This window comes from Solanum dulcamara, chromosome 7, assembly GCF_947179165.1.
Source record: "Solanum dulcamara chromosome 7, daSolDulc1.2, whole genome shotgun sequence".
Lineage (NCBI taxonomy): Eukaryota > Viridiplantae > Streptophyta > Magnoliopsida > Solanales > Solanaceae > Solanum > Solanum dulcamara.
Genome location: NC_077243.1, coordinates 53841136 through 53913224, shown reverse-complemented (window position 1 = coordinate 53913224; position 72089 = coordinate 53841136).

The window sequence follows — 72089 nt, the reverse complement described above, 5'->3', positions numbered from 1 at the left end:
CATCTGGGCAAAACTGATCCTACGACTCCTTTCTTCTTATCGTAGAAGGGTCAATGAGTCGTAGGAATGACTCGTCTTGTAGGGTATGAGAAGACCCTGAGGATTGACCCTTAGGAACTCCCCTACGAATCATCTCTATGAGTCGTAGACTCTTCTACGAGTCTTCAAAGGGACTCGTCCTGTAGGGTTGGAGGGACCCTGAAGACCATATCTCTAAACTTCCTCTACGACTCATAGGGAATGATTCGTAGACTTGACGATGAGTCATAGACTCAAGTGCTCCTGCAGGGTTTGGAAAACCTGCAAGTCCAAGTCTCTAAAGTTTCTTGATGAGTCATTTCTATGACTCATCTAGACTTGAGACGTAATATGGACTCGTAAACTCCCTTTTTCATTATTCAAATTTCCAACCACCTTATCATACTTGCAAGCCAATCCTACAACTCTTAGGAACTCCTATGACCTGTAGGTGGAGTCATAGACATTGATTTTAAGTCCATTTAACAAAATTTTCATTTTTTCGACGTTTTGACTTATGGGGCCTTACATGTATTTACTCAATTAACTCATTTAATATCATTGGAATTTACTCTAAAACTCAACTCTTCTCAAAACATCTCTTTTATTTAAAATAATTATACTTTCTCAAATCAAAGAATGCATTAAGAACTTAGCTCAATTTCTCAACTTAAGCTCAATTTCTCAACTTAAATCTCAAAATAGATGTTTGAATACATAATTTTCAAACTCAATTAGACTCAATAATGCCCGTTCTCAAATTAGTAATTAAGAGACTACTGAAAACGTAACTCATGCTCAACTCTTTCTCAATTAAAAGCTGATATATATCATTCTTTAAGCTCAAAACAATGCATAAAAATAATTAATGCAAAAGCTTAATTAGGGATCATGTGAATGCAAACATGAATAGTAATATCTATAACTCGAACTCATATGAATGACTACAATATCAAATAATATATATAGAACTCAACGAAATATTCATAATCAACTCAAATCTCAAAATATAGGCTTGAAACACAAACTCAAAACTCAACTTGACTGAATGAAGATTTAGGGCATGACGATAAACTTACTCAAACATTACCAGTATCCTTACATACTGGGAAGATCAATAATCTAGATGAAACTCGAAGAAATTGGTTGAAATGCTAGAACCCTAGGTTCTCCTCTTCTTTGCAATCCTTGCTCATAAAATATTCTAAGTATTAATCATAGAAAAGCCATGTTGGGTATTGTTAAGGGACTTATTTTAGTCCTAAAACATCTTGGTTTTAGTTTGAGAAATGTTGGAAAAGTAAAAAATACCCCTACGGACTGTAGAGTCTTCAACGCACCATAGAAGATTGGGACCAAATATAGAACTTTCTGGAATTTTTCTCAATGGGTCTACGACCACCTTGTATGGGTCTTAACCCTAAGATTTGTCATAAAGGACCATTCATTGAACTCAAATAGGGTTTGGGATTGGGGTCTACTTATCCATCTCTACGATCATAGAACCCTAGATGGGTCATAGGCTTGGGTTGTAAAACGCAAGTGCACATTCCAGTAGCTACTAGAATGTGTGACTCATTGCTATAATTGACACTATGGATCATAAAATGACTTATGGATTATAAGGAGGTTTCATAGAAAACGTCCTCAATTACTTAAAATTAGATAAGTAAGGGAGGGGTCTATGAGCCACACCTATTACTTGAAGACCTTTATGTGGATCGTAGGTGCCCTCGTGGACAATCTAGATAGTATACTTCTCAAATTTTCTCTTGACTTTTTGGGATAGTTCTAAGTTGAAAAGATACGGGGTATTACATTAAGGAACGTTAATTTTTTGCTAAGTTTAGCAAGTCTGACTTTTGGTTGATGTCAATTGCTTTTCTTGGACATATTATTTTTTGTGAAGGTATCATAATTGATCCTAAGAAGACCGAGGTAGTTAATAATTGACCTAGATCTTTTCTCCTTTCGATATTTGAAGTGTCTTTAGCTTAGCCGATTATTACAAATTATTTGTGAAAAGATTTTATTCCATTGTATCACCCTTGACTACTTTGAATCTAAAGAAGGTGAAGTTCCAATGGTCTACGGCATGTGAGAAAAGCTTTCAAGAGTTGAAAGATCGCCTTACTTATGCTTCAATATTGACTTACCGAAAGTGTTTGATGGATTGGTGGTATATTTGATGCTTCAAGAGTTGGTCTTTTTTGTGTATTAATGTAAAATGGTAAAGTGATATCCTATGCTTCTATGCAACTTAAGGTGCATAAAAATAACTATCTGACTCATGATTTGGAATTAGCAGCGGTAGTGTTTGCATTGAAGAATTGGAGATACTATATCTATGGTGTCCATTTTGATGAATTCACAATGTATTCACCAACCATAAGAGGTTTCAATATGTATTCAACCAAAAGAACCTTTGATAAAGAAGATTACTTGAGTTGTTGAAGGATTATTATATATGTTTGTTGTACCATCCAAGAAAAGCAAATGTGGTTGTCAATGCTCTTAGTAGGCTTTCCAAGAATAGTGCTATCCATATTGAGGATTAAAAGGAGTTAGTTTGTGATATACATTAACTATCTAGTTTGGGTATTCTATTGGTTGATTCAGAGGATGGTTGTATTGTTGTGAAAAACCGTTCTGAATCATCTCTTGTGTCAGATTTGAAGATAAAATAAGATAACGATCCGACTTTGGTTGAGTTGAAGAAAGTGATTGTAGAAAAACCATTGAGGCTTTGTCCAAAGGGGGAGATGGTATGCTTAGATATCAAGGCTAACTCTGCTTTCCAAATATTGATAGCTTGAGGGAAATGATATTGTTCAAAGCTCATAGTTCACGATATTCTATTCATCTGAGATCTACAAAGCTGTATCGAGATTTGAGGGAAGTATATTGGTGGAATGGCATGAGAAAGGATATTGCATAATTTGTGGCTAAGTTTCCTAATTGTTAACAAGTTAAGATTGAGCATTAAAAATAGGGAGGTCTAGCTCAATACATTGAGATTCCTACTTGGAAGTGGGAAGAATTTAATATGGACTTCATTACAGGCTTTCCATGTACTCATAGTCAACATGATTCAATTTGGGTTTCTATTGACCAAATGACTAAGTCGATGCATTTTCTTCTCATTAAGAGTTCTTATTCAACTGGGATTATGGTAAACTTTATAGTTGAGAGTTGGTAAAGCCTCATGGGTTTCCATTGTCTATCATTTCAAATTGAGGTACTCAGTTTACATCTCAGGTTTGGAAGTCATTAGAAAAGGGTTTTGGTACTCAAGTAAAGCTTAGTACAACTTTTATCCCATTGAACGATGGTCAAGCCGAGCGTACTATTCAGACTTTAGGGGATATATTAAGGGCTTGTGTAATTGACTTCAAAGGGAATTAGGATGACCACTTGCCACTGATAGAGTTTGTTTATAACAACATTTATCATTAGAGTATCCAAATGGCTCTATTTAAGTCCTTGTATGGTAGAAGGTGTAGATGTCCTATTTAATGGTTTGAGGTTTGTGCGGTTGCCTTATGTCACAACCCGAGGCTAGGGTCTAGATATGACACGACGATCAAAAACCTGAAGGATTCCAACAAAGCCATGTTAGCATACATAGCATACATAAGGTAATTAAACATAATAAAATACATGGAAGAACACAACTTAACATAAATGTCAACGAGAAAGTAAGTTCAACTCAATTTAAAAAATGGACTACACCCTTTTAATCGTCTAAACATGCCTATAAATCTATACTTGAGGGGGCTTAGGACAAGCTCCTATCTCACCGAACCATAGAACAAAGTCAAAGAAATCGACATAAAAGAACGTCTCATCCACCATAAATGAGGACTCACCAATGACAACTTGAGACTGCTAAGTCAACACTAGCCATGATTAGGATGTACGTGGTCGTCGGTCCCTATATTATGAAACAATGTAGGTAAAATATGAGTTACTATATGAAGGTACTAAGTATCTGAGATATGCAAGAACAATAAACATAGGGCATAATCAATATGAATAATTGGATGCAAGACCAATAAACATAGGGCGTAATCAATATGAATAATTGGATGCAAGACCAATATCTTTTAAAACATGTATAAAATTATGAAAATATTAAAAATATTTATCTCATTGGACAATGCGTCAAAACAACCGCATATTCATCATTAGAACTGACAACTCAACTGAAATTGTGTAGGATAATATCTTTCACCGACATCGTAAGACCATGCGAGCTATAATATTAAATCTAGTACAACTCTCACATCGAGAGGAAAGAGGTTACTTTCCAAGGTAGATTTCGTGAGAAAAACTTCAAATTTGTGAGCTATATTTTCATCCAATAGCTAATCCATGAAGGTAGCCTACGGCGGCAAAGTAGTTTTGGATTTTAGGTTTCTACTAGGATTTTTTTGGGTAGATAAATATGTTATCGGATCGAACCCCACCTAGATGTCCTCTTATTGCTTAGTTAATATACCAAAGTAATTCATTATAAACATAGAAGTGTCATCATTAACTTCATCATAAAAGTAATTAGACTAGCTCATTAACTTTAGTAATTCATGAGAATCCATAAATTTTGGTGAGAATTGTCCTTATCACCATCTAAATATGATTGTGTGAGAATTGTACTTATCAAACCATAATAACTTTATTGTATCATCATTGATAATCGTTATAACTTTCATCATTAAATCATAAATATTCACTTCATTCATAAAATCTTTTCTTTAAAAAATCATAGAACTTAATAATCACTACTCATGTAAATCATCATTGAAAGTAGCTTCATGCATGAGCATTTGTAATTCGACTTGAAATAATGCAATTAATTTAGAATTATGCTTGTAATGATCATTGATAACAATTTAAAACAAAATTGAAACAGCCCAACACAATTCATCAAAACTAGGGTCAGAAATTAATTGGAATTCAAGACATCTTTTGAGGAAACATTGGGACTCCATGGGTAAAAGGAACCCATGGATAAATCCTCATATACAATGACCTTGATGAGCCCTAAATTTTAGACATAGAAAACTTGACCTTGAAGAGCCCTTTCGAATTGCTTGAGGGAGAAGAAGACCTTGAGAGAAATTTAGGAGAGAGGGTTTTATGATTTTTGGAATTATGGATAGAATACGATAGTTAGAAGACTTTAGGTTAGTTAATAGATAGGAATTTAGTCCCTAAAACCTTCCACATTCATTAATGAGGTATAGGGAAAAAACTAAAATGAATGGAAGAGAAAAGGAACATAATAGTCTAACATGAATGCAAAGCATCTTGAAAATGCATGAAACATGGAATCTTTAATCTCGAGCTAAAAGATGACTTTAAAACTCATTCAATTTCCCTTCTCCTCACATCCGAATAGGACTTTTGTCGGATTTGGTTCATTATCAATCTTTCTCTAATGAGTCTATCTTTCTCTCGATAGATTTATAGACCAACTCGGGTCCTATCAAAACAACTTTACCTACCTCGAACCAACCAATAGGGGATCTACACTGCCTACCATACAAGGCCTCAAATAGAGTCAACTCAATGCTAGAATGATAACTATTATTATAAGAAAACTCCATCAATGGCAAATGATTATCCCAATTTCCTTTAAAATAAACAACATATGCTCTCAATATATCCTCTAATGTCTAAAGCACTCGTCTTGATCATTTGTTTGTGGTTGAAAAGTTTTACAAAGCTTCACTTGGGTGCCAAGTCCCTTTTAGAAAATCTCCAAAACTGAGTACCTTGATCCTAAATGATTGACAATGGAATACCATGAAGCTTAAATAATTTCAGATATATAATCTATCATAGTCCTTGATTGAATATGAAGTTTTAACAGGAAGAAAATGCACTGACTTAGTCATTCAGTCAACAATGACCCAAATAGAGTCATGTTGCCTACGAGTACGAGGCAAACCAATAACAAAGTCCATATTTAAGGCTTTTCAGTTCCAAGTAGGAATCTCAATGTCTTAAGCCAAACCTCTTGGTTTTTGATGTTTAACTTTCAGTTGTTGATAATTGGGACACTTAGCCAAAAATTCCGCAATATCCCTTTTTATGCCATTCCACCAATACACTTCCCTCAAATCTCGATACATCTTTGTGGAACCAAGATGAATAAAATACCATGAACTATGATCTTCGAACAATATTATATATTTCAAGCCATCTACATTCGGAACATACAATAGGCCTTGATATCTTAAAACACTATCTCCCCTTGGGAGAAAGCCTTAATGGATTTTTCGGCAAAAGCTTTCTTCAATTCCACCAAAGAAGGATCACTATATTTCTTTGCCTTTACATCCATCACAAGAGTTGATTCGAAACCATCTTGCACAATATCACCCCCATCCTCGTAATCAACCAATTGGACAACCAAATGGGCTAATCTATGCATATCCCAATCTAACTCTTTCTGTTCATCCTCAATATGAACAACACTATCCATGGACAATCTATTAAGAGCATCGACAACAACATTTACATTTCCCAAATAATATAGCATATGTCATAATTCTTCAACAACTCAAGCCATCTCATGTGTCAAAGGTTCAAGTGCTTTTGAGTGAATACATATTGTAAACTCTTTTAATCGGTGAAAACATCCACATGGACACCATACCAGTAGTGTCTCTTAAATTTCAAAGCAAATACCACTTTTTCCAATTCCATGTAATGAGTCATGTAATTCTTTGCATGTGCCTTGAGTTTCCTTGAACCATAGACTATCACTTTACTATTTTGCATTAGCATATAACCAAGATCAATGCGTGAAGTATCATAATACACAATAAAACCATTGAGACCTTCCGAGAAAGTTATCACACCCCCGGAGGATACCCTAGATGTGTCCGACACTCGAACACCATTACTAGTCCCCAAACGAACCACTTGGTCCAATCACACATCCAAAATCTCATTAGAATGTTTAATATAACTCAAAAGATAGATAACTCTAGTGGGAACTCAGATTATCATGAATAATGTAATAATATGCTGAAAAATGCTCATGCATGAAGGGAATCAATGTCATGTACTCAATAATAAAATTTAGTTTTTTAAAAAAGCTCTGGAATAAATCCCTCAAACTCAACTTTGACTCTGCCTATGAAGCCTCTAAGTCAATACTATAGAGGTGCCAAGAAAAGTCCAAGGCAACCGCAACTAACAATCAAAAGAAAGTGAATGGAAGAAATATAAAGAAAGTCCTCCGAATTCAAGGAGGCCTCACTAAAAGCTTGATGGAGTTTAGTCTTCAACAATGTGTCTATTGAGGACCTCTACCACCTGTATCTGCATCATAAAATAATGCAGGCTAAATGGAACCAGTACATAGAATGTACGAGTATTTAAAATTGTTGAAGGGAAACTTACTCATGATACTCAACAAAACTCAACTGAATAAAACATGAAGTGGAATAATATAAAGCTTTAAATGAAAGACAATTAGACATATAACTTAATATATGAAAGTATGATAATTTACTCTTTGGGAGGTTATCTAACTGATAACCATCACTTATGAGCTAGTGATGATACAGTGCTTAAGAGTTGTTGTTGCCGCAGTCGTCCAATACCTTGCAAGGGTAATGGGTGCTCAACCTCATGGATCTAGAATAAAAGTCCTCTTTTGGGAAAAGAGAGGCTTGGCCTCTATCCTGCGTTGGCTACGTAGTTTATGCTCACCATATCGGTGCTCCATACTACTCCTAAAATACTACATTATGCTCATATACAAATTAAGTGAGAAAACATTTCTCAATTTACTCATTTAGTCTCTTCCTAACTTTAACTCAAGACTCAACTTATCTCAACTCAATGAATAAATTTAAAATAAACATATAATGTGACTTCTCAACTCAATCTCAAAATAGACATTTTAATGAAATATTGCTCAACTCGTTTAGACATAAAATACTCATGCTCGAAATGATACTCAGGTGATTTCTTAACTCATTCTCAGACTCTTTCTCAATCAAAGATAACACTTGGTATTGACTTATTATTCCTTAACTCAAAATAAATGCACAAAATATTTAATGCAGGACATTCATAGCTCGTTCTTTAAAACTCTGTCACGGCATAATGTACAATGAAATCTCAATTAGGGTTCATATGGATGCAAACACAAATCCACACTCTCAATAAGCCTCAATTAAAGAAATCATCAAGTAATATCATAATACATGTACAATAACAAAAGAAAATTTATAAGCGAACTCAATACCACTGATAGATAATAGATAATTAACTATTCAGACTCAAGAATAGACAAATCAGTTGAAGTCAAGGGTAGAGATAGTACCTTTATCATTCTCATCATTACGCATGAATAGTTGAGGGAATTTCACATTCATATCATCCTTACCTTCCCATGTGGCTTCCTCACAAAATTTATTTCTCTACTGGACTTTGACTGAGGCAATCTCTTTGGTCCTCAATTTGCAAACCTTACCACCTAGGATTTGAATCAGAATCTCTTTATAGGACAAACTATCTTTAAGTCCAATACTATCAATGGGGACTACCAATGAATGGTCTCCCAAATACTTCTTCAATATCGAGTTGTGACATATTGAATGAATAGTGGCTAACTCAGAAGGTAACTCTGACTCAAAAGAGACATTCCCAATCCTCTTCATAATCTGGTAAGGGCCAATGTATCGGGGACTAAGCTTTTATTTCTTCCCAAACCTCATGACACCCTTCATGGGTGACACTCTCAGGTACACCCAATGATTTACCTCAAACTCTAAGTCTCTCATTCTCACATTAGTATATGATTTTTGGTAGCTTTGGGCTATCGTCAACCTCTATCGAATAGACTTAACCTTCTCCATAGCTTGGTGAACAAAATCAGGCCCAATCATCACACTTTCACCACCTTCAAATAATCCAATTGGTGATCTATATCTCCTCTCATCCAAAACTTTATAGGGAGCCATCTGAATACTTGCATGATAGTTGTTGTTGTATGCAAACTCAATAAGAGTTATGTGGTCATTCTAATTACCTTTGAAGTCAAGTACACACGCCCTCAACATATCCTCCAATGACTGAATGGTATGCTCTACCTAACCATCTATCTGGGATGAAAGGTTGTACTAATATTCACCCTGAACCCAGTACTTTCTGAAAAGACATCCAAATTTAAGAGATGATTTGGGCTCCTCTATCTGAGATAATAAACAAGGGAACCCCATGCAATTTGACGATCTCCTAGATGTACAATCCTGCCTAATCCTCTGCAGTGTCAGTAGTCTTAACTACCAAGAAGTGGGTTGATTTAGTCGTCTTATCCATAATCACCCAAATTGAATTATGCTTCTTTCGGGACCTCGACAAACTTGTAATGAAGTCCATATTGTCCATCTCCCACTTTCACTCTAGAATATCTATATTTTGAGCAAACACACATGTCCTTTAATGCTCAACTTTAGCCTGTTGATAATTCGGGCACTTGGAAACAAAATCAACAATATCTCTCTTCATTCCACTCCATAATAATCTTCTCTTAAGTCATGGTACATCTTTGTAGAACTAGGATGCATAGGTTATCTGGATCTATGTGCTTTATCCATATTCCTTTCTCGGACATCGTCCATATTCAAGACACACGGTCTATCCTGGTACCTCAACACACCTCCTCCCCCTTTAGATAAAACTGTCACTTTTGTTTATAGATTGTTTACTTCAATTGAAGAAGGGCAGGATCTTGGTCTTGTCTATCTTTCACTTTTTTCACAAGGCATGATGCAGACCCATTCTGAACATTAACTCCTCCTTAATTATTCTCCTCAAGGTGAACTCCCAATCGAGCTAGTCTATGCTCCTCTTTAGCCAATGTTTTCTTTCCCTCTTCTATATAGGTAGTGCTACCCACAGACAACCTGCTAAGAGCATCCGCAACAACATTACCTTTGCCTGGGTGATAGAGAACACTAATCTCAAAATCCTTGAGCAACTCTAGCCATCTCATTTGCCTCAAGTTAAGCTCTTTCTGACTGAAGACATATCGCAGGCTCTTGTGATTGATGAACACATCAACATGCACTCCATACAAATAATGGCGCTAAATTTTAAGAATAAATACTACAACTGCCAGCTCAAGGTCATGAGTTGGGTAACTACTCTATTGTTTCTTAAGATGTCTAGAAGCATTAGCTATCATATTTCCACTCTATATCAACATACAACCCAACCAACTATAGATGCATCACAATAAATTACAAAACCCTGTGTTTCATTAGGAAATGTCAAAATGGGAGCAGTGGTCATTTTGGTCTTCAATTTCTAAAAACTCTCCTCACAAGCATTGAACCACTGGAACTTAGCCTTATTTTGGGTTAGTTTAGTCAAGGGTGATAATATAGAGGAGAATACCTCTACAAACCTTCGGTAATAGCTGGCCAAACCCAAGAAGCTTCTTATATCAATTGGGGAGGTGGGTCTGGGCCAATTCTTCTCTGCCTCAATTTTCTAGGTATTAACCCGAATACCATCTCCAGATATAATGTGGCCTAGAAAAGCCACTGATGCATGCCAAAACTCACATTTAGAGAACTTCACATGCAAGTCCATGTCTTTTAGCATCTGGAGGACAACTCTAAGGTTATAGTCAAGCTTTTCTTCATTATTGGAGTAGACATGAATATCATCAATAAATACAATTCAAACATATCAAGATATGACTTAAACACCCAATTCATGAGATCCATAAAGGTTGAAGGTGTATTATTCAACCTAAAGGACATGACTATGAACTCAAAATGGAAATAACGGGTCTAAAAGACTATTTTTGAAATATCACATTCTCTTACTTTCGGCTGATGGTAACCCGATCTAAGGTCTATCTTTGAAAAATAAGAGGCACCCTAAAGTTGGTCAAAAACATCGTCTATCCTAGGGAGATTATACTTATTCTTTACTGTGACCTTATTGAGTTACCTATAGTCAATGCACATTCTAAGGGATCCATCTTTATTTCACACAAATAGGACAAAGCGCCCCAAGGTGAGACACTTGGCCTAATAAATCTCTTATCTAGGATATCTTTCAGCTGCTTTTTCAACTTGGCAGGAGCAATCCTATATGGAGGAATAGAGATAGGCTAGGTATCGTGAAAGAAATCAATCCCAAAATCTATCTCTCTATCAGAAGCGACTCTAGACAGATCATCAGGAAACACTTTAGAAAACTCATTTACAATCGGGGCTGACTCAAGAGTGGGAGACTTAACACTATAATCTTTGACTCTAATGGTGTGATAAATACACCCTTTAGAGATCAAATTTCTGGCTCTAACATTGTAGATAAATTTACCCTTTGGCACAGTAAGACCACCTTTCCACTATAAGACAGGCTCATCCGGGAAATTGAATTATCGACCTGAATCCTACAATCTATGGAGGCATGACAAGCATAAAGTTAGTCTATGCTAAGGATCACATCAAAATCAATCATGTCTAACTCAATTAAGTCAGCCATGGTAACCTTATGATTGATTGACAAGATATAATATCTATAGACTCTCTCAGCTAATATAGACTCACTAATAGGAGCAGATATACAGAAAGGGTAAAGAAGACTCTCAGGAGTTTTATTAAATTGATTAGACACATAAGGTGTTTCAAAACACAAGGTGGCACCCAAATCCAACAATGCATAACAATAATAAGAAAAGACTCAAAGCATACCAGTGACAACATATGGCAATTTCTCCTGATCCTGGTGTTTAGCCATAGCATATAGACGGTTTTTACATCCGCTTGTACCTACAGTAGTACACCTCTGGTTATACCAACTTAGTGGTGCCACGGAGTAACATTGATCTCTATCTCCTATCACCGAGCAATCCTTTTGGAAATGGCCCTCCTTACCACAGTTATAGCAACACCGGTTATCCCCTCTGCACACTCCCAAATGGAGTCTGCCATATTTATTATGGGGCGACTTCCCTTTAGGGAATTGAGCCATACTTCCATGGGATTGGAAACCTTGAGCTCTAAAATTCTAGTAACTCTAGACTTTTTGATTGTACCTATTGTTGGGTGCAGGTGCACTAGCTGATGACGGGGCACAGCCTGATGACTTCTTTTGAAAGAAAGATTCATTTCCATTACCTTGGTTATGTTGACCAGGTTCATGTACTATGGACTCTGCCTTCTTACTCTGATACTCTTCTCAATCCTTTTTCTTGTTATCCTCAACCTGTTGAACATACACCATGATAATAGAGGTGTCTATATTTGAAACAAACATGATTACCTGACACTCCTTCTTAACATACCTACCCAAACCTGGCAAAAATTTCCTTATATTGGCCCTCGCATTGGGAATCATCTCTGGAATGTATCTGGACAACTGTATGAACTTGAGACCATACTCCTTCACGGTCATCCCTTTTTTCTTCCGGTTCATGAACTCATCTGCCTTTGCCTCTCTCAATTTCATGGGAATAAAATATTCAAGGAAAGCACCATCAAACTCATTTCGAGTGGTAGGCTCAACGTCCTCACCGCTTCCTTCTTCCTACTGGTTATACCAAACATTAGAGACATCCTTGAGCTGATAGGAAACTAACTCAATCCCTCCAATCTCAGCAAAATGCATATCTCTCAACATTTTCCATATCTCATCTATGAATTCCAAGAGTCCTCCTTAACTCAGAACTCGGAAGACTAGTGGTTTCATTCTTAAGAAGTCTTAGATTCTCATTGAAGCTGATAACTCTTGAGACATAGAGCTGGGAGCCGGTGAACTCTGGTCACCTCTTTGGCCAGCTATCAGTTGGGTGAGCATAGTGATAGCACCTCTGAACTCAGCTTCTAAAGTAGAAGCTGGCTAAGTAGTAGGATCTTGGGGTGCCTCAGTAGACCTTATAGGGCGGCCCCTAGTTCTCACTCTAGATGGTGGGAGGCATCTCAGTCTGTGGAACCTAAATGTTGGTGTCACTCTGACTGATGGTGCATTTAAGAGTCATTATCTGTAAACGTGTAACACACAAATTAGGATGGAACCCTCAGAGTTAAACTCTTTAGCACGAATTAAGAGTGAAGAAGTGAAACAATTTCCTAATGTCCTCTAGTATCCTGATTATAAGTGTGGTCCACAAATTGCCTATAAGAAAGACTCTACCTGACACAGTTGATAGACACCCTAGGACTCTTCAAATTTGTGCTCTGATACCATATTTTTCACATCCTGGGAGGGTACCCTAGATATGCCTGGCATTTGAAGACCATTACTAGTTCCCAAGTTAGCCATTGGTCCAATCACACATCCAAACTCTCAGCGGAAAGTTCAACATAACTCAAAAGACAGATAACTCAAGTGGGTACTCAAAACTTCATGAACAATGAAATAATATGCCAAAATCTACTCAAGCATGAAGGGAATCAATATCACATACTCAATAATTAAATTTAATTTTTAAATCAAGCTTTGGAACAAATCCCTCTAACTCAACTTTGGCCCAGTCCATAAAGCCTCAAAATCAATACTAGAGAGGTGCCAAGACAAATCCAAGGCTACCTCAACTGACAATCGAAAGAAAATGAATGGAAGAAATGTAACTAAAGCCCTCCGGATGCAAGGAGGCCTCACTAAAAGCTTGAAGGGGTTTAGTTTTCAACGGTGTGCCTGTTGAGGACCTCTATCACCTACATCTGCATCATAAAGTAATGCAGGAAAAATAGAGTTAGTACATGGAATGTATGAGTATGTAAAATGGTTGAGCGGAAACTTACTCAATATACTCAACTCAACTCTGAAAATAGCTCAACTCAATAAACCATGAAGTAGAATAATATAATACTTTAAATAATATGCAATAAGAGATATAACTCAATATCTGAAAGTATGATAATTTACTTTATGGGTGGTTCTCTAATCGACAACCATCACTTATGAGCTAGTGATGATACAACTTTAAAGCACTGTCATTGCCGCATCCATCAAATAGCTTCCTAGGGTAAAGGACTCTCAACCTCATGGATCCAATACAAAAGTCCTCTTTTGGGACAAGAGAGTCTTGGCCTCTATCCTACATTAGCTACGTAGTTTATGGGCTCACCCTATATCGGTGCTCAATACTACTACATAAATACTCCGTTATACTCATATACATATTAAGTGAGAAAAACATTTCTCAATTTACTCATTTAGTCTCTTTCGGACTTTAAAACAAGACTCACCTTATTTCAACTTAATGATTATATTTAAAATAAATATATAATGTGACTTCTCAATTCAATCTCAAAATAAACATTTTAATGAAAAAATGCTCAGCTAGTTTATACATAGAATACTCATGCTCAAAATGCTCCTCAGGAGATTTTGCAACTCATGCTCAGACTCTTTCTCAATTCAATATAACACTTGTTATTCACTTGTTATTCCTTAACTCAAAATAAATGCATAAAATATTTAATGCAAGACATTGACGACTCGTTCTTTAAAACTCTTTCAATGCATAATGTATAATGAAATCTCAATTAGGGTTCATATAGATGCAAACATGAACCCACACTGTCAACAAGCCTAAATTAAAGAACTAATCAAGGAATATCATAATACGTGAACAATAAAACACAAAAATTTATATATGAACTCAATAGGAATGATAGATAATTCAAGAACTTAATTCATGGAACTTTAAAACTCATATGAACTAAGTAAACCGAAGATGCAGGACACGTGGATGAACTCAATCCACATTATGGGTAGCCTTACATACCTGGGATGAATACAGGACAATCAATCTTGTAAGATATTGGTTTAATCTTTTGAACCCTAGCTTCTTCTCCACTCCTTAGCCATAGCTCTTAAATTAATTTAGCGTAAAAGACTTAGAATTGCATTTAGGAACTCTTTTAAGGTAAAAAAAGGCCTATATCAGTCATGGGTTAAGTATAGGAGGAGTGGAAAAAAGACCAAAATGCCCCTTCTTAAAATTAAAAATGGGTAGAAAAATTGTCCGGTGGGGGAACAAGTACGCGATGCAGACTTGTTCCCTCCTAGTGCATTTTTTTCTGAGAATTTTTTGATCAAATTCTAACCCCGTAGAAAATAACCAAGATAAAAGTAAGTCTGAATCTGTGGCAGCTCTGTGATGCAGACTTGTCGCCCAGTTCTTTGTTTTCATCGCTTCACTCCAAAAATTTATTTTTTGATTCAATTGGCATAAAATTCAACAAAAATATATTATGACATAATCTTTCACCCTGATCAATAATCTGGCGTCGGATCAATCGAAAAGGTTAAGGAAGATGCATTGCATGGATGTTCTTTAGTCTAAGGGTATTTCGGTGATTTTACTAAGTGTAACATAATTCAACACAGAAGTGGAGGTAAGCCTATCCTTCAATTATAGGAAGCTTTTATCACATGCCTCGGACCATTAGAATTTCACCTTCTTTTGGGTTAATATTGTCAAAGGGCGGTGCAATGGAAGAGAAACCTTCCACAAACCGTCTATAATAATTGGCTAAGTCAAAGAAACTCCTTATATCAAAAGGAGTCAACAGTCTAGGCCAATTCTTAACCGCCTTGGCCTTCATTGGATCAACCATATTTCCTTCCTAGGATACATTGTTACCAAGGAACTCAAATGACCTTAACCAAAATTCAAACTTACTAAACTTTTCATACATTTGACCGTCATTGAGAATTTGTGACACAATCCTAAAATGATTGGCATACTCATCCTCACTCCGTGAATAAATCAAAATATCATCAATAAAGACGATCATAAACACATCCAAGTATTGCTTGAACACCCTATTCATAAAATCCATAAAAGCTATAGGGGCATTCGTTAGTCCAAAAGACAACCAAAATTTTGAAGTGACCATACCGAATTTTGAAAGTCCTCTTCGGAATGTCACATTCCCTCACTCAAAGTTGATGATAACCCTATCGGAGATCAATCTTTGAAAATTATCTTACTCCATAAAGTTGATTGAACAAGTCATCAATTCTTTGAATGGGATATTTATTCTTAATTGTGACCTAGTTTAACTGTCGATAATCAATACACATTCGAATAGAACCATACTTATTTATGACAAAGAGAACCAGAGCGTCCTGTGAAGATATAATCGATCTAATAAAACCCTTATCTAGCAAATCTTGAACTGATTCTTTAACTCTTGAAATTCGACTGGAGCCATTCAATAAGGAGAAATAGAGATAGATTGCATATCGGGTAGGAGATCAATACCTATGTGTATTTCCCATCTGGGAGGAATACCTGAGAGATCCTTAGGAAAAACTTCTGAAAAATCATTAACTGAAACTGACTCAAGAGCAAGAGTTTCAAAGCTAGTATATCTAACCTAAACTAGATGTTAGATGCAACCTTTGAAAATCATTTTTTGAGCTTTACAGCATGAGATAAATTGACCCTTAAACACAAAATTACTACCTTTCCATTCTAGGACTGGCCCACACGGTTCTACAACATATAAAAGAATAACATGCATGAATCCATTCCATACAAATAATAATATAAAAATTTTTCATATCAAGCTCTACTAGATCAATGGAGGTGACTTTATAAAAAAATGAAATTGGATAATTCTTATAGACTCTTTTAGCCATAGCCGACTCACCTACGGGAGTACAAATGAAAAAGGCTCCATAAATATTTTTAGGCTAACATCAAATCTCATGGCCCCAAAAGGAGTTACAAAATATAAATTTTCAACCGGATCAAGCAAGGCATAAACATCACAGTGAAAGACCTATAGCATACTGGTAAAAACATCGGGAGTCACCTCCACCTATTGCCTACCTTGAAGAGCATAGAAGCGGTTATTATGTTGACCCCCCTTTCATTGATCTTGGACAGTTTGTTTAACTTAGACTCCATGAGCAACTTGGCCTTGAGGATAATCATCCTTAACCCTAGACTCCTTAACATGATTACCCGGCTTGCCATATCAATAGAACACATTCAAACCCGCTAGACATTCTCCTTTTTGGTTCTTCCACACTTCTTGCATACGGGGGTAGCTTGGAAAATTAGGGCACCTCCTTGAGGCATAGGTTGGGAAACCTATCTTTGTCAAACCTTAGAGTAGTACCATTTGAATAATCTTGAGAGCTTTGAAGAAAATGATGACGCCCACCATTTCTGGATCTAAAATGAGAGAAATCACCACCCTCGGTCCTTTCTCTTCCGGACTGCCTAGTTTTCACCTTAGCTTCCCATCCTCTACTTTCTCCACATAGGTCATAACTCTAGAGATATACATTTTATGAATCAATGTGGTTGTCTTGCATTCCTTAGAAACCAAATCCGACATATGTGACACGAACTTGCTCATACGAGCTCTTGATTTGGCAACATGAATAGAGCATATTTTGAAAATTGAGTGAACTTGAGGGAATACTCCCTCACACTCAGACTTTCTTGGTTAGGATTGATGAACTCTTGTATATTGTCCTCCCTAAACTCCAATGGGAAGAATCGATCAAGAAACACTACTTTAAACTCTGCCAAGTTCACTAGGCCTTCCTTAATAGGCCTCTCACTCTTCCATTGGTCAAACCAAATTCTAAAAACAACTTTCAATTGATAAGTAGCCAACTCCTCCCTCTAAAATGGCTAATCCCCATTATCTCCAGAATCTTATGAATGATTTAATCAAATTCTTGTCTATCCTCATCCATCTTAGAACCCCAAAACTCCAGAGGATTCATCCACATGAAGTCACAAACCCTTGTTGCTACCATACCTATACTTGGATTTTTGTGAGCTACCACTTTACGATTAATGTTATACCCTGTACTTTTGTACCTTGGAAGGTTCGAAAACTTCTTAAGCTTCTTAAGTTTCTTGAACTTCTTAAGCTTCTCAAGTTTTTTTTTAAAAGTTCGTAAGCTTCTTAGAAGTTTCCATGTGAGCCGGGTAATCAATAACAATACCAAACAACTCTAAGGGAGACTGTGACACCCCATAGAAGGGAAGATTAGAAATGTGGTTAGGAGAATCTGAAAGGAAGTGGAGGCTAAGTAATGAGTCGTAGGACTCGACTTACTTACGTAAGCTACCAATTCAAAAATCTTACATACTTAAGCTATTTGAGCACATACCAAGGTTACGTAGTAAAGATTACATAGGTTCGTAAAGCAAGATGAGATTACGAAACTACGAGGAGGAAAAGAAAGCAACACATGGAAACCCATGATAGAGTGCCACATGGAAGCATGAGGGAGTGCCATATGGAAGCCGCTGCAGCAAGGGGTTGGTCCCCCACATGCCATGTGGCAGCCCCTAAGTGGAGGGGGTGATGTGTTGGCCCTATAAGGGCTTGACACGTGTCACCACTTAGGGGTTGACATATGTCACCCCTTAAGGTGGCGTATATATAGATGTGTTTGAAGACTTTTAAGTCATCCTTATCCTTTAAGTTTCTTTTTATCCAAAAAAATTCAAGAAAAGTCTAGAAGAAAAGAGAAAAGAAACTTGAGCTACAGATAAGAGAGAGCTTCGATTTTGGAGGAGAGAAAAAAGTAAGTCTCCAATTTCGTTCTGTAAATTAATTACCTAGGGTTCACCAAGATATTATGAAGGTGTTATTAATGAAAATTTATTGTTTGGATCAGCCCAAAACATTATCAAACAACCATGAAGTTTTAGGCGCGCTAAAAGAACTTTCGAGGCAAGTTTTGGCGAGTTTCAGACAAGGTAAGGCTTTCCCTGTCAAATTGAATTTTATGATGTTGTTATGGGATATATTACATGTCTTAAATTAGGCTGTAAGTATAAGAATTGCATAAGGATGCTTGACGTTAGAAATAAACTAAATTGATGTCGCTAGCGTTAAATCAAAGTCGAGTAATGGGTTGTTGCTGTGGTGTTGCGGGTGCAGATGGTTGAGTTGCGTGTTATAGGGCTTCAAAGTGTTTTAAAAAGGGTTTGGTTGCTTCTTGTTTCAGCCACACGACCCTCCATTTGGTATGGTAAAAGATTTTGTGAAACAAAGATTAAAAACTCTATTTTTGTATCATAGTTTGGAGCTAGTTGTTTGGAGCTTGTATTATGTAAGGTTTTTTATGGTATTTTTGACATTTTAGCCGAGTTGAAATCTCGGGAATGTTGAAGTTATAGGGGAGATGCTGCCCAATGTTTGGTAGATTTGGAACTAGTAACGAACTAGTCGAGGGTAATGGATAAGGAAATAACTCCTATGAGTACTTGGGTGTAGAGTGGAAATTGGAAAGTGAAAGGTAATTAACCTTAGGATTACTTTCATTTAATTAGGTTCAAAAGACGATGAGGCGAACGTGATTAAGAGTAGTCCTTAAGAGGTATGTGAAGCTATCCTTATTTTCTTTTGGCATGTCTTAGCCTTAAGTGATTGATAAATGAAATATGGGGATAATTACATTCATAGAACTCCAAGTATGACTCATAAGTCTTATTCACTTCTTGGTGGTAGAATTCCTATACTAGTTGAGTTATTGCCTCTCAAGACTTCTATATGACGGAGAGTAGTAAGTATGTGAATTTATCTCCTTTCTCTTGGCATATTTTGGCATAAGTACGTAAAGCTACCCTTCTTTCCTCTTGATATGTCTTTGACATAAGTTATGATGAAATGTTTATGGTACTGAGTACCTTGATGGGCCAAGTGTGACATATGTTACTACCTAAGGATCGGGCCATACATTCCACAGCACATATGTATAAGACGACTATATGAGGAAAAGTAGAGAGTATGTAAAGAAGTCCCTTCTTTCTTTTGGCATGTTTTAGAGTTAAGTAAAGATTAATATGAGCTTTGGGAGTAATTCCATTCATAAGTCTCGAGGGCGATTCATGATTCTGGTTCTTAGAGACTCTCCAATAGTTAATGTTATTGACTTTGATAAGTTATTTTTTATCGTCTTGATTCATGCCTATGGTTCCTAAGCCTCTTTTGATATGATCAATAGTGATATTGGAGGGACGATTGATATGACTATCGTCGTGATTTCCAAATGACAATTCGTCTTTATTATGTCATTGAGTCTTTGACAATATTTTAAATTGCATATGGTTACTCACTACTTTACTCGTGCATACCATAACCCTTCTATCACAGAGTCCCAGGCCGGGTACGTAATCATGCACAGTTCACTGCATTATCCACCGAGTCCCTCACTAAAGAGCCGGGTACGCTATATGAGGAAATAATAATATAATGACAAAATGACTCCCCGAGTCCCTCACTAGAGGACCGGGTACGTATGTATATATATATGATGATAGGATTATTCACCGAGTACCATAAAGGGATGGGTACAACAGAGTCCCATAAAGGGCCGGGTATGATATATGATGACATGATTATTCACTGAGTCCCATAAAGAGTCAGGTATGTTCGAGTCCCATAAAGGGTCAGGTACGATATATGATGGTATGATTATTATGATGGTATGATTATTTACTGAGTCCCACAATGGGCCAAGTATGAAATACGACTCTGAGATGCATGACTTTATTTTATAAGATGCAGGTACAGTGTTTTATGAATTGTTATATTGTTCCCTGTATTCCTATATTAACTGTACTCTCTTTGAGGTACTTTATGCTTTACATACTCAGTACACATATCGTATTGACCCCCTTTCTTTGAGGGTTACATTTTATGCCCGCAGGTACAGATGCACAGTTTGGAGACCCACTAGCTTAGGACTCTTATCAGCAAGTTCGGGAGAGCTCTTTGTATCAAAGCTTAGTTGTGTTACTGGTCCCTTGACATATATATTTGTTTTATTCATTTAGGGGTATGGCGGGGGACCTGTCCCTCATTATATGTACTGCTCTTACTCTTAGAGGTCGGTGGACCTGAATGTGGGTTGTATATGTATGTATGTGTAGTGGTGCCTATCAGACTGATGTTTCAGGATGTCCCCTTTGTCATGATAGCCTCGTCGGCTTATATGTTATCGTGTTTTTTGATACATTATAACTCAAATAGGGGACAAGTTTATTTATCGTTAGCAGGGGTGTATGCGAGCATCAAGTTCGAACACCCGTCACAGCCTATGGGGTTGGGTTATGACAGAAGTGGTATCAGAGTAGTCCTTCCTTAAAATATCCACAGACCGTGTCTAGTAGAGACTTGTTTATCAGTGTGTTGTGCACCACATCTAAAAATAGGAGGCTACAAGACATTTAGTATGTTACCTTTCTTTCTTGTCTTAGATCATGTTATAGATCCAAGTTATAGGAAAACTCCTTATACTAACCTTGGACTTTAGCAGAAGGATGACATCAATTGGAGGAAGTAATTGACGATATTGGAAGTTATAAAGCACGCAGGTAAGCATGGGTATGAAAGGTATCTGTTGGGTAAGGTATTGACATATGATTGAAACGTAAATTTGAAACTAAAAGGAAGGTAGACTGGAAAGTGTAACAGATGCAGGTTGAGTTAGACACATGAGGTAAGTCCATCATTTTCAGACTATTGTTGATATTGAAAGGCATGTGTGGCTGCGATATGAGATGATATTGAAAGCCTTGTGTGGCTGTGATAGGATATGAATATATATATGTTGTCCCTTTGAGGCATTGTTGGTATTTCCTGCCTGCTGGTTTTGGGGATAGTAAGGAGTATAGAGGAAACTCTACCAAACTTTTCCTAGAACAAAAAAAAGGAGGAATGAAACATAGATTCTTATATGTTGAACTAAAGCTGTAAAAGGTACCCTCTAGGTCGTCGATGAGAGGCACCCTTTTTACTTGGGAAAATTTATTTCAGAGAAACAAAAGACTATATGAGCAGCTAAGTTCAGACTAAGGTATCTTCAACTATACTTCGCCTTAGGAAAAGCTCACGTTGAGGGGAAAGATGCCCGATGATGGAGTTTCATTCTTGTTGGAAAGTAAAGAACCCTCAACTATTATTACATGACAAAATAAGTTGTTTACGACTCAAGAATAGAAGGACTACTATAAGGAGCACTCAAGATAGACGTGATCAATTAAGTACGAGTATCGGACGAAAAAGGGAATAGATAGCTATGAACTGAAGGTGTAGTATATCAAATATGTTGGAACAGAATCATATGCGTATGAATAGTTGAAAATAAATAAGAGGATGACATAGGTACACCTTAAAAGGGGGGAAACGGACAATAGAAATACAAGCATAAGAGGGAATCAATTGACACTATCATATGCAAATGGGAACACTAAAACTTCAAACAAGATCCCATAAGGGATGGATGTGATAATACCAGCACTAATGCACCAGATCCCATCAGAACTCCAAAGTTAAGCGTGCTTGGATGAGAGTAGTACTAGAATGGGTGACCCCTTAGGAAGTGAAAGAGGAAATAAAACTCAAGTATCCGTACCTATTCCCTACGTCTACAAGTAATCCCAACCTTTGGAACTCTGATATTGATTGCTCGATGAAAGTATATGTTATGGAAATGGTATAGAGAAACTCTCCATATAGTTTGTATAAGATCTTGAGGAAGGTTGTTGGTTCACATTCGAGGACGAATATTCTAAAGGGGGAAAGGATGTTACACTCTGTATTTTTGTACCTTGGAAGATTCTCAAACTTCTTAAGCTTCTTAAGTTTCTTGAACTTCTTAAGCTTCTTAAGTTTTTTTTTAAAAGTTCATAAGATTCTTAGAAGTTTCCATGTGTGCTGGGTAATCAATAACGCTACCAAACAACTCTACGAAAGGGAGAATGTGACACCCCAGAGAAGGGAAGATCGGAAATGTGGTTATGAGAATCCGGAAGGAAGTGGAGGCCAAGTAATGAGTCATAGGAATCGACTTACTTACGTAATCTACCACTTTGAAAGTATTACATACTTAAGCTACTTGAGCACATACCAAGGTTACGTAGTAAGGATTACATAGGTTCGTAAAGTAAGATAAGATCACAAACCCACAAGGAGGGAAAAAAAGCAACACGTGGCAGCCCATGAGAGAGTGACACATGGAAGCATGAGGGAGTGCCACATGGAAGTAGCTGCAGCAAGGGGTTGGTCCCCCACATGCCACATGGCATCCCCTAAGTGGAGGGGGTGATGCATTGTCCCTATAAGGGCACCACTTAGGGGTTGACACGTGTCAACCCTTAAGGTGGCCTATATATAGATGTGTTTGAAAACTTTTAATTCATCCTTATCCTTTAAGTTTCTTTTTATCCAAAAAAATTCAAGAAAAGTCTAGAAGAAAAGAGAAGAGAAACTTGAGCTAGAGAGAAGAGAGAGCTTCGGTTTTGGAGGAGAAAGAAAGGTAAGTCTCTGATTTCATTTCGCGAATTAATTACCTGGAGTGCAACACGATGTTATGAAGGTGTTAGTAATGAAAATTTGTGGTTTGGAGCAGTCCAAAACATTATCAAACAGCCACGAAGTTTTAGGCGTGCTAAAGGAACTTTCGAGGCAAGTTTTGGCGAGTTTCGGACAATATAAGGCTTTCCCTGTCAAATTGAATATTATGATGTTGTTATGGGGTATATTAAATGTCTTAAATAAGTCTGGAAGTATAAAAATTGCATAATGATGCTTGACATTAGAAACAAACTAAATTGATGTCGCTAGCGTTAAATCAAAGTCAAGTAGTGGGTTGTCGCTGTGGTGCTGCGGGTGCAGTTGGTTGGGTTGCATGTTTCATAGATTCAAAGTGTTTTAACAAGGGTATGGGTGCTTCTTGTTTTATCAACATGACCCTTCATTTGGTATGGTTAAAGATTTCGTGAAACAAAAATTAAAAACTCTATTTTTGTATAGTAGTTTGGAGCTAGTTGTTTGGAGCTTGTATTGTGTAAGGTTGAATTGATTTATTTGTAAATATGCTAATGGTTTTTTTTGTTGATATTTTTGACATTGTGTCCGAGTTGAAATCTCGGGGATATTGAAGTTATAGGGGAGATGCTGCCCGATTTTCAGTAGATTCGGAATAAGTAACAAACTAGTCGAGGGTAATAGATAAGGAAATAACTCCTATGAGTACTTGGGTATAGAGTGGAAATTGGAAAGTTTAAGGTAATTAACCTTATATTTACTTTCATGTTAAATACATTCAAACGATGACGAGGTGAACGTGGTTAAGAGTAGTCCCTAAGAGGTATGTGAAGCTATCCTTCTTTTCTTTTGACATGTCTTAGCCTTAAGTGATTGATATACGAAATATGGGGATAATTCCATTCATATAACTCCAAGTATGATTCATAAGTCTTATTCACTTCTCGGTGGTAGAATTCCTATACTAGTTGAGTTATTGCCTCTCAAGGCTTCTATATGATGGAGAGTAGTTAGTATGTGAATTATCTCCTTTCTCTTGGCATGTTTTGGCATAAGTATGTAAAGCTACCCTTCTTTCCTCTTGATATGTCTTTGACATAATTGATGATGTTATGATGAAATATTTATGGTACCGAGTCCCTTGATGGGCCAAGTGTGACATATGTTACTACCTAAGGATCGGACCGTATATTCCACAGCACATATGTATAAGATGACTATATGAGGAAAAGTAGAGAGTATGTAAAGAAGTCCCTTCTCTTTTTTGGCATGTCTTAGAGTTAAGTAAAGATTAATATGAGCTTTGGGAGTAATTCTATTCATAAGTCTCGAGGGTGATTCATGATTCCAATTCTTAGAGACTCTCCGATAGTTAATGTTCTTGACTTTGATAAGTTATTTTGTATCATATTGATTCATGCCTATGGTTCCTAAGGCTCTTTTGATATGATCAATAGTGATATTGGAGGGATGATTGATATGACTATCGTCCTGATTTCCAAACGACAATTCGTCTTTATTATTTCATTGAGTCTTTGACAATGTTTTAAATTGCATATGGTTACTCACTACTCTACTAGTGTATACCATAACCCTTCTATCACCGAGTCCTGGGCTGGGTACATAATCATGCGTAGTTCACAGCATTATCTACCGAGTCCCTCACTAAAAGGCCGGGTACGCTATACGAGGAAATGATAATGCAATGACATGAATGACTCACCAAGTCCCTCACTAGAGGCCCGGGTATGTATGTATATATATATGATGATATGATTAGTCATGAGTCCTATAAAGGGCCGGGTACGACTAGGTCCCATTAATGGCCGAGTATGATATATGATGACATGATTATTCACCGAGTCCCATAAAGAGTTGGGGACGATATATGACAGTATGATTATTATGATGGTATGATTATTTTTCGAGTCCCACAATGGGCCGGGTACGAAATACGACTCTGAGATGCATGGCTTCATTTATAAGATGCAAGTACAGTGTTTTATGAGTTGTTATATTGTTCCGTGCATTCCTATATTAACTATACTCTTTTTGCGGTATTTTAGGCTTTACATACTCAGTACACATATCGTACTGACCTCCTTTCTTCAGGGGTTGCATTTCATGCCCGCAGGTACAGACGCATAGTTTGGAGACCACCAGCTTAGGACTCGTATCAAAAAGTTTGGGAGAGCTCTATTGTATCAGAGCTTAGCTGTGGTACTGGTCACTTAACGTATATATTTGTTTTATTCATTTAGGGGTATGGCGGGGGCCCTATCCTGCCTTATGTGTACTACTCTTACTCTTAGAGGTCAGTGGACATGAATGTGGGTTGTATATGTATGTATGTGTAGTGGTGCCTATCAGACTGATGTTTTGGGATGTCTCCTTTGTCACGATAGCCTCGTCAGCTTATATCTTATCGTGCTTGTTGATACATTATGACTCAAACAGGGGATAGGTTTATTTATTATTAGCAGAGGTGTATGCAAGCATCCAGTTCGAACACCCATCGCAGCCTATGGGGTTGGGTCGTGACAATTAACTTAGGCCATGATTTCTTGAGAAATTACTTTAAAAGCCACTCAAAATTCAGTATTAGTTACTTGGTCATTAAAAGGATCATTCAAAGCCTGCGGCTCCTCTTTAACTTTTGTTCGAATGGGATCTCTTCGTGGTGGCATGATTCTGTAATCACAAAAAGGAAGCATTAGAGGAGAAAACCTTAAAGTTCAACTCTATAACACATTAAGATATCGTATAGCCTTCTATTCAAAGATATGACATGTTTAGCACTAATGAAATACTCTACTTGACTAGGCATGTTAGACTTCTTAGGACACTTGAACCTTGTGCTCTAATACAAAGTTTGTCACGGCTCGAGCCTAGGCCCTAGACGTGATACGATAATTGAAAACCTGAAGGATTCCAACAAAGCCATCTTAGCATACATAAGCCAATTAAACATCATGAAATATGTGGAAGAACACAAGTCAACATAAATGTCAAAGAGAAAGTAAGTTCAACTCAATTTCAAAAAGGAATTACACCCCTTTAATCGTGTAAACATGCCTCTAAGTCAATACTTGATGATGTCTTAGGAAAAGCTCCTAACTCACCCAAACCATAGAAGAAAGTCAAAGAAATCAAAATTTTTAAAAAATTCCAATCCATGATAAACAAGGACTCAACAATGACAACTTGAGAGTTCTAAGTCAACTCTAGCCACTATAGGATGTATGTGGTCTTATTTCCCTCCATAATAATACAATGTAGGCAAAATATGCATTAGTATATAAACGGTACTAAGCATGTGAGATATGCACGAATAATAAGTATAGGGCATAATCAATATGAATAATGGGATGCAAGACCAATATATTTTAAAACATGTATAAAATCATGAAAACATCAAAAACATTTATCTAATTGGTCGATGCATCAAAATAACCTCAAATTCATCATAAAAACTCACAAGTCAACTGAAATTATGTGGTATAAGACCTTTAACCGACATATTAAGACAATATGAGCTAGAAAATGGAATCTGATGTAACTCCATATCGAGAAGAGGGACGAACAACTTTAACTTTGTGAGCTATATATGGATCCACAAGCTAAGCCATGAAGGAAACCTTTGGGGAAAACGTAGTTTGGGACTTTAGGTTTCTAATAGGATTCCCTTGGGTAACTAACTACATTATCGAAACAAACTCCACCTATAAGTCCTCTCAGTGTTTAGTCAATATCCCAATGGAATTCATTAAAAATATAAAAGCATCATCATTAACTTCATCATAAAAGCAATCGTTAGAGTAGCTCATTAACTTTAGTGATTCCTAAGAATCCATAAACTATGCTGAGAATTGTTCTTATCACTATCTAAACGTGTTGTGTGAGATTAAACATGTCACTACCCAACTTTGTAGGTTGTGAAAGATACCCGATTTGGGCACCCATATGTACCCTTAGCCCTACTGATTATGTTAGCAGAATAAACAAATAAGCAAATCAAAATAGATTGCAAGAGAGCGCATGAAAATAGATGTGGTACATGAAGGCCGTTAAGGCCGTCACTGAACACAAGCCGAAAACATATATACATAACCCATATCACAAGTCTACAAACCTCTACAAAATGATAGTCTAGTCATATAACAGGACAAGGCCCCGTCGTACCCTTAACCAACATGTACAAATGTATAACAGAACAGTTAGCACCAAAATAGGGCTTCTAACAAAGGAGCACTACTAACCAACAGGGTGGATGTCCTAAGCGAAAGAATCAGTAAACTGAGCGTCTGTACCTGCGGGCATGAAACGCATCCCCCTGCGAAGAAAGGGGGTCACTACAGAAAATATACCGAGTATGTAAAGAATGGACTGTAATAAGTAAAGTCATTACCAGAGCAGAATGTGCCAGAAATGAGCAAAGTATCCAGAAATATCAAAATGCTTATCCTAACTGCAGATTAGGTATGCAAAAAAATATGTGCCATATTTGACCCTATTATGGGACTCGGTGAACAAATCGTGGTCGCCGCCCTATCACCGGCGCCACAGAATATCATAACTCTAGAGTAGGGAATATCTCTATAATAGATCATATCATATAATATGGTCATATCAGATCATATCATATGTGTACATGGCACATCATAACTCTTAAAATCCCATGTACAGGTCGTATATGCCCCCTCATGTTGGGGCACGACGAGCAATGCAAAGAAGTATGCATTATAACAAATCCTGGACCGGGCTCAGTAACGGAAGCATTGAGGCATCCACGAGTGGAATAGTGAGAAACTATATGTAATTTAAATCACATTTGAAACTCGATGGAATAATCAAAATGAGCTATCATTCAAAATCAAGACAAGAGTCACATCAAGTACCTTTTGAAAGTTACTATGGGTTATAGCGAAATACAACTTTAGGGAATCATAAACACATATCAAGTTATACCAAATATCTTTTGGAAAATCAAGAAGTTGGCCATCCTAGCGGCTATACGAATAGGAACTTCCTTGGAATCATATAAAAGTCATATACTTGCTTCATAAAAACCATGTCAACAAGGAAGATTAGCTTTACATATTTGTTCCCAAAACATGCCAAGATATAGAATAACCTTTATACACTTATGCCGAAGACATGTCAAAAGAAAGTCTAAGCCTTACGTACTTATGCCAAAAACATGCCAAAAGAAGGAAACGTTAGCTTTACATACCTCTTACGGATTACTCTTAACACATTCGTCTCGTCATCTCTTGAACCTATTTAACATAAAAGAAATATGAGCATCAACAACCCTCGACTTTCCAGTGTCTTAAGTTACATACGAGTATTCATAGAACTCATCTCCTCGCTCGCCTTCTCGACTAGTTCCTTAGTTAGTTAAGGAGTTAATGGAAATCGGGCAGCACCTCCCCTATAACATGCTCTATCCGAATTTCCAATTAGATCCCTAATCACTACAGAAAACCAAAAACAACAACCTTCAGATCATATACAACTAAAACATGGCAATAATAAACAACATAAGCTCCAAACAACTTGCTGAAAATTATGATACCAAAATAAGGTTTCTAGTCTTTATTTCGCAAAACCATTAATTGTACAAAATGAGGGGTCGTGTGGCTGAAACAAGCAGCCCCCAAAGATATTTTAGGATACTTTTAGGCCCTGAAACACACCACCACACACCTAAATCAGCACACCACAAGCACAACACCTTGCTTCGACTACAATTTAACTATAGCGACTCCAATTTAGTTTACTTCGGATGTTAAAAAATTTCTACAATATTTTTACACTTCCAGCAGCATAAAAGGCTTGTAATACAACCTATAACAATACCATAAACTTCAAATTCGAATAAAAGACCTTACATTACCCGAAATTGGACAAAACTCGCCAAATCGTGCCTCAGAAACTCTTCAAACTTGCAGAAATTGTGCAGACTGATTGTTATCCATTTGGTGCTTCTCCAAACCATGATTTTATACGATTAATATCTCCATACCATTGTGGTATATTATAGAAAATTAATTTACAAAACGAAATCTGGACTTACCCTTTTTTTCCTCCTAAGTTGTCGCCCTTTTCTTTCTTAGATTAGGGTTTTATTTTCCTTTGCTTTACTGAAGTTTTGGGATCAAAATGAAGTTATGATTCATGTAAAATGTATTTATAGGCTGCCTAGGGAGGTTTCACGTGTCAAACCTTAAGGGTGACACGTGTCCAGCCCCTATTGGGCCACCGCATCCATGCGACCAATGAAGGGCTGCCACTTGGCAGTGGGGTCCACCTCAAGCTTCTGTATCACCTACTTGACCCTAAGTAGGTGCATCACCTACTTGCTTCGAGTAGGCATGTCATTTGCTTATTTCTCTTTCGTGAGCTCGTAATCTCGTATCACTTCAAGAGCCTATGTATTCCTTGCTACTTAAGCTCGATATGTACCCAAGTATCTTAGTATGTAAAATGTACCAAGTAATATCTTTCAAAAGTAAGTTGAGTATTAGGACTCACTACTTGACCTCCAACTTCTTCCGAATTCTTATAACCCTAGTTTTAATCTTCTCTCTTATGGAGTATCTCCTTCTCCTTTCCTTAGGATTATTTGATAGTGTTATAGATTATCCGACTCACATGACGACTTCTAAGAAACTTAAGGGCCTTCCCAGAAACTTAAGAAGCTTTAGAAGCATTCCAGGGTACAAAAGTACGAGGTGTAACATCCTTCTCCCTTTTAGAACATTCGTCCTCGAATGTGAACCAAAACCTTCCTCCGGATCTTATATGGACTATATGGAGAGTTTATCTGTCCCATTGCCATAACATAAACTTTCATCAAGCAATCAATATCAGAGTTCCAAAGGTTAGGATTACTTGTAGATGTAGGAAATAGGTACAGATACTTGTGTTTTATTTCCTCTTTTACTTTCCAGGGGGTCACCCATCCTAGTACTACTCTCTCCCAAACATGCTTATTTTCAGAGTTCTGATGGGATCCGGTGCGTTAGTGTTGGTATGGTCGTATTCATCCCTTAAGGTCTCCACCAATGGTTCCTTACACGGTCTCAGATACTGCGGCTTCTATCTGTTTATTGCTAGCCTCAAGATCCATCCATTCCTTATGGGATCTCGCTTAAAGTTTAAGCATTCCTATTTAGATATGATAGCATCAGTTGATTTTCTCTTACGCTTGTACTTCTATTATCCACTTCCCCCCTTTTAGGGTGTACCCATGTCATCCTCTGTTTATTTTCAACTATTCATGTGCAAATGATTCTATTCTGACATATTTAACATGCCGCACCATATCCACACCCTCTATTAGATCATCCATACTTTAAGTTGCCCCTATAAGAAACCCTAGTACCTCTATAGGGTTCTTAGTATTCTCGATAGATAGTACATAATTTAGTCCGAGTACTGGTAATCGAGTCATACAACGTATGTAGGAGTTTAGTCGAAGCCATATTTCATTCGCCCCAATCTTATCAATCATGAATGGAGGAATATATTATAATGTAAAGCCTGAATCTCTCAGTACATATACAGTTTGGAAAAAGGTCAACAATGTACCTGTAATCACATTTGGAGATGCCACCTGATCCTGTCAGGTGGCCAAAGAATAAGTGCGGTTTGAAGGACCGCTAGAACCAAAGACCCCACCACGGTCCCTACCGCGGCCTGCCAGTGTAGCTGCACCCTGACCCATGGGGCTCATAGCTATCGAAAAAGATGATAACCCAGCAGCTAATTCGGTAGGCCGAGCTGCGCCGCCCAAACTACCCTTATACGGGCAATCTCTCATCATATGGCCTTGATGTCCACAAGAAAAACAAGCTCATGCAACATGATAGCACTCTCCCAGATGGTACCTTCCACAATAAGAACACTGAAGCTTAGGTGGCCTCATCTGACTAGAGTCTCTATCTGGGGACGAACTGGAAGCCCTAAAGTTCAGACCTACTTCCGAATATCCTATGCCACCTAGTCTCTGATCTGCGGACTATAGAGGCATACTCCATGCTGGCTGGGTGGGCTATCTACTACCCTGCTACTGGGATGATCTGCTTTGGAATTCTTCAGAATACCCGGCTGTTCCGGTCCTCTTGGGCTGACTCTCACTACAATCTTGGTCGGAATGGTGTCCAATATGTCTGTTCTCCATTCCCTAAGCATGTGCCTATATACGGGCGATATACATCCCTGGATGGGCAGCCATTACCAAACAACTATCAACATGATACCGATCTAGGCCCATCATATATCTGTGTATCTTGTCAGTCATATAGGTTACTAAAGTGGGTGCATATCAGGCCAATGAGTTGAACTCCAAACTATACTCACGAACATTGTGGCCTTACTACCTCAACAGTAAAAATATGTCCAACCTAGATCTCCGCATCTCAAGAGGTAGGAAATGACTGAGAAACGCCTTCGCAATCTCGTCCCATATTGATGGAGGAGCGACTCTGCCCTTGGACATCTCCCAGGACTCATACCAGTTAGCAGCTACCTCGTGCAGTCTATACGAAGCCAACTCAACCAATTCCATCACAGAATCCTTAATCAGACATAATGTACGCTGCACCTCCTTAATGAACTCTTGGGGATCTTCCTTGGGCTTTGTCCCATAGAATTCTGGAAGATTACAGGTTAGAAACTCATGAGCCCTCGAACTATATGGCCTGTATACCTGATCTCCACCTAAACCACATTTGTACTCTTGGCGTGCCACCAATCTAGTCAAAAGCTGGACCGCATCCTGCATAGTCCTGTCCTCAGCTCCTGGCTATGGAGAGTCTTGGGTGCTGGGATCCAAAAACTGGTGGTGAATCCACCCTATGATCTGCAACTGGGGCTGCCCTAATCTTCTCTGACGCTGGCGGCATCGCAGAGCTGGCTGTTGGGGGCACAATCTCTGGCTCAGGCTGAGGTCAGGCCTTGGTAACTCTGTGGGCCTAACTAATCTCACCCGGTGCTACTGATTTGCCTTTTGGGGCATCCGTCGCTTTCCTCAGAGGCATTATTGAAAACTATAACAATTCATTTTATTAGGGAGGAATCATCCTGATAATATAGCTCTATCGTACAATCTAAGACAAGAAAAAAAGATAACCCCCTAAATATCCTGTAGCCTCCTATTTAAAGATGTGGTGCACAACACACTGATAAAAAAGACTCTACTAGATACGGTCTGTAGACAATCCAAAGACGAACTGCTCTGATACCACTTTTGTCACTACCCAACTCTGTAGTTCATGATTGGTGCCCGATTTAGGCACCCATACGTACCCTTATCCCCACTGAATATGTTAGAAGAATAAACAAATAAGGAAATCAAAATAGATCGCTAGAGAGCACATTAAAATAGATGTGGCACACAAAGGCCGTTAAGGCCGTCACTGAACACAAGACCAAAACATATATACATAACCCACATCACAAGTCTACAAACCACTACAGAATAATAGTCTAGGCATATGATGAGACAGGGGCCCATCGTACCCTTAACCAACATGTACAAATGTAGAACAGAAAAGTTACTACCAAAATAGGGCTCCAGAAAAAGGAGCACTACCAACCAACAGGGTGGATGTCCTAAGCGAGCAAATCACCAAACCGAGTGTCTGCACCTGTGGGCATGAAACGCATCTCCCCCAAAGAAAGGGGGTCAGTACGGAAAATATACCGAGTATGTAAAGCATAGACTGTAATAAGTAAAGTCATTACTAGAGCAGAATGTGCCAAAAATCAGCAAAGTATCCATAAATATCAAAATGCTTATCATAACCATAGATAAGGTATGCAGTAAAATATATGCCATATAAGGCCCCATTATGGGACTCGGGTGAACAAATCATGGTCGCTGCCCCATCACCGGCGCCACAGCACATTATAACTCCAGAGTAGGGAATATCTCCGTAACAGATCATATCATATCAGATGGTCATATAAGATCATATCATATCATATGTGTACATGGCATATCATAACTCCACAAATCCCATGTACAGGTCTTACCTGCCCCCTCATGTCTGGGCATGGAGAACAATGCAAATAAGTACGCATGATAAAATATCCTGGCCTGGGCTCAGTAACGGAAGCATTGAGGCATCCATGAGTGGAGTAGTGAGAAACTATATGCAATTTAAATCATATTTGAGGCTCGGTGGAATAATCAAAATGAGCTATCATTCAAAATCAAGACAAGAGTCACATCAAGTACCTTTTGAAAGTTACTATGGATTATATCGAAATAGAACTTTAGGGAATCATATACACATATCAAGGTATAAGAAATAACTTTTGGAAAATCAAGAAGTTGGCCATCCTAGCGGCTCTACAAATAGGAACTTCCTTAGAATCATATAAAAGTCATATACTTGCTTCATAAAAACCATGTCAACAAGGAAGATTAGCTCTACATATTTGTGCCCAAAACATGCCAAGAGATAGAATAAGCTTAATACACTTATGCCGAAGACATGTCAAAATAAAGTCTAAGCCTTACGTACTTATGCCAAAAATATGCCAAAAGAAGGAAACATTAGCTTTACATACTTATTACGGATTACTCTTAACACGTTCGCCTCGTCATCTCTTGAACCTATTTAACATAAAAGCAATATGAGCATCAACAATCCTAGAATTTCCATCATCTTAAGTGACATACGAGTATTCATAGAACTCATCTCCTCGCTTGCCTTCTCGACTAGTTCCTTAGTTAGTTAAGGAGTTAGCGGAAATCGAGCAGCACCTCCCCTATAACATGCTCTATCCGAATTTCCAATTAGATTCCTAATCACTACAGACAACCAAAAAGAACAAGCTGCAGATCATATACAACTAAAACATGGCAACATTACACAACATAAGCTCCAAACAACTTGCTGAAAATTATGATACCAAAATAGGGTTTCTAATTTTTATTTCGCAAAACCTTTAATTATACGAAATGAGGGGTCGTGTGGATGCAACCAGAAGCCCCCACACCTATTTTTGAATAATTTTAGGCCCTAAAAAACACGACCACACACCTGAAGCAGCACACCAGAAGCACAACACCTTGCTTCGACTACAATTTAAATATAGCGACTCCAATTTAGTTTGCTTCGAACGTTAAAACATTTCTATGACATTTTTACAATTCAAGCAGCATAAAAGGTGTTTAATACACCCTATAACAATACGATAAACTTCAAATTGGAAGAAAAGACCTTACCTTACCCGAAATTGGCCAAAACTCGTCAAATCGTGCCTCGAAAACTCTTCAAACTTGCTGAAATCGTGCAGACTGCTTGTTATCCATTTGGTCCTTCTAAAAGACATGCTTTTATACTATTAATACCTCCATACCATCATGGTATATTCTAGATAATTATTTTACAGAAACAAATTGGGACGTACCCTTTTTTTTCTCCTAAGCCGTCGCCCTTTTCTCTCTTAGATTAGGGTTTTATTTTCCGCTGCTTTGCTGAAGTTTTGGGATCAAAATGAAGTTATGATTCATGTAACATGTATTTATAGGCTTCCTAGGGAGGTGACATATGTCAGACCCTAAGGGTGACACGTGTTCAGCCCCTATTGGGCCACCGCATCCATGTGACCAATGGGGGGATGCCACATGGCAGTAGGGTCCATCCCAAGCTACTGCATCACCTACTTGACCCTAAGTAGGTTCATCACCTGCTTGTCCAAGTAGGTGCATCACCTACTTGCTTCGAGTAGGCGCGTCGTTTCCTTATTTCTTTTTCGTGAGCTCGTAATCTCGTCTCACTTCGAGAGCCTATGTATTCCGTGCTACTTAAGCTCAACGTGTACTCAAGTAGCTTATTATGTAAAATTTCCTAAGTAATAGCTTTCACAAGTAAGTTGAGTCTTACAACTCACTACTTGACCTCCAACTTCTTCCGGATTTTTATAACCCTAGTTTCAATCTTCTCTCTTATGGAGTATCTCCTTATCCTTTCCTTAGGATTATTTGATAGAGTTATAGATTATCCAACTCACATGACGAATTCTAAGAAACTTAAGAGCCTTCCCAGAAACTTAAGAAGCTTAAGAAGCATTCCAAGGTACAAAAGTATGGGGTGTAACAAAACTTATCACACCATAATAACTTTCTTGGATCATTGTTGATCAATATCATAACTTTCATCGTTAAATCAATAATCTCAACTTCATTCATAAAATACTTTCTTTGAAAAATCATAGAACTTCATAATCATAACTCATGTAAATCATCATTGAAAGTTGCTTCATTAAAACTGTCCACATTCATTAATAAGGTATAGGAAAAATACTAAAATAACCCTCATTAATACTAAAAATGGACTATACGGAGGACCCATCATGGTCTGTGTAACTCACGATCTATGATGGTTATTTTGGTAAGTACTTTGAACAAGGGAAGAAGTAAAATTCCCAAGACCTCCTTCACAGACACCATGACGGCCTGTGAAGGTCATCACAGCTTGTGGTGAGAGTGGTGGTGAGGAACCTGATATAAGGGTCTGCAGAAGTGCTCACCACAGCACCCACCACAGTCCGTGAAGGTCAAAACCTCCCGTGGTGGTCAAACATGGTCCCTGCCTTTGAGAATTCATGAGGGCACTAGGGGATGAATCACCATGAAGGACACCATGGCCTTTAGTGCCTACCACAGCACATGGTCCCTTATCATGGTCCCTTCCCTGCAGGATCGAGTTTCAAAACCCTAACCATGGTGGCTCATCATGAATCATGGTCAGTAGTACGATCTGTGATGGACGTCGTGGTCATCATTTGGTTCTAAAAAGCTACATTTTCTAGAATTTCATCATTTATTCCTTATTTTCTAACTTTTCTACTACTGTGGTCTTACACCTTCATAGGTCTCAAGTTGGTTTGTGAGGCTATGGAGAAGGTTAGTCTCATTTAACAAAGGTTGAAAACTACCCAAAGTCGACCAAAGTCATTTTCTTATGTGAGGAGAAGAGAGATTGAATTTCAGGTTGAAGATTGGGTTCACTTGAAAATTTCACTAATGAAGAGTGATGCATTTTAGTAAGAAAGGGAAGTTTAGTCCCCATTATGTAGTCCCAAATCATATTTTGAGGTTCTTAGTCAAAGTAACTTATGAGTTGGATTTACCTTCGGAGTTGGCATTGGTGCATGCGATGTTTCATGTCTCTTTGTTGAAAATGCATATTGGTTATCCTACCCCCATTATGCCATTGGAAAACATGAATGTGAAAGAGAATTGATCTTATGAGGAGGTTCTGGCTGAGATTTTAGATCGTCAAGTTCAAAAGATAAGGAATAAGGAAGTTGCATCAGTAAAGGTTCTTTGGAGGAACCAACTAGTTGATGTCTCTACATGGGAGGCCAAAGACGATATGATTTTATATTATCCTCATCTCTTTCCTTCCGTTTCAACTTGAGGTATTAAGTTCCTTTATGTTCACTCCTTCAAAATCATGTATTTCAGTCATTCTTATCTTTTCGTATGCTTGCATGTTCATGAAATGAGTTTTAAAGTCATGTTTTATTTAGGGGTTTGTTACTCCTTGGTTTTATTCACTTTACAAATTTATTGCATTCAATTAGGTTGTTAGATATCTTTCCCTACTCTATTCATGCTACTTTAAGACCTATACAAGAATGAATGTTCCCAAAGGGTAGATATTGAAAGATCCCACAAGTTAGAAAGTCAAAACTAAAAAGAACAATGGGGAAACAAATCAGTTGGTGCAAAAAGGATACTAGTGCATGAATTATGCGAGCCTCTATACGAACTGTACAAGGCTACACGGTCTGCACAGGATGATCATAGAAATGAGAAAATTGAGACATGGGGAAGATGATCATTGATTACTTTGAAGAGTTGGGGAATACATTGGACTAGGTATCTACTAAAGGGTATAGGACCCGTACAAAACCATGGAACACCTAAGGGAAGTTGGTATTTGGGTGACTATTCATAAGGACCTTTATGGGATTTACGACCTGTATAACCTTCTGCCTAAGTCACCCTCCTCACTACTTAATTCTCCATCACTTCTAAGGACACCTATATGGTCCATGGAAGTTAATATGGGCCGTACAATGGTCCGTGAAGGTATTCCCATCAATTTAAAGGTCAAGGGGATTTGGGTTTTTTCTATTTATTTAACTCATATTCTTGGTTGTTTTAAGCTTTACTGACGGACTATAACTGATTCCTAAACCTCAAAAACCCTCATTCTCCCAAGTTAGAATTTATTCCCTTATAAGATTCTCTTAAATTCTTTTCCAAGGCAATAACTAGAGCTCAAGTATTCAAGCTTCCATTAAGGGAACTAATCTAAACATTTACTCCAGGTATGTGGAAATTCATCAATGGATTCATTTCATTCCATTTGTGAAATAAAAATAAAAATTCTATTTTCCCCCACCCCACTCCATGTACAAATTAAGTGCGAAAGGGGGATTTTTTTTGAACAGGGTCAACGTCCTTGTTGAGAGTCGATCTGCGAGACATTTAGTATTTTCTGACTTTGTCTTTGAATCCTAAGTTTCAAATGGATCCCAAAAGAACTCAATTCTCCCTATTCAATTTCACGCAATTCAAAAGGATTTCATGTCAATTCTTTATGGGTCTTTATCAATTGATTTCAATTAATGTTATTATTTTTTGCTATGCATGAATTTACTATGATATATGATTTTTAAATTGGTTTCACATGGACCCATGTATTATGCCATAATTTTCAATTATGATCACGAACTTATAAATGATTTATGAAAAGGTATGAGTTATGTTTCAAGCCTATTTTCAAGTTTGAATGATTGAATTATGAAAAGTTTTCTCATAATATGAAGGAATCATGACTTAGATGCTTAGAAAAGTAAGTGCCTATATGAACTATGTTTCGATCATAATTTTCAAGGAGCTATTCTTATGATATATTTTATGATGTGGATTCATATTAATTGTCAACTTTCTTAATGATATAAATGATAAATGATTTAAATTATTCCATTGGAATTAAATTAACACCAAGAGGACTTTGTTGTGATGTAAGACTCCGGAAGTTGAAAAGGTGGAAAATGGATTAAAAATAAAAAATCTCAAAAAATAGCACTAGGTAGACCTTTATGCAACCCTTCATAGTCCATACAAGGCTCCACAACCCATGCAAACGGGTTGTCGAAGTCGTCAGTAAAGGGTGTACAAAAGGAAGGAGGTTTATAGAACTTTTATAGTCCATAAAAAGAATAGGTGTCCTGTGGAAGTGACCAGGCAAATTGAAAACCGAATAAAAGTTCACGATGCCTTGTATGAACCGTCAAAAGTTCGACGCCGCGTATACCCCATATTAGAAAGAGTCCTCTAGAGTTCTGAGTTGAGGGTGTTTCCATGAAGGCCTTCAAGGCATATCTTTCCTTCCACGATATGTAGGCCCGTCCGTCAATAGACCCTTTGCCCATACTTGGCCAAGGTAGTTTCTATGGACCACTCCACAATCTGTGGAGCTATTCATAGACCGTGAAGGTGGCCCATCTAGGGGCACATTTAGTTATTTTTAAGAGGGTGTTTTGTTCTTTTCCCTATTAATCCATGAATATATTTGCAAGGTTTTGGGTAAACATCCTATTCTATTAACTATTCCAAATCCTCCAAATCCATCATTCACTCCCATTCACCCAAATTATAAATCTTCTCTATAGAAGTTTCCTCCCAAGGTCTTTCTCTTCCTCAAGAAAGTTTGGGATTTCAAGTTCAAAACTCCAATTCAAGTGAATTTAAGTCTTTAATATTCTAAGGTATGTGGAAATTCATTGGATCCTTCAATCCATGCAAGCCCAAAGTTCTCTTTAATTTTCCTTTACGAATGCTTCTTCTAAGCCCTAATTATTATGAAATTGCATTGGGTCAATAAACTTATGGTTTATTTCATTATCATTGATAAATTTATGTATGATTTATGTTAAATTGCATTATTTCAAGTTCATTTTCATTGTCCCATGTCTTATACTATTTTCAAGTATGATTTTAATGAATTATGATCACGATTGATAAATGATTTTTATTAATAATTTATGAATGATTATCAAGGACTTATGAATGAATCATCAAAGTAATTAATGATGATGAATTATGATTTTAAAGATGTTTCAAGGATGTTTCAATATTTTTTTAAGAAACTATAAAGGTTGTGTAAGGTTTTTCTTACACACTCATGTTAAATATGGTAAACGTTTTCTCACCAACTCACGATTCATAACGATTGAAAGGTTTTTTCATTCTTATATGAATCAATAAATGTTAATGAGCTATTCCTATGATTTATTTTATGATGTTGGATTGGTACCTATTATTACCTTACCTAATAATGTTAATGACTATGATTTATGATTTTAGTTGGGATAATGAATAAGCACCACGAGTACTTTGAGGTGGGGTTAAGTTTAGAAGCTCAAGTAATGACCCAAGGAAACTCTAGTAGCAACCTCTATTCTCTAACTATGTTTCCCGTGTGGGTTTGCTTATATGCCCGAGCTAGTGGATCCACAAATAACTCAAGTTTATGATGTTCTCATGGAGTCTGCCTTGGTGAATAGCCTCTCTCTTCTCGGATTAGGAGTTAAATCAGATTCGATGTTATAGTTCGTATGGTCTTATATATTGGTTAGAGGTCCTATCCATCACAAAGGTATGTGAAATCATATAACTTTTCATTATGTATATGATGCATTGACGACATTATTATGATATGATTTTCTAATGTTTTCAAGTTTTACGCATGTTTTAAGGTGTTGTTAATATATCCCATGATCATATTGTTTATGTCCTATCATCCTTGTTCATATATTCTTCTCCCATACTTAGTGAATTCCATGTACTAACAAATAATTGTTTCCTACATGTTATCATAATGTAGTCCCTAACGATCATCACACACCTTCTGCTCATGGCTTGTGTTCGACCACTACTCTCTTGTTGTTGGTGAGTCCTAATGATTTGAGGATGAGAAAATTATCTTTTATGGTTCTTTATGACTTTTAGATTTTATATTGGGTGAGCTTAGAACTTGTGTTATGCCCCCATTTAGTCTAGTAGAGGTATGTTAGATGTTCATAGAGTCTATGTCGTCATGAACTTCCGAAGTTTCTTTTTCCTTTCTTGAGATTGTTGTATGGAGACTTTATTCCTCATCTATGATATCTTTTTTTATATTCTTGTCTAATTAACTTGTGTATGATCATGTATGATATATTAAGATTCTTGGTTGGATTCTATTGGGATTCTAATCATCGTGTCATACCTAGGTCCTATCTTGGGTCATGAAAAACTTTGTATTGTAAGACTCTAAAAGTTGGAAATTCTTAAAATGGAGTGAAAATGGAAAATCTGAAGATAAACAAATGGCACCAAGTGGACCTTCACGAGGCCCTCATAGACTGTGTAAGCATCCATGGCCGGTGGAAATAAGTTGTGGAAGTCGTCAGGAAAGGGTTTCCAAAAGGAAGATGGTTCACTAAGCTTGAAAGGAACCATAGCCCGTGAAGAAGTTTCATGGAAGTTACCAGGCAAAGGTATAATAAAATTGAAGTTCACGAAACCTTTTACGACCTGTATAAAGGTCGACATCCCGTAAGACCTATCGTACAAAGAGTCCTCGGTCCATATGTAAAAAGATCCCTTGCCCAGATTTCACCATGCCAGTTTCTATGGACCACTCCAAAATATGTGGAGCTCTTAATAGACCGTGAAGGTGGCCCATCCAGGGGCCCATTTAGTTATTTTAAGATGGTATTTTGGTCTTTTACCTATGAATCCATTAAGGTATTTTGATAGTTTCGGGGTACAAATACTATTCTATTAACTACCCCAAACCCTCTTAAATCCGTCATACACTCTCATTAACCCAACATATAAATCTTCTCTCTAGAGTTTTCCTCCCAAGTTCTTCTTATTCCTCAAGCAAAGTTTTAAGGATTTAAAGTTCAAGTCTCCAATTCAATTGCCTTTTGGGATTTAATTGTCTAAGGTATATTTAAATTCATCCATGGATCCTTCCATCCATGGAGTCCCAAGTTTCCCATCAATTCTCCTTAATGAATGCTTTTTCTAAGCCCTAATTCTAATGAAATTGTATTGGGTTAATACAATTATGGTTTATTTCATTATCATTGACATACTTATGCATGATTTAAGTTAAATTGCATGAATTCAAGTTTATTTTCAAGGACCCGTGTCTTATGCTACTTTCAATTATGATTCTATGGAATTATTATCACAGTTGATAAATAATTTTAATGAATGATTTATAATTGATTATCAAGGACTTATGAATGACTCATATAATTAATTAATGATGATGAATTATGATTTCAATGTTGCATCAATAATGTTTCAAGAAAGTACAAGGGTTGTGGAGGATTTTCCTCACACAATCATGTTAAATATGGTAAAAGGTGTTCCATCGACTCACAGATTCATATGGATTGAAAGATTTTATCATTCTTGTATGAATCAGTTATGTTAGGGAGTTAGTCCTATGATTATTTTATGGCGTTGGATTTGTACCTATTATTACCTTTCCTAATGATTTTAATGACTATGATTTATGATTTTCGTTGGGATAATGACTAAGCCACAAGAGGACTTTGTTATGGGTTTTGGCTTAGAAGGTCATATATCAACCAAAGGGAACTCTAGCAGCAACCTCTAGTCTCTAACAATATTCCCTGGATAGGTTTACCTTTATTGCCTAGCTAGAGGATCCACAAGTAGCTCAATTTTAAGATTTTCTCAAGGAATCTATATTTGTATGTAGCATCTCTCTTCTCGATGTTAAATTTACATCGGATTCTATGTCATAGCTTGTATGGCCTTATATATTGACTAAAGGTCCTATCCCACACAATGGTATATGAAATTGTATAACTTATCATGTTGTTTATGATGCATTGACCACATTATTATGATATGATTTTCAAATGTTTTCAACTTTTACACATGTTTTAAGGTATTGTTCATATAACCTATCCTACGTTCATATTGTTTATGTCCTATCATCCTTGTTCATACATGCTTCACCCATAATTAGTAGCATTCCATGTACTAATGCATATTTTTTGCCTACATTTTATTATAATATAGTGTCTAACGATCATCACACACTTTCGACTCATGCCTAGAGTTCGAGGACTACTATCTCATTGTTGGTGAGTCCTCATGATTTGAGGACGAGGCAGTTATCTTTTATGATTCTTTATGACTTTTATATTTTATATTGGATTAGCTTGTAACTTAGCTTATGCTCCCATCTAGTCTAGTAGAGGCATGTAAGATTATCATAGAGTATGTGTCATCATGTACTTTTGGTGTTTCTTTCTCCTTTATTGAGATTTTCATATAGAGAGTTTATTCCGCATCTATGATATGTTTCGTTATGTTCTTGTCAAATTACGTTAGGTATACTCATGTATGATATTCTAAGATGCTTAGTTGGAGTCCCTCGAGGTTCTAATAACCATGTCGCACATAGGGCCTAGCTTGGATCATGACAAACTTGGTATTGTAAGTCCCCAAAAGTTGGAAATTAAGAAAATAAAGTGAAAATGGAAAATCTAAAAAAAAATAGTACCATCTTGGGTCGTGAGAAACTTTGTATCAGAGCACAAGGTTTAAGGTGTTATAGAGAGTCTAGCATGCCACATCATGTAGAGTCTTCTTCATCGATTTGAAGCATGACACATCTATGAATAAGAGACTATGAGACATTTTAGAAAATACTTCATTTCTTTCATCATTCTTATGTCCTGCGATAGAGTTAAACTCTAAGGTTTTTCCCTATAACATTTTTACTATCCTATTATAGAAATACGTCTCCATGAAGAATCCCTATTAGAAAAAATGTTGAAGAGAAGAAACAAGCTCGAAATGACCCTTTGAATGAGCAAGTCTCTCATACAAAATTTTGGTCTGCGTTCCAAGTACTTCCCCAATCCATATCCACTCAAGCTAATAGAGAAGTGGCAGCATCCATGAACCCGAATGTGGGTACAACAACTAGAAATTTCATGATTCACTGGGATTAATCCTCTCGAGTTTAATGGTTCAAATATGGACGAGGATCCACAAGAGTTCATTGAATATATTTGCAAGATTATTGAAATCATGGGCATCGATTCAGTGGAAAAGGGGGATTTAGAGACTTACCAACTTAAGGGAGTTGCACAAGTGTGGTTTGATCAATATAGGAGTGAAAGGGCCATAGGTATGGGACCCATCGATTGGGAAGAGTTCAAGAGTTCTTTCCTTAATCGCTTCTTCCCATTGGACTAGAGAGAACCAAAGGTTTAAGAGTTCATCAATTTTCTAAAATGTAATATGAGTGTCATGGAGTATGATCTTAAGTCACTAAGGTGTCAAAATATGCTCCTTTCATGGTTGTCGATCCAAGAGCTTGCATTAGTAAGTTTCTTTTGGACATGTCATACTTGGTGGTCAAAGAATGTAAACTATTATGCTAATCTAGGAGATGAACTTCTCCAGGCTTATGAAACATGTCGAGAAAATAAAAGAGGGGAAGTTGAAAGAGAGGTCTAGAAGGGAATCTAAGAGGGCTCGAATCGATAATGGTAAGTTTTTTTATTATAAGGAAATGGTGGTTGTCCTCAATTTTTCCAAAAGTACTCTGGTCAAAACTCTTCAAAAACTTCATCTCTAAAGTTTGATAAGTATAGGATGCCTAACATTAAGGTTTCAGGAGGAGTTACGAGTTGCCAAGTCATTCCCCCATATAAAAAGTGTGGAAGAAGCTATAGAGGAGAGTATTTGGCAGGATCAGGTTCATTTTATAGTTGTGGTAAGCCGAGCCATCATATGAAGGATTTTATAGAAGGTGCTAGAACCTAGGCTCAGACTCAGGCTATAGGTTGTCCAATTTAGTAGGGTGCTACTTTAGGTTCCGATGGTGGTCAGCCCAAAAGCTGATTCTATGCCTTCAAACTAGGCAGTATTTGGAGTAGTCTCCCTATGTTGTGACTAGTATGTTGAAAGTATTTGACTTTTATGTTTATGAATTATTAGATATAGGTTCTACTCTATCATTTTTTACTCCTTATCTTTTTATGAAGTTTGTTGTTAGTCCCGAGAGCTTGTTAAATCCCTTTTTACTCTATACTCATGTTGGTGATTCAATTTTTGATAAAAGAGTCTATAGAAGTTGTACAGTCTTAGTTTTTCATAAAATTACCTCAGCTGATCTTATAGATCTTGATATGACTTATTTTGATGTCATTCTCGAAAAGGATTGACTTTATGTATGTAATGCTTCAATATGTTATAGGACTCGTGTAGTCAAGTTTTAGTTTCCTAATGAGCCAGTCCTAGAATGTAAAGGTAGTAATTCCGTATTTAACAGTCAATTCTTCTCATGCCTTAAATCTCAAAAAATGATTTCCAAAGGTTGAATTTATCATCTAGTCTGAATTAGGAATATAAATTTCAAAGCTCCAACTCTTGAGTCTGTTTTGGCTGATTGAGTTTCCAAAAGAATTTTTTGATGATTTCCCATGTATCCCTCCTAAAAAGGAGGTAAAGTTTAGTATTGATCATCTCCTCGATACCCAACCTATCTCTATTCCTCCTTACCGAATGTCCCCAGCATAATTGGAGAGTTAGAGGATCAATTGAAGGATTTGTTGGATAAGGATTTCATTAGACCGAGTATCTCCCCATGGGTGCTCCGGTTCTCTTTATTAGAAATAGAGCATAAATTATATCACCATGTAAGGACCAGTTTTCCTCCTCATCCACGTGTTTAGCTTGGATAGTTTAAAGGCCACTTTTGGTGAGTTCCCATTATTTTGGGGACAATACTCCTCCCCTTTCTAGCATATGCTATATTTAGGCATTCCGACACATATTTTAGTACTTCATTATTAGTTTATTTGAGGGTGAGCTAGGGAAAAGTCTTATCCCCCTCCAAATCTATTAATACAGGTATGTTTGGACATAAATGTATGATTTTCTAAGGTTGATGATGACTCTTATTTTGTGATTTTTTTCCTTAGTCCTATTTTCCCCTTTTCTTCTGCTTGATATTTAGTGTCATTACTGATGAAAGGCTAAATAAATCCTTAGAGGTTTGGTTGAGGTATCACCGAGTTCCTCATTTGCCGTATCACGTCTAGGCCCTAGGCTTGGGTCATGAGAAGACCTTGATGAAATTGGAAACCCTACCTTAGAGATTGGAGAAGAATCATTGAGAGAATTACATTCTTTCCTTAGGGAATTTTTAATAGTGATTTAGAATGAGGGAATGTCAAAGGATTGGGTAAATATTGGTTTGAACTTAGCCATGATTATGTCTTGGATCATTGAACCAAACTTGGAGAATGAAACAAATACCCTTTATTAAAACTATAATTTTAGGCCTACGAATCAACTCATACAACTCATCCTTAATTCTACGATTCACAGACTTAAGACGTAGTGCAGGTCTTTGCGAATTGTTAAAAATATGTCTCTGAACTTTCTATACAACGTTATTACAACTCGTTATCATGTCTACAGGTCATAGACTTGATCCATCCTGCAGCTCCTAATTTTCTTGGGATTGGGAGTTTCTAAAAAATATCCTACGAATCATCATTACGACTTTTTTTTGTACCTATGAGTCATCATCTAGACTCATCTTATAGGCCTAAAAAACCTGCAAGTTAATTAGCTTGTGAATTTTTGCAATGAGTTGTTATTATGACTCATCAATAGGATGAAGACTTGTCCTATTGAGTTGTAGAACCTCTCCTGAGGGTGGTGCTGAACAACACTGAAAGGTTCCCTCTACGACTCATTTCTAAGAGTCATAGAAACCTCTATGAGTCATAGAGTAAGTCATAATACTAAGTACAGTCACCATTTTGTGTAATTTCTCTTTGGTTCCAATTTTTGGTGTCTTATATTAACATATTATGACTTTTAAACTTAACATCTTTCGACATCCGGGGTCTTACATTAACGTTTTTCTGACTCCATTCTATGCATATTTTACTGAGGTTTGAAAGAGCATAAGCATTGAGTCTAAATAAGTTGAGCATTGAGCTACATGATTTATTTGAGATAGAGTCTTGAGGAGTTATGAATGAGTCGAATGCATATTTTTCACATAAGAGTTTGATGACTAAGTTGATGAGTTGAGATTGATTAAAGTATGATAAGACAAAATTTGTTGATTTGATTATAATGAGTTGATTGAACCTATGAGCACTTTAAGTATTTGAGATTAGCATTGAGCAGCTTTGGGTAAGAGTAAATAATAACTCGAATCCCATAAACTATGTAGCCAGCGTGGGATAGAGGTCATGCCTCTTAAGACTAAAATTGATGGACTTTGATTGATTGTGTATCCATTGAATTGGATCGTCACTTACCCTGATAAGGCATTGGACTGTTGCAGCAATAACAGTGCAAAGAGTTTTATCATCACAACTAATTACTGATGGTTTCTGATTAGACAAACTCCTTAAAAATGATTTATTGGATTTGGTCGGATTGCATAGTCTAGAGTCTTCTTTTAAAAGCTTGTTTAACATAAACTTGCATACTATTTTGAGGTAATTGAGATGCCTTTGAGTTGAGTATAATGATTTGAGTTTCCTTGAGATTGATTTGTTGAAATGTATTTCCTTCAGCTATTTTACATACTCGTTTATTCCATGTACAGACTTCCTTTGTCCTGTATGATTTCATGATACAGATACAGGTGCTAGAGATCATCAATAGGTGCTTCATTGAAGATTTGTCCATTCTTGATAGTGGTAAGACCTCCCTTGATTTCGGAGGAATCTCATTTATTTTAGTCATTACTTATGATTACTTTCTTTTGAGGTAGCCGCGGGCTTGTCTCGACACCTTCTTTATATTTGATAGAAGCTTCATAGACAGAGTCAAATCGGTACTTTCAAAGTCTAATTTAAATCTTAGTTTCAAGAGTTGAGTCATGAGATTGAGATACCTTATACCTTGAGTATTTTGAGACTTTTATTATGAGATTTACTTGGCTTTTAAATCACCTCTTATTGAGTTGTTGAGAGTTTAGCCTACTGGAATGTCATTATTTAAGTTTCTTGAGTGTTCTGCTTTGTGTTTGGGCGAGTGACTAGACCAAATGGTTCCCTTGGGGCCAAAAATAGTCTTTGAATGCCGACCATGCCTTGGGTATCATGTTGGTTCTTCTGATTTGAATTCTTAATTGATTGTTCATGATTTCATTCTCGTGAACTCCTGCTGAGTTGATGATTTTTGCAGTATATGCATTTATTTTGATATAAGGAGAATGATTTGTATGCATTTAACATATTATGACTTTCAAACTGAGTCTATGCATATTTCATTGAGGTTTAAAAGAGAATGAGCATTGACTTTCATTGAGTTGAGCATTGAGCTACATGATTGATTTGAGATAGAGTCTTGAGGAGTTATGAATGAGTCAAATGCATGTCTTACACATAACAGTTTGATAATTGAGATGAGTTGAGATTGATAAGATTCCAATGAGACAATATGAGTTGATTGGATTATAATGAGTTGATTGAACCTATGATCATATTGAGTCTTTGAGAGTAGTATTAAGAACCGCTTTGGGTAAGAGTAAATAACAACTCGAACCCCATAAACTACATAGCCAGTGTTGGATAGAAGCCATGCCTCTCAAGTCCCAAAATGATGAACTTTAATTGATTATAGATACATTGAGTTTGATCATCCCTTACCCTGGCAAGGTATTGGATAGTTGCAGCAACGGCAGTGCAAAGCTATCATTACTAGCTCATAAGGGATGGTTGTCAGTTAGAGAAACTCTCTAAAACTGATTTATTGGATTTGGTCGAGTTGCATATTCTAGAGTCTTGTTCTAAAAGCTTGTTTACCATAAACTTGCATACTATTTTAAGTTAATTGAGATGCCTTTAAGTTGAGTCAATTTAGTTGAGTTTACTTGAGGTTGAGTTGTTGAATTATGTTTCCTTCCACTATTTTACATACTTGTACATTCCATGTAATAATGTCATTTGGTTTGCATTATTTCATGATTCCGATACAGGTGCTAGAGATCATCAACGGACTTTTTGTTGAAGATCTTTCACTTCTTGATAGTTGTGAGACCTCCTTGATTTTGTAGGAATCACATTTATTTCAGTTATTACTTATGACTAGTTTCTTTTGAGGTAGCAGCGGGCTTGTCTTGGCACCTTCTGTATAGTTGAAAAAGCTTCATAGACAAAGTCAAAGTTGAGTCAAATTGGTACTTTCAATGTTTGTTTTAAATCTTACTTTCAAGTATTGAGTCATGAGATTGAGCTACCTTATACCTTGAGAATTTTGATACTTTTATTATGAGATTGACTTGGCTTTTAAATTACCCTTTTATTGAGTCGCTGAGATGTTAGCCCACTCGAGTGTCATTATTTGAGTTTCTGGAGTCTTCTGTCGTGAGTTTGAATGAGTGATTAGACCAAATGTTTTTCTTGGGGCTAGCAATGATCTCCAAGTGCCGTCCACGCCTAGGGTATCCTCTCATGGCATGATATCTAGAGATAAGAAAAGGATATGATGTTAGAATATTGTAGAAATTCAAAGATTTATGTTGTAAGATCATGAAAAATACTTACCAAGGCGTTGTAGAGATGAATAGAACTTTTAGAGGCTTTTAGGGTCGATCAAGGGGTTAAAAGTGAGAAAAGAAACTTAAAATAACATTTTTTATGATATCTAAAAAATTTGATCTACATTTCATATACATGATAAACATGTGATATACATGGTCTACGGACCTGAAGCAAAAATCTCAGATTGAACCATCTTTGGTAAATAATCATAATATTTTACTCTGAGCTCGGATTGATGCATACTTGGTGGAGTTAGAAACAAGACTCACAGTATTTTAATTTACTGGGTCATAGGCCACCTAGCTCCTCATATCCTAAAAGGTATGGTAATTTGAAATTAATTATTGCATTTTCATATGCAAAAACTTAATTGGTAGAGGATCTTTGAACTTGGCTGAGTATTAGAGGTTCTTTATGACTCTAATTCACATATAATAAACTTAAATAACTTAGGAATTGATACTAACACATATATATAATTAGAAGTCATTGAGTTTCGGCCTATACGCATATGAATAATGGTTTGAGTCTTCCCTTCGAAATTTTTGGTGTGCTACAATATCTCCGGCTTGGGATCATCCATCCTTGAATGAGGTCAAACTACAGAAGAACAAATATGAGAAAATTTCATCTTTCCATTTTGAATAGAACTTACTAATAAAGTCAAAACCGCGAAAATAAAGACAAAAGGCACGAACATAAACATAGAATCTAAAACACTCAAACACATGGTATAAGTGTTAAATCTGAAATAAGATAAGGGTTATAATCTCAAATACTTTCATTTAAATATCTCATAACCTTTAGGAAAAAGAATCATGGGTATGAATCGCATGATACATCTTAATGAGAAGCACTAAAAAACTCTAAGGATGAATTAGATAGATTTTAACATAAGTCATCCTTTATATGAAGCTATATGACATGAAACATGGATATCTTGGGCATGAAATAAGAACAAGACTATGATGAATGCTCAACTATTTCTCACATTTCAGAACATATGCGGTCGTTTGCAAAACAATACCTATCTTATGAGGTCGGGGTTGAACCACAAGGACTAACAGATGAGACTCTTCTTTGATTGATTCAAGAACTCAAACAAATTAGAAAATATAGTTATAATAAACACACACACACAGAGATATAAGGGGTTAGCTAACAACAACAATTTAACACTATCAAGTACAAAAAATATAGATTTAATACAATTTTGTTTACCAAGATTGGAAAGGACTAGCGCCTAGCAATTGGGGTTTCAACTGCAATAAGCTAAAATTATTCTCAACAAAAGAGATTGTACATGGGTAGCATTTGATTTAGGCTATGCTTTGATATTCTCCTGATTTATCAAACTTATGTCCCTCAGTTTCTTTCAAACACCGAGACCTTTCAAATAAAACACCAAACATTACTTAAGTAGACGGACTATCCCCAACTCTCATAATTAAATAAGAAATTACTCGGATTATTTTATCCCTAGCTCAAACTCATAAGAATAATTTAAACAAGTTCTCACTATTGAGACTTACCCAACTCCATTTTGCTTTCCGAAGCAAAAAAATATTATAGTGCTCAATCAATATGTGCAACAAGTGTTTGTTTTAATTTAAACTTCAGTACAACAACTTATCCATGTTATATATTCAATATTAGAGAAGATTAATCGAAATCCATTTGGTGTTTTATACCCCCATCTAGTGTACACACCCCTAGCTAAGGAATTAGAAACTCATAAAACAAGAAATAAATCCAATACCCATAAAAAAAAATCATTACAAGCTAAAATGATGAATAAAATTTTAATCCAACCTTTTGATGATACAAAATTTAATGTTTCTTGGTCTACTAGCTAAGAGTTCTTCACTATGGCTATGAATGTTCTATCTCTCTAAAATATCTCTCTACTCTCTATAATTGGTAAAAGGATAATAAGAATATTTTTACATAATTGGAAAAATCCTCATTTTGTCCCTCAAAACATTCCAAAGGAAGTAATAGTTTGCATAATTGAATTTTTAGCCCATTAGCTTCTGTATAGAGACTTGCATTATACCAGCGGAACGCTGATCCATCGTTGTTAGACACCAGTCGCTGCCTCTCTTCAACCTTCAATGTTTCAATGAGTTTTTGTACTAGGATTGATAAATCGCCTATCATCCATTATATTGTACTGATTCTATCACATACAGTGAGACAGCTTGCTCCAATCTAACCAGTGTTGCCGGCGACGTCTGTCAGCTTCTGTGAGGCACCAATTCTTTCACTACTGCACTTCAATGGTTTATAGCTCTAAATCTTTTCAACTTGCTTTTTCTAAGGAATGTCTGCACATAATAGAACTAGGACCTAAAACCCCCTTCAATTAAAACATTGCAATAATTCATGAATATGAGTCCAATGAATTGGTAAAGTGCCAACTCATCTAACCCCCGAACTTGAATATTTGCTTGTCTTCAAGAAAAACACTCACTAAGCATAGGTTTTAAGTTAAAATGCACCCAATAGAGAATTTTACAATCACATACTTTACTAAAGACAAACAAAAACAAAAGACTAAAAATAAAATGACTCTAAAACAAGCACCGCTCTCTATTGCTTTCATCACTATTCATTAGGCAAAGATCAGCAAAACATTTTAAAGCATAATTTTTGAACATTTATTTATTCAAGAACAATCTCAAAGCATCTCAAGTCATTGGCATATACCGTCTTGGTTTGCCTAAATATTTACACGACCTTATTGCATTCTTGCAACTCAGCTAAAATCAAGACATCACTATTCATATGAAAGATGAAATGCCACTCACACAAGAGAGAATCTCACACAAAATTAAGAATATAATTTTAATGGATTATAGATCATTCAAAAACTCACTCTCACTAATGAATTAAAGCATACACACATCGACCCATAGGCTTTTCCTGTATGTAGATCTCTACTAATGTAGATTGCAAAGGCTTGAAATGCCCGAGGACACTTGTGTTTAGCTTAGGCTTGGGCAAAAGGTATGGTATAATTTGTTCATGTGACTAAGATGCCTCCCTAATTCTTTCTTTTCTTACTTTGAGTATCTACTCATATTTTTGATTTTTCCTTCTACCTTATTTCTCCCTTTTTATGATTATCACTAAATTCAAGTTTCCTTTTTTCTTTTCACTTGAGGTATATGCATACATTGATTTAGCACCAATTCATTTTTGCTTCTTTCTTGTATTTTTTCATCCATCAATGTCATGCCCCAAGCCTAGGGCCTAGAAGCGACATGACGAATAAGACTCCCAGAGGTACCTCACCAAGTCTCTTAGCATTTATTAATCTTTTCATAGGTGATGACATTCAATACAAGAGGAATAAAAAGGGATAATGGGACTAAGGGTAACAACATAACATTAAAGTAATTAACAATATCAAACATCATCTATTTGTCCAATAATACCTCTAAATCTTAAGACTTGGTATGGCTAAGACATGTCCCTATCTCACCCTCATAATAAATAGAAATAAGTACCGAAAAGGAATCCGAACGTATATACAAATCATAAGCTAGAAAGGTAAAAGGGTATTGTTTCCGAAACTTGGGAACTCACCAAGATAGTAGCCCTCAATGATTAATCTAGCCATGAGGAGCTGAATGTGGAGCAATGTCAGTCCCTACATGGTGATTTCATATAGGCAAAAGAGTATGCCTTAGTACTTTGAATGTACTAAGTATGTAGGCATGCATGAAAATTAAATAAATATTTGAACATTAATATAGTATGAAGCATAGTGTAATGCATGCATTATCAATCATGAAAATAATATTTGAAACATTAATTTTGTGGGAAGATGACTACAATCGATATTTAAGACCATGTAAGATATTACATAGAATCCTACATAACCCACTACGTTGGTACAAGAAGTCTACTTGCCAGGTAGAATTTCATCAACTACATTCTTTTCTTTAACCTTTAGGGCTATTTGTGGATCCACTAGCCTAAGCCTACAAGGGCTCCTATGTAGGAGCATAGTTAATGGAACAAGGGGTTCCTACTATTATTCTCTTATGGAATTCCACCTAAATTCCCTATTCGGTGCTAAGTCAATCCAATGGAATAGTTCATATAGTAAGAACATAATCATGTATATATCTTTAGATCATCAAAACATCATTCATTATAATAGCTCATTAAAAGCTTTCAGTTGATTCACACAAGTGAGAATTGGCCTTTCACAAGTGGCATACATCATTTCATCATTTTTTCATTTCATAAGAATCCCGTTGATCATAAACATTTGTTTTCATAAACTTTCATTTTAGAGTCAAATCTTTCAATTCAAACTTCATTGAAACATAGTGAAACTAGGTGAGTTCTATTCAAATCAAGTTTCAAATCATTCAAATCCATGATAGCATACATGAGAGTTGTGTAATAGATCAATTAAAAGATCTTTAAAACAACTCAACAAAATACCTTGAAGCCCAGGACCTTAAATAAATCATCAATTTCAGGAAATTAAGAGTCAAAATAAGCTAATATAGGCAAATAAACTTCAAATTAACAACAATATATGCATTTGGAATCATATCAAAAAAAACCATAAAACTCCACCATTTGAAATTGAACTATTGAGTTTGGAAATTGCTTGGGATCCATGGGTGGAAGAGCCCATGAATGATACCCACATACCTTGCAGAAATAATTCCTTAATGCAAGCTTAAAAGTGGAGACTTGAAGGTGTATGCAAATCCTAGTTTTTCTTGGTGAAGGAGAAGACCTTGAGATGAGCTTGAGAGGTTAGGGTTTGAGTAGTAAAACTTTGAGTGAGAATAATGAACTTTGGAGGGCTTAGGATAATTTAGATAGGGTGAATTTAGTCCCCAAAACAACCTTACTTTGGTTATAAAACACAGGAAAGTACCAATATGCCCCTTTTAAATCTGGCCAGACAAGGCCTCATAGAGGACCCATCACAGTCCGTGGGCTCACCATGGCCTGTGGTGGTTTCCCATGATGAATGACTTGGGAGATGTTTTTCATGGTTTTGCAAGGAAACTCTATGAACTTCCTCTATGGAGACCTTCATGGTCCATGGAGGTAATCATGATATGAAACGTAGTCATTATGCAGGCTCTGGAGGAGGACCTGTAGGAGTGACCAACACGAAGCACACCATAGTCCGTGGAGAGCTCCACAGCCCAAGGTAGTCGTTCTTGGTCCTTGACTTGGAATATTTTTTGAGGCCTTGGGGAAGGGGTCACCACAGAGGGTACTACGGTCCATGGTGCTTACCATGGTCTATGGTCCCTCGTCGTGGTCCCTTCCTTATTGGTTTGAGTCTTTGAATCACCACCATGGTGGATCTTCACGAGAAGTGGTGTAGACTAGGGATCGTGATAGCCTTTCGTGGTCAATACCTTGTGCCATTTTCTGCATTTTTCTGGGATTTCATCCTTTGTTCATCGTTTTAGGACATTCCAACTTTTGAGTTCTTACAATATCTCCCCCTCGGGAATATTAATCCTCAAATGAGAATCATTTGCATAGAAAAGCATATGACATGAGGACTAGCAACCCAATCATGAATACAATGACACTTGAAATGCATGGAATATGAGATCTTTAAATTTAGCATAAAACAAGACATTAAAAATTCAACTTCATGAAAATTCATGCACATGAAGACTTGGGTAAATCTGAGAAGTAGGAGTCTTTAAAATTTCACGAGTAACTTAGTACCTTAGTCTTGAGTAGAATGAAAGAGATGAGGGTAACACTTCATCATATCCGCTTTCACTTCCCATGTGGCGCTTTTAACTTGTTGATTTCTCTAAAGGACTTTGATGGATACAACTTCTTTATTCCTCAATCTCTTTACTTGCTGGTCCAAAATTTCAACTGGACCTCTTTATAGGTCAAGTTTTCTTAAACATTCAGTACTTCTAATGGGAAAATGGAACTAGGATCACACTTATACTTTCTCAACATAGACACATCGAACACCGAATGAACTATGGGCATATCCAATGGCAACTCCAATTGATAATCAACCTTACCAACACGTCTCAAGATTCTATACTACTCTACATACCTACAGATCAATTTCCCTTTCTTACCAAACCTAACTACACCCTTTCATAGGTGAAACCCATACTAAACTCAAGATTCCTCCTCCAAGTATCAGAATAGGATTTTTAATAACTTTGAGCCATCTTCAACCTTTCTCTAATGACTCTAACCTTCTCTAAAGAATAAAGCACCAAATCGGGACCCAATAAGGTCATCTCACCTATTTCGAACCAACCAACCAGAGTCCTACATTGTCTCTCTTATAAAGCCTCAAACAGCGCTATCTCAATGCTGGAGTGGTAGCTATTATGATGGGCGAACTCAATAAGCGGTAGATGGTCATCCCAACTTCCCTTTAACTCCAACACACATCCCTTAAATAATCCTTGTCTTATCCATCGGTTTGAGGATGGAATGCGGTACTTAGCTTCACTTTAGAACCAAAACCTCTTTTAGATAATCTCCAAAAATGAGAAGGGAATTGGGTTCCACTATCTGAAATAATTGACAATGACACACTATGGAAACTCACCATCTCCTGAATATATAACTTAGGATAATCTTTGGCACTATTAGATGTCTTGCCTGCTAGGAAGTGAGATAACTTTATCATTCTATCAACAATCACCCAAATCGAGTCATGACGCTTCTGAGTATGAGGCAAACCCACTAAAAAATTCATATTCACATCTTAACACTTCCAAGTAGGGATTTAAATGCCTTATGCTAGGTCACCCGGCCTTTGAAGTTCGGCCTTCACTTGTTGGTAATTCAGACATTCGAACACGAACCTTGCTATGTCCTTTTTCATTCCAATACTCCTTTAAGTATCGATACATTTTTGTCGAATCAGGATGGATGGAATATGAAGAATTATAAGCCTCTTTCAAGATCAAACCCCTTAAGCCATCCACATCCGGAACACATAACAGACCTTGGTAGTGAAGTAGCCCATCTCCCCCTTCAGAAAAGACCTCTACTTTCTTTTCTTTTACCAACTTCTTTAAATCTACTAATGTCGGGTCAAGGTTTTATTTAGACTTAACATCCACCACCAAAGATCATTCCTAATCTAGCTAATCGGTGAACATTCTTTACCAATTCCCTTTTTTCTTGATTAAGATAATCCATACTCTTATTGATACTCTACTAACCACATCGGCAAAAATATTAGCCTTACCCAGATTAAAATGCACACTTGTGTCATGGTCCTTGAGGAGTTTTAGCCACCTTTTTTGCCTTAGATTGAGGTCCTTTAAGGTTAACACATATTGGAGACTCTTGGGACCGGTGAACATATCCACATGTACCCTATAGAGATAATGCCACCAAATCTTTAATGTAAATAATGGTCGATAACTCAAGATCATGGGTAGAGTAGTTATTCTCATGCACTTTCAATTGTCTAGAAGCATAGGCTATAACCTTACTGTTTTACATCAAGACACAACCCAAATCAATCTTTGAAACATCACAATAAACCACAAATCCTTCTAATCCTTCTAATAGAGTCAAAATAAGAGCAGAGGTACTTCGATCTTTCAATGTTTGGAAGATATTTTCACACTCATCCATCCATATAAATTTTGCCTTTTTTCGGTCAATTTCATCATAGGAGATGATATGGAAAAGAACCCTTTTAGAAATCTTCTATAGTACCCAGCTAGACCCAAAAAACTCCTAATGTTCGAAGGAGACAATGGTTTAGGCCAATTCCTGACTGTCTCATTTTCTTAGAATCAACCTTGATCCCATCACTGGACACTATGTGACCAAGAAATGCTATGTTTTTCAACCTAAATTCGCAATTACTAAATTTGGCAAATAATTGCCTTTCCCTCAAGGTTTGAAGAACAACCCTCAAGTGATTCTTATGTTCTTCCTCACCCAAGAGTAAATCAAGATGTCATTAATGAATACCACCACAAAAGTATCAAGGTAGGGTTTGAACACCTTATTCATTAGATCCATAAACACCGGTGGTGCATTCATCAACCCAAATTATAGCACCATAAACTCAAAGTTACCATACCATGTTCGAAATGTCGTCTTGGGATGTCATACTCCCTTACCATCAAAATTTCTTACTCTTAGTTTATCATAGCCAGACCGGAGAATAATCTTAGAAAAATGACTTGCCCCTTACAATTGATCAAACAAATCATCTATCCTAGGGATTGGATACTTGTTCTTAATGGTTTCCTTGTTTAGTTCACGGTAATCTATGCACATCTGAAGTGACTCATTGTTCTTTCTCACAAACAACATGGAAGTACCCCACGGAGAAATACTTGGCCTTATGAATCCTTTCTCAAACAAGTCCTTTAATTATTCCTTAAACTCCTTTAACTCTATTGGGGACATTCGGTTGGGAGTAATAGAGATAGGTTGGGTATCGGGGAGAAGATCAATGCAAAAATCAACTTCTCTTTTGGAAGGATGCCAGGAAAGTCATCGAGAAAGCCATCAGGAAAATCATTAACTATGGGAACCGACTCAAGAGAAAGACTTTCAGAGTCGACATCCCTAACCCTCACTATATGGTAGATATAACCCTTAACAATCAACCTTCGGGCCTTAAGATAAGAAATGAACCTACCCTTCACTGTCGAATCATGACCCTTTCATTCAAGAATAGACTCATTTGGGGATTTATATTTGACTCTATGGGTTCTACAATCAATAGAAGTATAAGATCCATGTAACCAATCCATCCTAAGCATAACATCAAAATATACCATGTCAATCTCTATGAGATCAAAAGGAAAATATTTAAACAAGCTAGACACGGGACAATCCTTAAAGATCTTTCTAGCATCAACTGACTCACCAATGGGGGTAGACACCAAATAAGGCTCTACTAATATTTTAGGTAGCATATCAAACCTATTAGAAAGAAATGGAGTAACAACCAACAAATTTGCACTCGAATCTAATAATGCATGCACATCAAAAGTAAAGACCTTTAACATACCGTAACAACATTTGGTGCTTCCTGAACCTCTTATCTCCCATGCAAAGCATAAAAGAGTTTGTGCATTGGCTACCTCCTTGAGCTTATTGACTATGAGCAATTTATCCTTAAACCGTACCACCACCACCTCTCTAGCATGGTGGCCTGCCTTTCCACACTTAAAGCATGTATTGGAGCTGGCTAAGCATTCCCCTCTGTGAGTCCTTCCACACTTCTTAAAGAGGGGAGAGTTTGAGCACCAACATTCTCTCTTGGAACCATCCGATTATCACTTTTATACTTGTTGAACCTTTGGAGGAGGAGAATTAGTGGAACCTTGCCCCATAAATCTTTTCCCACCTTGGCCCTTTCCACTACCACTATAATTGGACCTTTGAGGATTGAACCCTCCACCATCAACTCTAGCCTTCTTGAACCCTCTTGACCACTTTCTCAACTTTTCTTCTGCAATTTCCTCTGCATATGTCATGAGTCGGGAATTGTTCATCTCTTTGACCAACATGGTCATCTTGCATTCCTTGGACACTAAACTAGAAATTCCATAAATGAACTGACTCATCTTTGACCTCGGGTGGCAGACCATGAAAGGAACATACTTAGATAATTTATTGAACTTGAGGGCATATTCCCTTACACTCATGCTTCCTTGGAAAATATTGATGAACTCTTGGATATTTTCCTCATTTAGCTCCAATGGAAAGAAATAATCTAGGAAGGCACCCTTGAACTCTTCCCACTCTATGGGCTTCATATCTTCATCCCTCTCAACAACCCACTACTCATACCAAACTCTTGCCACGCCCTTGAGTAGATAGGCTACTAGATTAGCCTTTTCATTTGGAGGCACATCCTTGATAGACATAATTTGATACACATCCTCAATTAATTCCCTAGGGTCCTCATCCACTTTGGAACCATTAAACTCAGAAGGATTCATCCTTTTGAAGTCCTGAATCTTAGAAGCCATAGTAGGCACTTGAGGAAGAGTAGGAATAATGCCCTGTTTAGTTTGGTTGACTACAACTTTAGCCAACAAAGTGATAATATTGGTAACAAAGTTTGTCATGCCCTAAGCCTAGGTTTGAGAACCATTTAAAACCTCAAACTCTAATACAAAGTTTGTCATGCCCCAAGCCTAGGTTCTAGATGCGACATAGAAAATGAGACACCCAGAGGTACGTCACCCAATCCTCTTTGCATTCATTAAGATTTTCATAGGTGATGACATTTAATACAAACAGAATAAAAAGGGATAATGGGACTAAGGGAAATGACATAACATAATAGTAATTAACAACATCAAACATCGTCTATTTTCCCAATAATACCTCTACATCTTTAGACTTGGTGATGGATAAAATATGTCCTTACCTCACCCTTATAATAAATGGAAATAAGTAGCGAAAAGAAACCAGAACGTCTATATAAATCACAAGATTGAAAGGTAAAGGGATATTGTTCCAGAAATATGGGAACTCCTCATGGTAGTAGCCTTCAATGATCAATCTAGCCATGAGGAGGTAAATGTGGAGCAATATTGGTCCCTACATAGAGATATCATGTAGGCAAAAGAGTGTGCCTTAGTACTTTGAATGTACTAAGTATGTAGGCATACATGAAAATTAAATAAATATTTAAATGTTAATGTAGTATGAAGCATAGTGTAATGCATGCATAATCAATAACGTAAATAATATTTGAAATACTCATTTAATGGGAAGATGACTATAAAAGACAGTTAAGACCATATGAGCTACTGCAAAGAATATAATATGACATCCTACGTTGGCACAGCGAGTCTACTTGCTGGGTAGAAATCCGTCAACTTCATCCATTTGTTTAACCGTTAGGGCTATTTATGGATCCACTATCTTAATCCTACAAGGGCTCCTATATTGGCCTATAGTTAATGGGACATGGGGTTACTACTAGGATTCCCTTACTTAATCCCAACTCAATGCCCCATTCATTTCTAAATCAATCCCACAGAATAGTTCATATAGTAAGAACATAATCATTTATACACTTTAGATCATCAAAACATCATTTGGTAGAATAGCTTATAAAAACCTTTAATTTGATTCACACAATTGAGAATTTCCCTTTCACAGGTTGAATACATCATTTCATCATTCTTTCATTTCATAAGACTCCCTTGATCATAAATATTTGCTTTCATAAACTTTCATTTTGGAGTCAAATCTTTAAATTCAAACTTTATTGAAAAACATAGTGGAACTAGGTGGTTTCTATTAAAATCAACTTTCAAATTATTCAAATCCATGATAGCATGCATGATATCAATGTAATACATCAATTAAAATATCTTCAAAACAACCCACCAAAATACCTTAAAGCCATTTCATGTCTTAATTTAAGGACCTTAAATAAAATCATCAATTTCATGAAATTGAAAGTCAATATAAGCTAATATAGGTAAATAAACTTCAAATAATGCTTGTAGTCATAACATAAAAACCCATAAGATTTCACCATTTGAATTTAAACTATTGAGTTTGGAAATTGCTGGGGCTCCATAGGTGGAAGAACCAATGAATGAGACCCATATACCTGGTAGAAATAAATTCTTAATGCAAGCTTGAAAGTGGAGACTTGAAGGTGTATGGAAACCCTAGCTTTTCTTGGTGAAGGAGAAGACCTTAAGAGTTTAGGGTTTGAGTTTTAAAACTTTGAGTGAGAATAATGAACTTGGGATGGCTTAGAATTATTTAGATAGGGTGAATTCAGTCCCTAAAATGACCTTACTTTGGTTATAAAACACAGGAAAGTACCAAAATGCCCTTTTTAAATCTGGCCAAAATCAGCTTCATGGAAGACCCATCACGGTACGTGGTGCTCACCATGTCCCGTGGTGGTATCTCGTGATGAATGACTTGGGAGAAATTTTTATGGGGTTTGCAGGAAAAGTCTCTGGACTTCTTCCACAGAGACCTTCTCGGTCCGTAGAGCACATCATGGTCCATGAAATGTGGTCTTGGTGCAGGACCAAAATGAGGAATTGTAGGAGTGACAACCATGGAGCACACCACGGTCTATGAAGAGCTCCATGGCCCGTGGTGGTAATTCATTGTCCTTGCCTTGGAAAGTATTCTGAGGACTTGTGGGAGGGGTCATCATGGAGGGCACTATGGTCTGTGGTTCTCACCACAGTCCATGATCCCTCATCGTAGTCCCTTCCCTACAGGTCTTAGTCTCTGAATCACCACCACTGTGGATCATTATGAGGCATGGTGCACACCATGGCCCGTGATGCCTTTTTATGGTCAACACCTAGTGCCATTTTCCGCATTTTTTTGGGATTTCATCATTTATTCCTCATTTTAGAACTCTCCAACTTTTGTGGTGTTACAATGAATTCATTTCAACATGATTTCTTTTGGAAACTTGTGGTGCCTTCTAATTTTTTTTTGCTCGAACCTCTTTTTTTTCTTTTTTGCACAACCCCCAAACTTAGTCTTTTGCCTACATTTTCATCATTCATAATTTCCCTTTCTCTCCCCAAAATTAGGTTTTTAGCCTATTTCACAATTATTTAGCAAATAGAGAGGCATGTGGGTATTAATACAGAGTGTTATAATGGTTCAAAGTATGCGACAGAGTTGCCAAAGAATTCGGTTTAGGCTTAAAAAGGCTAACTAAGATCATATCATTTGGTGGGAAATTTTAGGATAGAATTGATCAAAAAGGGCCTAGATTCATCTCTCAAAAATCTAAAACTGTCCCTTGAAATACATTTTAGGGAAAGTTCTAGAAAACATGCATATACAAGAATGAGTTAAACATTTTTCTCAAAATCAATTGAATTAAACATCTTTTGACAAAATACAATGGAGATTTCCCCACTTTTTACATATTTCACTCTTGCAAGAGGTGTGACACAAGACTCAATTTAAAACTAAAACTTGGAATCTTTTAAAAGAAATTCACCTCACAATCTATCATTGGGAAACACCCACCCAGTTCGACACAAAAGGACTCAAGAAGACAAAAAAAACAAAAGAAAATGAAAATAAAATATTTCCTCCTAGGGAAAGAACAGCAGTATAAACAAAAACCTAGGAGTTTATTTCAATTATGTCTATTTATCGAGATGATTTTGAATCATGGATATCATTTCATTACAAGAACAAGTCCTATAGAAAAAGGCAATAAGCGCGAATCATAGGTACAAAAAACATATGAAATCTACCATAAATTTGATATGCATATGATCAAATAAAAATAATAAATATAAAGCCCATCAAGGACTTAAAAACCATATGGCCTAAATAAGGCCTTCAAAATATAATTTTCCCTTAAAGGCGCAAAAAAAATCATAAAAAGGGTCCGCTAAGGACCTTCAAATATCTAGGGTGCCCGGTAAGGGCTTAAAACAAGATTGATAGATATTTTAAAAAAAACACCCTCAGAAACAAAACTAGCATTTTCCCCAATGCTTTCATGTTCATTCAAGAGGGTGGTAAAAACACCAATCACACCTCAAAGTGTGTGAGAACTTTCTCCACCTTGCTATAATGATACTTCATTTGACTCCTCGTCACATTATGCTTGCTCGACGTTTCTGCCCATCCTTGATAAAAGTTGATCCACTATATCGGGCTTTGTTTGTGGTGCCTTACTTGCTACCTGCATTTGTCAAACTTCCCCTTCAAGTACCCTAACTCTCAAACTCAGTCTATTAACTTCCCTCCATTATCTTAGACAGTGCTTCAGCCAACATATTTAGTTGATTTTTTTGTGATAGGTTACATCCACTAGAGTTTGATAGGTGCTTGAGTTTAGGCCTTACTGCTCCTCTCCACCTGAAGTATATTCTGACTCTCTAATGTTTTGGTATGATTGTATTCTTCTCCTATTCATAGGTAGGAAATCAATATTCTATTTTTTGTCCACCTTATCATTCCTCCAGTAGGAACTGACTCATCTAAGGGGAAATACTGTATGCCAACTTGGTCACATAGTTGGCTAATCAACATAGGGTATGGAATGCAGGAGTTGTGTTGGCGGGCATTTTAAAAAATTGTACAGTGAAAATCTCTCCAAAGTTGATGTGAATACATGTTATTAGAAAAGCAATAAGAATACTGAAGTTTTGGGGGAGACACAAGTCATTTTTTGAAAATATTCTACAGGCGCAAATAAAGTCCACGCATAATTTAGCCTCGAACGACAAGTATTGGTGGGATATTTCCTGTCCTCACATATATAAGGACTGAGGCCTAGTACATATTGTATGCACCACCCAGGGAACTATTCACTCTTGGTAGCAATCTTTTGAACATACACTTTAGGAGCTCCAACTTGTTCTTGTCAATATAGTGAGTAAATTGCTGATAGGGTAATATCGACTTCCACCCCCACATATTACGACTGATGACAAGCACAGGAACTATCAATATTTCTCTACTGCCTAAGAGCATCATGTGTGTCTTAATAGCTGGCGTAAAACTCAAATATAACCTCTAGGTAGTAATCACTAGCTGCCTTGACCAATTTAAGCCATATACGATCTGTGGGTTGCTGCACCATATTAGGAATAGCGTCTGCTAAGTTGTCAAAACTCAAAGCTTTTTTCAGAGTGAAGGTTCTTTCCATGAACAAGTCATAGTATTCTTTGGATCCTACCATACTAAACTTGATTATGGCCTCCTGGATTGTTAGGGCTTCCCGATTGTGGGAAGATGAGTTTGTACATTTGGGCATTTGTGCCATATATATTTGTCTAACCATTTCTAAAATGAGGAAGGTTGAGCCATGCACAACAGGTGTGTATATAAAAAAGAAGATAAAAGAGGAAAGCATAGAAAATATATAGGGATATAAAATAATTTATCAAGTAGCGCAAGGTTAAGTTGCATTTTATTGGCATCTCGTAGATGCAAGTTAGTACGTTGCCAATTCAAACGCCACCAGAAATTAGATAATTGGTAAGTTTTTTGGCAAACCAGCGTTACACTGGTGTTTCACCAATAGAGATATGTGCTTCGTAAGTGAAACTTCGATCTAAGGTTCAAGAAATGGTAAACTTTTACCTTTTATTGGCATTGCGCCTGCAAAACGCAGGACAACCATTGTGAAGTGTCGATACTTCAGATTCTCGACTAAAATTGGTCAGATTTCAAACATTCATTACAAATTCAAGCTCAATAAGTACATCATACTTCCCTGAGGAATTTACTAAGAAAAAACAACCTATTTTACCTAAATTTTCTCAAGAGGACAATTAATTCATCAATCGTCAAGAATTTACCATACGTAATCAGGCAATATTCATGAACACAAGCTCTCATTCACAATTTTGACCTCACAATATCAACAAAACTTTTAAATCTACTCATAAAATCAAGGTAATGTTACTCATTCAAAATTTAGATTTTAAAAAATCAATATTCACATAATGGTAATTTTGCCCTTAGGAATGACATCACCCATTCTATCATAGAACAACTTCATGCACTACGTAAACTTGATGGGCTACTTAGACTTTACCACAAACTCGAGATTTTAAGCAAAATATAACAAATATTTCATGCACAACTTAATATTCAAACACATATGCTTCAGATCTACCAATATCACAAACTAAAACCCTATTTTAGCATAAAAAACTCAGTTCAAGCAAGTGGATTTTGAAGCAAAAACAAATAAATCATAAAATTTCTACCAAAATCATAATTCAGATCTTAAAATTAGGAAGAAATGAATGATGTACCAGATTTTGAAGTCAAAAAGATGAAAGCAAGAGTTTTGATGAAGGTTGTTCTTCAACCTTGAGAACAAAAATTGAGAAAGCAAGATTGTTGGATGGTGGTTTGATTTGGGAATGAAAGAGGAAGGGGTTTATGTAGTGAGAGATACTGAAGAGAGTTAGTGGGTTGTTGAGGAGGTGAGGAGCTTTTAGAGAGAGAGGGAATGAATATGCTTATGGAGATTTAATGGTGGATGAATGAAGATGAAGATGAAGGGTTTGGGGTTTTTGAATCTTTGGAAAGGTAGATCAAATCCTTTCCTTTGAAATTATTTTCCCAAAGTTAAAATTAAAAATCTTTGTTTACCTGACTTTTGTGTGCTAACGATACGCCGATTTGGATAGGCATTATGCTGATCATAATGCAGACATTGTGGTGTGTGCCTATGTCGCATCAATAGGCATTGCATAATGCTGCACTAGGGCTTCGCCGATCAAGCACTGAATCCTTGAGGATTTTCCTATCTATCTGGCGAAAACCTACATTTGAATTGGTGATGTACAACTAGTGACCAGCATTTTGCCCTTCTGACACCTACAACTTTTATGCCTAATTTTTACCTTTTTCACTTGACATCCTTTTTATATTTCTAAAAGAAAAGAAAGACACCAAAACAATAAAAGTGAATTTAAAAGAAAATAAAAACACTTGGGTTGCCTCTCATGAAGGGCTTGATTTAACGTCACATAACGACACAAGTACTTGTTAGTTACCCGATATCGGGTGGCATTTCCTTTTCACTTTGACCCATCAGATGCTCCTCCATAGTCTCCTTTTCAAGTACAATTTTACACTAAATGGGTTCCCTTATGGTCACACCCAACTTAAACTTGATGGATTTATCTCCAACTCAAATTTGAAGCTCTCCAAACTTCCATTTTGAAATAGTTTGAGAATCACTCAATGTGCTCCTAACTCTGGACTCATACCAACTTTTTTTAGCCATGGTACCTCTTTTAAACATTGAATTTACTTCATTCCATTATTGATCCATTAAGAACCCTCCTCCTAACAATTGTCCATCACTTGAGTTCGGTATTTCAAAGACCCATAGAAATATTGTAACAACCTCATCAAACAACTCCTATCATACCACATTGCTATCTTTTATATGTATCTCAGCCAGAATTCGTACAGAGATTCTCGTGGATCTTGTGTAAAATTTATAATTCTACCTTGCATTTCTAATATATGAGAGATGGGTAAATATCTTTCAAGGAAAATTTCCTCCAAATCATTCCAAGTGAAAATTGAACCTTGTGGTAAATCCTTATGCCAAGTGGTGTCTTTATCGGTTAGTGTGAATGAAAATAATTTTTGCTAGAGATACTGTCCACACAAATTCATTTCCTCAAGAGGGAGAAAACGTCCATGAAACCTTTAACATGGAAGTATGCAAAGTCCACTTCTATGCCCCTAAATAGGCCTTTCATTTGAAGTAAATGAAGTGTTTGACCTGTTACTTAGAATTTCAATTTCCCTACATATGATGGTAAGGGAATTGCTTCGACTACACCCAACTACAACACTTGCGGCAAGCTCATTTGCAAGGCCCGCATCTCCTACACTTTCTTTACCACCACTTTCTCCATCTTCCCTTATTTTTGGCAAACAAAAACACAAAACATCACGTAACAAGAACACAAAGTGCACAATAGTTTCATTTAAAAATTAATCAAAGACAATCATTAAATAGTCCCCAGTAAAGGCGCTATTAATTATGACCTTATGCATGTGATATGAAAAAGAAGCTTGGTTGGATCCCCTCTAGGTTTTGATCATCGTGTTATGACTAGGACCTAGGTTAGAGTGTGATAGGAATGAACCCCACCTAAAAGTTCTCTCGATTCTTAGTCACTATCCCAACGGAATTTATTATAATATTAATAAATTATCAATATCATCGTCATGAAAATAGTCATTAAGAGTAGCTCATTAACTTCATCGATTTATTAAGAATCCATAAACTTAGTGATAATTGTCCTTATCACCCTTTAGTCATGATTATGTGAGAATTATGCTTATCACACTGTAGTAACTTCTTGAATCATCATTGAAACATCATTATGAATTTCATCAATCATTCATAAGTCTCAACTTCTTTCATAAAAAGCTTTCTTTGAAAATCATTAAAATTCATCATCATAATTCATGGAAATCATCATTGACTATAGATTTATGCATGAGAAATTGTAAAATAACTTGAAATCATGCAATTAAGATAGAATCATGCTTACAATAATCATTGAAAACAAGTAAAAATATAATTGAAACATCCCAATGCAATATCATCATTCTAGGTTTAGAAATTAATTGAAATTAAGAAGATTTTTGATGAAAACATTGGGACTTCATGGGTGAACGGAACCCATGAATAAAATCCCACATACCTTGATGAATATAACTCCAAATATTTGAAGAGGAAACTTGTATTCTTGAAATTCTAGCTTTGAATTTTAGGAGAGGACCTTGAGAGAATTCCCTTGATTGACTTAGAAGTATTTTTAGAATGAATTAAAATAGGGGGAATTTTGAGGGGTTGGGGTATTTATAGTTTCTAAACTTTCTCCTAAAAGTTTTTAGATTTATTGAACCAAAATCAGAAAAAGACACCCTTCATTAAACTGATCGGAAGACCTTACGAATCATCGTATGGTCTACGAGTTGTACAAATGACTCCTCCTGTTGAGTATGAAAAATCCTAAAACCTGAGTCTCTGAATCATCCCTATGAATCATACTTATGATTTGTCAAAAGGTTTATGAGTCGTATACCCAACTCATCCTGCAACCTCCGAAAACCTATAAAACCCTTAGTTTCTAAAGTTTCTCTATGAGTCCTATCTACGACTCGTCAATCCTTCTACGAGTTGTAATTTGTCTCATAGATTCTCTTCCTCACTTGGTAAAATTCCCAACCTCAGTATCAATCCTAGAGTGACGCTTATGACTCTTAGAAGTACCAATGACTTGAGTAGATAGACTATCCCTATCTCGCATCATTAAATGAGAAATTACTCGGATTATCCCATCCTTGGCTTGAACCCATAGAGTAAATTTAACAAGTTCTCATTGTTGAGTCTTACGCGACTCCATTTTCCTTTTCCAAGACAATATTGAATTAGAGATCTTAATCAATGTTTGCAACCACTAATGTTTTGGATTATAACAACAAAAGTTCCATGTCATATAATAAATTTTTGGAAAGATTAATTGAAACTCATTCGGTATTTTACACCCCTATATAACACACAAATCCCTAGTTAAGGATTTAGATACTCATTAAAAAGGGAATAAAGACAATATACATAAAGGGCATCCTCACTCCAAGCTAAACTGATGAGCAAAGTCTAAATCCAAGCTTTGGATGAAACAAAATTTAAGGTTTCTTTATCTACAACCAAAGAGTTCTTCACTATGGTTGAAGGTTCTATCTCGCTCCAAAATTCTCTCCACTCTCTACAATTGGTAAATAGATAATGAGAATAATGGTACATAATTGCACAAATCTCTCTTTTAACCCTTGACACTTTCCAAATGAAACACTAATTTCTATAATTGCATTTTTGGCCAACCAACTTTTGCGTTGGGATTTGTGTTAGACTAGAAGAACATCGATCTATCATTTTAAGATGACAGTGGCAACCTCATATCAACCTTTAGAGTTTCTAAGAGCTTTTGTACTAGGACTGGCAAACAACTAGTTATCCATTATACTGCACCAATTGTAGCATAAGTACAGACATAGGTTGCTCCAATCTAGGTAGTATTTAGCTAGCGAGACGCATCCATCTTTTGTGAGGCGATAGTTTCTTCGCTAGTACACTTCAATGGTTTTTAGCTTCAAATTCTTTGAACTTTCTTTTTCTAAGGAATGTCTGCACATAGCAGAATTGAGGCCTAAAACCCCTTCAATTAGCATTAAAACATGGCAATAATTCGTGAATTTGAATCCAATGAGCAGACTACTATACCTTAAGTAATATGACTAGTAACCTGTAAGCAATCCTCCTTCTGACTGCTACGCTTCATAAGCCACAAACTATAGCTCCCACATGGGTACATATTACAACTTTTGCCAAGGTCTAAGTCCAACTGCATGCTCTTACAATTTACAAGTTAAACTCAAAGTCATGCGGTGCTACACATAAGATGATCACACTAATCTAAACCTTAATATTCATGATATATACCTCTATAAGGACTTCCATTCAAAGAATACTACTTTTTCTTACCACCTTACTCATAAAACTTCAAGTTCCAATCAAGAATTTATTAGCACATCATATATTCATCCACATGTTATCAATCCATATTCAAGCCTATCACTATCACCATGTCACAACCCAAGCTAGGCCTTATATGCGATACGGCGAATAGAATCTTGAGAGACCCTAGAAAATCCTCTTAGCTAAATAGCATGAAGTAAGAAAACATGAAATTAAGAGTGAACTTAAGTGTAGAAGATAAGCCTCAAAAGTAGAAATTTCGATAAAAGAAAATCAAACATAACATAGGAAATGAACAAAAATCATATTAGTCTAGTCTGACAAGCCTCTTCTGATCATAGATGGGAGCATAGGACAAGCCCTAGCTCACCCAGAAAATCTAAGTATGAAAATTTATGAAAAGAAAGACACATTAACCATTATGGTTGTACCCTCGAGACATGAGGACTCACCAAGCAGTAAAGTGTTGATATAAACTTGTACTATCCATGAAAATAATGTTACGCTGGGTCCTACAATATAAGATAATATACAAACAAGTATGCACTATTACATAGAATATAATAATTATCTGAGAAATATGCATAATGTAAAATATGATATCATAGTGGGCATAAACATGAAATGCATAACCAAACATCATTTAAGAGCTTAAAAGCAAAATCATAAATCATTAGATAAGGTCAGTGCATCATTAAAAGACATAGTGAAATCTTTAAAGAAAACATAGTTCATTTTGTGGGATATTAACCGTAACTGATAATAACACCATATGAGATATAACATGGAATACGGTGTAACTCATACACCAAAAAAGGAGAGGCTACTTGAAAGATAGACTCCGTATCATATTCATTAATGCTATTATGAATCCACTAGCTAAGTCATTAAAGACAACCTAAAGGACAAGTAGTTTGGGACTATAGGTTGCTACTAAAGACTCTCTTACCAAGCCTCCACCTCATGCCCTCTTGGTGATAAGTCAAATCCCAATGGAATAGGTAATGTGAATTATCAAATCATAACATTAGGAAAAAAATAGACATTTACTAATCCACATTATAAAATTATTTAAGAGTAGCTCCTTTCAAATCATGATTCATAACATAGTTCATATAGACCTTACCTTTCTAAGCATCTAAATCATGATTTATTTCATATTGTAAGAAAACCTCTCACAAATCATTCATACTTACTCCAAAGCATCCTTGAAAACATACTTCATTATTTTCATAAAACATGCATAATCCATCATCAAATTCATGATCGTAGTTCATATTTCATAAGAGAAATTCAAATCATAATGTATGGTCCATATAAAATCAATTATAAATCATTTATTTTAGTCAATCATGCATAATAAAGTAGAATAACATTAATTGAACTATAATAAAAAAAACCATGAATATTTAATATAAACCCTAATCGAATTGGGTTAAATAGAACTTGAAGAATTGAGATCTTTTGGAACCTAGTGGATAAAAGGAACCTATTGGTGAATTCCAACATAGCTAGATAATCAAAGCCCTAAACCATGATTTATAAAGAAGAATGTAACTTGACAACATAGACTCAAAATACTTGTCCAACTAATACCTCTAATCACGAACACGGGCGGGGGCTAAGACATGTCCCTACCTCACCCTCAAACTGAAATATAATGAAACATATTTGAAAGAAGAAACAACCCATAAACTTCTCTTGATGGATGAGGACTCACCAAGACTTCGCCTTATTAACTCAACTAGCCACATGTGTGGGTAAGATCCTCAACCTCAACCGCTACATTATGAGATAATTTAGGCAACAATATGCGTTAGTACGTTTGAATGTACTAAGTATGTGGGCATGAAATGAAATATAAATCATAAGATGCAATGATCAAGAATACACATAGTAGAGATGATAAGTAAAACCATGAGGAAAACCATAATGATCAAAGCATTTAAGGGACATAGTTGAAGATCATAAAATACCATAATAATCACACACCAGTCAGATAGGAACCATAACCAAAAATAATATCATGCGAGTTATAACATGGAATCCTATTGTATCCCCATACAATGAAGAAAAGGGGAATCTACTTGCCAAGGTAGACTCTACCTGCTATGTGGATCCACTAGCTAAGCCATAAATCAACCTAAGGTGACACATAGTTTAAGGGATATGAGACTACTACTAAGGCTTTTGGTAGGGTCCCCACTTCAAGTCCACCCGGTGCTAAGTCAAATCCCATGGAATACGTAACATAGTAAACATACTTAGTATGTATCATAATTTATTCATAAACTTCATTATTCATAGAATGGCTTATTTTATAGCATAATTGCAATGTGAGTATTGGATTTTCCTCATTACAATATCATACTCGCATAATTCATATCATAAGGTTCTAGGTCACAACATAGGGCCCTAAGTTGCCTTATTCCATAACCTGCTTAAAATACATATCTTAAACATACTTATAATTCATGATCATAATTCATACTTGAATATAGATTAAAACTCATATACATAATCAATTTGATTGAAAACCATAAGAATACCTTGAAAACCCTGAGTTCCATAATCATAATTCATATAATTCATCATAGAAATTAGCTTCATGCATGGCCATTCATAATTTAACTTAAATCAATCTACGTAGAAACATACCTATAATGATCATTAATAATTATTTAAAATAGAATTGAAACATCCCAACAAAATTCATGAAAATTGAAGTTTAAAAGTAATGAGATTTCATGAGATATTTGTAATAAACCTTGAACTCTATGAGTGGAAGGGACTCATGAATCAATTCATACATACCTTGATTGAAATTGGACTTGAATTTGAGAAAGGAGACTTGATCTTAAAGAAACCCTAACCATAGCTTGATGAACTCTTGAGGAACCTTGAGAGAGAAGTCTAAAATATGTTTTGGAAATAATGAGGGAATAAAAGAGTTTAGGATTATCTAGGACCAATTAAGCAATAAATATAGCCCAAAAATGTCCATATACATTATTAAAATGTATGAAAAATACCATACTACCTCATTAAATTTTGAATTGGGA